The sequence below is a fragment of the Phalangium opilio genome, unplaced genomic scaffold, assembly GCF_054372755.1.
Source record: "Phalangium opilio isolate 3A_F unplaced genomic scaffold, DU_Popi_V2 ptg000209l_1, whole genome shotgun sequence".
NCBI classification, from domain to species: Eukaryota; Metazoa; Arthropoda; class Arachnida; order Opiliones; family Phalangiidae; genus Phalangium; species Phalangium opilio.
Genome location: NW_028324217.1, coordinates 18223169 through 18295257, shown reverse-complemented (window position 1 = coordinate 18295257; position 72089 = coordinate 18223169). Strand labels below are relative to the sequence as shown.

Below are 72089 nucleotides of genomic sequence, written 5' to 3'. Positions count from 1 at the left end.
AAATTTGGCCATCTATCTACCAACACCAGTCTTTACTAACTGGCTTCTAAGGACCACAATCTGCTAGTCTTTGTCGAACTCCACATGGACACTAGTCTGTACTTGCTGGCTTCTTTTCCTTCGTCATCGTTTGGTTTCAAGATATACGCGGCGATCGGCTAGGGTTACGAGAAACGTCTAGCCTCCCAATGGCAGGGCTTCCACCATCGGTTCACGCGAATGCGTTTTTACCTCTCCGTGTGACGTAGTCCAGGAGAGGTTCTGTAACTGTCGTGTCTGTGTGTGTCTGTGTGTCTGTCTGTCTGTCTTCAGTCTGTCCGTTGTTACACCCACGTGACCGCGTTCGCAGTTAGCGTATCGGAGCAAACGTGCTCGCCATTTCCGAACTGCTTTCACAGTCACGGAAATGGCTCCTCTACTTGGGTTCTCACACCACCATCTTCTGGTCTTTGTCCATCCCACACGGACACCAGTCTGTTCTTACTGGCTTCTAATCACCACCATCTTCTGTTCTTTGTCAATCCCACATTGACACCAGTCTGCACTTACACTGGCTTCTAACACCACCATCCACTGGTCTGGCTTCTAACACCACCATCCACTGGTCTGGCTTCTAACACCACCATCCACTGGTCTGGCTTCTAACACCACCATCCACTGGTCTTCCGTCTATTCCACATAGACACCAATCTGTATCATTGGCTTCTACTCCATTATCATCGTTTGGTTTTAGGATATACGCGGCGATCAGCTAGGGTTACGAGAAACGTCTAGCCTCCCAAAGGTGGGATCGCCACCAAAGGTTTTCGCAATTGCGCTTTTTCCTTACTATTATAATGGAAACGAATCGTATATATACCCCAAAACTTGAAGAAAGCGGGCAAGAGGGGTACCCTTCACTTTAAACGTCAATATTAGCAAAGTTTGAGATGATAATAGGTATAACTTTATTTTAAACGATTTAACTATTATTAATGTTAATTATTGAAGATTAAAATAATTATAAATAATTATATTTATTTAAATATTAAAGATAAACCTCTCGTGCAATGAGAGAGATTATCATCGCCTCCTATATCTACCAAGGCATGCGATATATTTCCTTCATTGCCTCCTATATCTATCAAGGCCCGTGCATTTCGATATACTTTTCAAAACAACAACCAAAATGGGAAGCTCCTCTCAGAAACATAAAAATTTCTTTTCTCTGTATATGAAATGAAAATATGGATATGCGCTCCTTCTTTAATGGTATGAATCCTTGCCTGTCTATTAATATTTTACGTAGGAGTAATACGTTTTTAGCGAAGTCTAGAGAGGATAAACATAATCGAGATTGTTTCGGAAAAAAATACTGCTTCCACTAATGGGTTTATACTCCTTGTTACTGTTGTATAGAGTAATCATGATAAAAGCTTAAAAAATTACAAGCTTTTTTATCCTCTTGTTTTATTCTTAATAAGAATATAAAACAATTATTATGTAATCAAAAAATATTTTTTGGTGCTGAGATTGCTTTAGAAAAATCGAAACGGTTAGGCATTGGTAAAAAAGACATGTGTAAGCTATTTGCAGAGATGATAATTGTTTTACATGTTTTAAATAAGACTGAAGCTTCCACTATTGTGTTTATGCTCCTTGTTTGTTTCACTGAAAACCATCTAGGTGTAGATAACAGCCAGACCAAAAATTTCAAAAATATATATATTTTAAATCTAATCAGATACGCCCACCTAGTTGAAAATAGACCTTTTAAATTTGCGCGAGCCATTCTTGAGAATTTTTCATTGCTTGTCGGTTGGCAATTTATCTACCAGTAAATATTTGTGTTTGGAAGTTGGATATTAAGTCAAATTAAGTGGTTGTAAAGAGCCCGCAGGTTTTTGCCGCTTCTTTTTGTGAGTATTTGATTTTCGTATGTAAAATGGAGGAAGATAATGTTGAGAGTTAGGATGAAATGCGGAAGCGCAAAGCGCGGGAAAGGATGAGGGCAAAAAGGTCGACGTATTCATTATATAATCTTCTCGACACGGAGAGGTAATATTTTGGTTTTTCCAACTTGTTTACCTCTATAGGCAAAGAGGAGAGAAAGGTGATAGAAACGCGCTTTATAAATTTAGTTTCAGGACTCATATCATTTCCGCATGGGTGGATAGACCTCCTCGTCGTGTCTCTGTCATCCCCTATGTCAACTATGCGCGAGAAAGCTGCGTTCAGGCGCCGCGACGTACCGTCTGTAGATTTACCCCCGTTTTCAACACGCATGGATCACGGCTGCCTATACTGATTATCTCTCCGTCTCTTTCTCTCCTCTTTGTTATAGGAACGTAATTAAACCAGACCTACGCGGAACTTTAAACTTCATTATTAGTTTCATCGCATTAAGTTCTAATGAAACTAACGATTTAACAGCAATTAAGTTAGCAACAAAGAAAAGTGGAATAATACAAAGTCACATGAATGAATAGATAGATTTTCATTTTCTATAATGATTGGGCCGAAACTGTGAAACTAAATTTCTCCGTTCTGGTGGGTATTATCGGAAGCGGTGTACATTTTCAGAGACAAGACACTTGAAGCACTATATCCAATTTTTACAACGTCATTTTCATAATTAATATTGTATTAAATATAATGAAATTCTCACAGAGAATGCTAAAATGAAAAAAAAATCGGAATTAATTTTGGATAAGTTTGTTCCAAACGCACTTCCAAATGTTTGAGCTGTTCTTCTTTCGAACGAGTTCCATTTCTGCCACCAGCTAGCCCCCTCAGAACTTTCATTGCCGCTTAAATTGTAGTTTAAGTGTAGCTTTGCATGTTCGCGGAAGGGAGGTCATTGACCTTACGTTAGCCACGGAAAACCTTGCGTCTTCTGTGTCTAACTGGCATGTATCCAATGAGCCGTCTCTGTCGGATCATAGGCATATTTGCTTTACTGTCGCGACTACTTCTAAGAGCAAAAATCATTTTGCATTTTTAAATTTTCTTCCTCCACGGAGAATCGAACCGCGGACCTATCGCTCGCCAGCCCTGTACTCTACAGCCTCGCCTAAAACCGCTTGCTAAGAAACGCTCGCGAATAGAGGACTAGTCTCGGAGAGTTTGTCAGAGACAGGGTCAGGGTAGGAAATAAGACAGGTTTACAAGTCAAAAACCAGTTTATTAATTGCTGGGACCAGTTTATTTATTCCAAAACCTGGGGTCAGTGGTCCCAGGGACCACTTTATTAATTATCGTTTTTGGAAAAAAGACGGTGGAACCAGTTTATTAATTCGGGGTTCCTTATAAGAATTTTTCTAGCTCAACACATTTTCTACCAATTCTACTCCTAGGTAGTTAGTACTCCTTGGCTACAACTTCCCTACAAAAGTTTTGTACTCTATTGACTACCATAGACATTAGAACACTATTAAGAACCTAGACAAACTATTGCGAGCGTGGTCTCGCGATCATGGAACTAACTAACGCTAGGGACGGTCCGCAAGCGTGAATATCTGAGAAATGTTCGGTGACAACGCACCCTAGCGAGTATTTGGTGCGAACCGGAAAAGTGATTCAATTTTTTAAAACCAGCGGGTAGCAAAAAGCCTTAAAAGCAGTCTGCTATTTCATTATTACGCATAGGTTTAGGAAAAGCGATAAACTCTGCATATTTCATGTACTGTTTTTGAGCTTGGCGATTGTCACTTCTACAATCACTATACACACAAATCCATATTTATAATTACTTTAAAAACAACGGTACAATCAGGAGCAGATGACAAAGGAGTCTCGGACGCTAGCTTCCATAATGTAGAGGGCAATGGGATCCGCGAACGTCACGGTTATTAACCAAAATCATTACGCCAGTGCCACCACTCGTAGGAAATTTGAGCTTTATTTTCCAACCAATAGCGTGGCTGCAAAGTCTCGAAAGGAGATCTGGGAAATAGCGTCTGGAAACTCTTTTTAAAAATACGTATCGTCTGCTTATAATTAGCCTAGGCTTAACGAGTATTAGAGTTAAAAAATGGATTTCAACGGCTTTTTAATCTTTTTTGGGACTAAAATTGATAATGAAAAACCCAGCGAGTAACGTATGTACACTATTTAAAAACTAAAATGTGTTTCAGTGCCAATTTTTTCTAAATTTCTTCTTGAATTAAATGATAGCTACAAGAGGTTGGGAAAAGAAATCACTCACGATCCTATAAAACCCAAAAAGTAAGAGACAGTGATTTCGTTTCCAACCTCTTGTAGCAGTCAATTAATTCAAAAGAAATACGGAATATTTTGGCCCTAAAACACATATATAACATTGTGTTTCGGCATCTTTTAAAACCTTGCTTTTATCTTTTGAAAACCCGACCCCAATCATTCCAGTGGGCACAGATTGTTAATTAAGCCTTGGCTTACCTGGATTTCTCTGCTAGTTTGGACTTAATTTGACTATTTAGTAGGTTGAAGTCACAAAATGTAGTCTTATCTTTTATCTTAATACCAACGGTTACAGCTGTTTGAATAAAGTAATTATATTGTGTATATTTATGTCGCGATCGGATAAGACGAACCTCAGTATCCACCGTTAGCCCGTTATTACAAAAAAAAAATTCCCAGCAGACTTTGGTGCCAGATATAGTCCACCAAAAACATCGTCTGCTATAATGTCTGATAGCGCCTCTATGGCAAACGATACCGCTACAGCTGCGACGTACGCGGGTGCCATTGCCCTCTATATTGTGGAAGCTAGCGTCCGAGACTCCTTTGTCATCTGCTCCTGGTACAATCTTTTAAGTGTTAAATACTTAGTTCCGCAAATAAATTATGTTTCAAGGTTAGGGATAAAATGAATATCTATGCGTTAATTAGTTCCATAGTAGCACAATTTACACAAATGTTACGCCATGGTAACGCCACGCCTAACATAGCATACGACTTCTACAGCAGATCCCGCATGTTAGTACTAAAACTAAATTATAGATGGCGTTAAGAATCTAGCTTATTTCCGTTTTAAATCACCAAAATTCAGGAGGGGGGAGTTAAAAGCGGGAGGGTTTATCAACGAATGTTTTTCAGAGAGACTAATGTAAGTTCTATCGGTGCGGACCGTCCCTAGCGTTAGTTAGTTCCATGTTTGAGGTAACGAATCAGAAACGGTGACAAGAACAACTGTTTTAATAGAATTTGCTAGAAATTACGTTCAAACTAGTTTGGGATCCTAGGCCCACGGATTTTAATGGATTTTCAGAGACGGCTTTTCAACGATTGGCGCTGAAGAAGTTTTGAACACGCCCCACAGTTTGAGTGCCACAGCCTCTCGGCGTGGGATTTTTTTCAGTAGATTAGATCGTTTACCTAGTGGGGAGGAAACTTTCGACCCTCTTTTACGATTGCCATAGGCAATTTTGACTAGCAGGGATGGATACTATATAAAGCCTTAGTGTCCAATACTTCCCAGGATAAGAAGTCATTAACTTCTGGTATCACTGGTTCGAGTCTCTTGAAATTTTAGTGAGAGGCATATTGAAAGGTTTTAAATTATCGTGCAAAATTTCGAAGTTTTAAAACGAATAGTTCTTGTCCTAAAATTTCCCTAAGTGACTAAATAGAGCTATTTCAGTGGGGGAAAAATTTCGTCTGGTACGAAAATTGGGCCTGCCTTTGAGTGTAGGGCGGCCATTTTATGAGGGTTTTCTCTATGGGCAAAAAGCATTGGTGACGTAGCCATTACCCCCTCTGAAATAGCTCTATAGGTTGTAGGATTATGAACAAACAAAATTTTAATGAATTTTTTGGAAGTGAATTGTATCTTTGAAAACTTTGAAACTTTGCATCATAATTTAAAACCATTCAATTTTGTGCCTCTCACTAAAATTTCAAGAGATTTGAACAAGTGAAACGCAAGAAACATATTAAACCGTTCCAAGACCAATCCCTTTAATTAGGGCTAATTTTCGTTCTAATATTTATACAAAAAACTATAAAAGGGAAACTTTTGAAAATTTCCAAAACATAGCAAACATTGTTTAGCACATCTCTTTAAAATTTCAAGAGATTTGCACCAGTAGTTTCAAAATTAGGGATAAATAACTGTGTTCCTTTCATAGCCGTTCATGTTAAAAGCTGGCTTCTTGGATTTTTCGAGCGAAAAAGCCCCTAAATTACCAACACGCACTTTTACACAGGAAAAACATTGTGAGGGGGGGGGCTTCTATAGCGTGTGAAGCCAAAGCGTGATCGAGTGGGCTGTGGTTGTAGTAAGGAAGGGTTAGGCAAGAGAACCAGTCAAGGCTAGGAGTCTATATCCATGGAGTAGAAATTTATAATGACTAGAATTTTTAAACTGGTCCCTCCTGAATTTTCATAAAAATTCTCAATTAATAAACTGGTCCCAAGGACCAGTAACCCCCGGATTTTGAATAAAAAAACTGGTCCGAGCAATTAATAAACTGGTTTTTGACCTGTGGACCTGTGCTATTTCAAAGACTGCTTGAAAGCATGATAAAAGTTCGTAACGCAGTCAGTGCTCAGTGGCAGCCATGGAAATAACACAGGTTTACAGGTCCAAAACCACTTTATTAATTACTCAGACTAGTTTTTTTTATCCAGAAACGGAGGGTCACGAGTCCTAGGGACTTGTTTATTAATTCTAAACTATGATAAATATTGAAAGGGGACCAGTTTATTAATTAAAGGTTTTCGTCAAATTTCGACTCCTTTCTCATTGCAAGGAGTCTTAATCTTATTTCCTAATAGATAGTTTTCACTCATGAAGGATTCATACCATTTACATCAGGAGGCCGGGCTATCTGGAGGACAAAAGCAGACGGGTTTTTGTCCTCCAGATACCCCGGCTTCCTGGTGAAAATGGTATTAATCCTCCATGTGTGAAAATTATCTATTATCTCTACTGCTAGTCGTAGTGTCAGGTTAGTAGTAATCAGTACAGCGTTGCCAGACGTACGATAATTATAGTACAATGTGATAATTTTAAGAGTTACTATAATTATGACGCTGTACTAGTAAGCTAAATTCGATAATTCGGCTTCGGCGTACGATAATTTAGAGGGAAATCTAACTAATCTGGGCACAAAAGGCTCGCTAGAGGAAGAAAAAGGTGAAATAGGATGAAATTTTTCATGTTTTAAGTCCAAAGGCAGGATGAAAGAAACGTTTGGAGACGTTATTTGTCCATCTCCTTCAGGACCCTTGTAAGTTGTAACGATTTTAGTATAATTGCTAGGTCAATCAGAACACCGCTGGAGCGTACGATAATTTTGGTTGAAAATTGATAATCTATTGGCTTTCGTACGATAATGTAGTCAAAGATGACTAAATAAAATTATTAAAAATGATTTGGGACCATGCAATTTTATATTTATAAATAATTTTAAAGTTGGACCAGTAGTAAAATAAATCGCACAGGGGTAACTGGTCTCAGGGACCAGTTTGAATATTGTTGATGTCGGGGTCACTGGTCCCGAGGACTAGTTGAAAAAAAACCTTATTTCCATGGCTGCCCTAGTATGCTGGCTAATTTTAGGTTCTATCTGATTTAAAAAAGTGAAAGCTTTTCATTAGTAGTCGAAAGATTGATTCTATCCCTTTATATTGAACCTTCTATTTTCGGTAAGATTTCGCCCAAAAATTCACCCTTATGTCAAAAAATTTGGTTCTATTAAACCTTTATCAGTTTTTAGGGACAATAATAAATCACATCAAGACATTTTCCATGCGTGCTAAGGAGAAATAGTTTAAGCCTAGTTACCTACAACAAGCCTCGCATTGGTTTAGAGAGAAGAAACTACTTTTAATGTTGTGTCTACACACGCCTAATTGGCATTCCTTTTTTATCAAGCGCCCTTACAGAATTCTATATACAATATATTTAATGTTAATTTGTAAACTACGGGTTGAACTACTACAATGAAAATATAGACGCGACTCTGGTAATCTTTCGCTCGCTCCCTGTCCCCACTGTGTAACGATAATAATTGGGCCTCTAAAGGGTATGATACAAGTTAAGACCACATCCTATAGTATCATCGCGATTTCCTCGTGTCGTATCTATATTTTCCGGATGTTACGTGACTATTTCCTTAAAGTAACAGGCGGCTCCATTATCACCCCTAGCATGCTGGCTAATCTTCTAGACACGAATTTTACCTTGCCAAAGGCAGGGACCAATCAGACCTAATGCACTAGTTCCCATTGGTTCCTGCCTTTGGTTTAACTAGCCTTTGCCAAGCTTAGCCAACGTGTACCAGAAAAGGCATCTTTCAGGGGCATCAACGGAGCCGCCCTTTGCTTTAATGAAATATAGTTTTTGCTTTTTGTAGATAAATCCAAGGAAAAACATAATACTGAAGATAAAAGAGGTCCAAACCATCACATAAAAATTCTTACTAGAGAAAAAATCTTCAAATATGATCAGTGTGAATTTTTGAGCACAAATAAGAGTAATTTGATCAAACATGAACGCAATCACAGTGGTGAAAAATCTTTTATATGTGATCAGTGTCAACATGTCAGCACTCGGAAGTGTCGAGTGATCGCGCATAAACGCATTCATAGTGGTGAAAAACCTTTCCAATGTGATCAGTGTGATTTTAGGTGCGCTGTCAAGAGTAGTTTTATAAGACATCAACGCGTTCACAGTGTAGAAAAACCATTCCAATGTGATCAGTGTGACTTCGCTACCAAATGGAAGTCCGTATTGATCACACATCAACGCCTTCACAGTGGAGAAAAACCTTTCCAATGTGATCAGTGTGACTACACATGCGCGTGGAAGTCTATATTGATCACACATCAAAGCGTTCACAGTGGAGAAAAACCTTTCCATTGTGATCAGTGTGATTTTAGGTGCGCTGTCAAGAGTAGTTTTATAAGACATCAACGCGTTCACAGTGGAGAAAAACCTTTCCAATGTGATCAGTGTGACTACGCTAGCGCGCAGAAGTCCGGATTGATCACACATCAACGCGTTCACAGTGGTGAAAAACCCTTCAAATGTAATCTGTGCGACTATTCCAGCGCACAGAAGCCTAATTTGACCAAACATCAACGCATCTGGGTGCACGGCAGTGCACCCGCCAAGTTGTCGTGCACTACCAGCAATCCTTTACCCGAAACATTTCAGCCTCATTTTGACCCCCTCTTAACTCGGTACTGGGGAATAGTACACCACTCATATTTGCACCTCAAGGGCACAGTGTTAATCCTAGGAAGTCCTCCAACTTCCAGCTTTCTAACTCATTTGGTTTCTGTGATAATCCTATGTGAAAATGACACATTATGAGACTGACTGACTGACACATCATCAAAACCTCTAGGGCATTTCCGGTGGTGCTAGAATGATGAAATTTGGCATACTTGTACCACTAAGCATACAAGCAAAGGGAAAAGTCCCAAAAGCGGGAGTTTCCCCCTTTTAGCCCCTGAAATGGGGGTTTAAAATTAGAGTCATCATCTAAACCTCTAGGGCATTTCCGGTGGTGCTAGAATGATGAAATTTGGCATACAAGTAGGACTTAGCATACAAAGAAAGGAAAAAGTCCCAAAAGCGGGAATTTTCCCCTGTTAGCCCCTGAAATGGGGGTTTTATAATTTATATCCCCTCGTAATAGGACATTATAATTTAATTTTTTCGTCTTTTAATATTAATATATTTTACTAATATGATTCTTTCGTATTATTGCAAAATTTATTTTTTTTACATAATGTTTTAGTAATTAAATTTTTTACTCATTTCCTTTTCATTTCGTCTGAAATGGTTCTAAGCGTGTTTTGATTCATTTAGTTTTTCTTAAATCTATTCTGTTGATTAAAAGTGTTACTTGCCACAATATTGTGTTCTTCGAATAGAAATACGGTTAACAATTATCACAGCCTGAGAAAAAAAAAGAAAGTTGAATGCAAAAAAGTTGAAAAAGGCAAAGCCAAGTAAAACTCTTGGAAAGAACAAATAAAAATCTAAAAGTACAAATGTTTATTTCACTTCATAATCCTACTTCTATAAATCTACAAGAACATGCACGTACAAAAAGGAGTGAAATCTCACCAAAAACATCTCTGTAAAAATATGCCAAGTTGTTTGGCCGTAAAAAGAAGTGAGATCTAAAATACGGCCAAGTTATTATCTCCAGGTGAACCAACATTTTATTCGACTTAAGTTAAAACTTCTCAAGAATGTTTTTCTGACTTGGCCATTAGCATTCCAAACTTGCATCCTTCTTCTTTGCACCCGTGAAGGTTAATAACGGAAATTACAAGTTTAACCACAAAGGCTTATCAAGAATATTTAACCAATTTGATTTAATATTTTAATTTCGATCCATATCTGGAATTAAACGAATCCTTGATATGCAAATGGCCAAGTCAGAAAAACATTCTTGAGAAGTTTTAACTTAAGTCGAATAAAATGTTGGTTCACCTGGAGATGATAACTTGGCCGTATTTTAGATCTCACTTCTTTTCACGGCCAAACAACTTGGCATATTTTTACAGAGATGTTTTTGGTGAGATACACAATGGTGGAAAACCCTTCAAATGCCATCAGTAAGATTTTAGGTGGACTGGCAAGAGTACTTTCATCAGGCATCAACGCGTTCAAAGTGGGGGAAAGCCCTTTAAATGTGCTCATTGTGACTTTACTAGTGCATGAAAGTTCGTTTTGATCACACATAATACCCTTCATAATAGAGAAAAACCCTTCAGACGTGACTGTTGTGAATTTGCCAGTAAATATAAGCGTTCTTTTATAGGACATGTCCGCATTCACAGCGGTAAAATTCGATTGCACGACAGACACACATTCACGGTGGAGAAAAACCCTTCAAATGTGATCGTTGTAAATATTCAAAATTTTTCAAAATGAAGGTATCAAATAGTAATAGTGGAATGTCCATTATTCATTATAAGTTAATACTGCTTTGTAAAATATTTTACTTAATATGCTGATTTTATTGTAAGATAATTTTAATTGTTTGAGTTTCTCATTTGTAGAAAGAAAATGTTGTTAAAGAATTAAACATTCTAACGAATATTAGAATTCATTAATCGTGTTTAAATTAAATCAATTTTCAGAAGGTAATTTCAATTGAAGTAAGTTACCTTGGAACATTCTGAAAAATATAGTCAATTCATGGGGCAACATCATACTCCTATTTCTTTCATATGAGCTGAAATGAATCATATAACCCTTGCTTGTATTGAGAATGAAAGATCTATATATGTTGAAACGTCTTCAATATTATGTTTTTGGGTCTTCGGGAGCCTTTTGAATATATTAGAGCCCCTTAAGAGACCTTGTATTAGACATATCAAAAAGATATCTAGAAACAGAGCGCCGTGATAAGTCTTGTGTTAGACATATCACTAGATATCTAGAAATACAGCGCCCTGAGAGAAGCCAAAAAAGTAGGTTATTAAGCAAAGAGCATTTCTCAGAAGTCTTAGAAGTAGAGCGCCCCATCCCAGGGGTCCGACATTCCCAAAAAAAAAAACGTACGGGATTTCGTGATTTCACGATTTCACAAGGATTAAAGCAGGAATGAAGCTGAGACCACCTAATATGGCTACCAGAACAGCGGTAAGACTTGGGAGGGTGTCACGTACTACTATCCCGTTTCTATAACCAGGCGGCACCTAAGGTTTATGCGGTCCCACCATCTCCCCCCAGTTCGAATAGGGCGAACGGGAGCGTGGGAGATAAGGCGTTGGACCAGGGAAAATGACTGGACCAGTTTAAAAATTAAATCGGAGGGGGGTCAGTTAAATTCAATTGGTATGCCTTAGTTGCAATTAAGGTGATCAGGATCGTTCGAAAGAGGAGTTCAATAGGTGAATATATAAAGTATTTGGTCTTGCTCAACTTGTCAAAAAATAAGAAAACGTCATCACAGTTGCGCGCGATTTTGCACGAGACGTAAGTCTAGATGTAGAAAGCTCGTGAGGATTTTGTTTTTCAAACTAAAACAAATTTCCTCACGTGCATTCTTTCCATGATCTTACGAATTTGAGCGCGAGCGTCATTTTTCCACACTAGAAACGTCACTCGTGACGATTTGTTATATTTTTCAATTAGCTCCTCCAACTTTATATATTTACCTATTAGAATCTATGTGCATAATTTGAAGGATATTGACCGTTTTCATGATTTTTTCCCCGTTAAAACCTGTATTTCGATTATTTTTGATTAGAATGAGTCATTTGTAATTGATAAGGTATATTTAATTATGGATTTATATAAATACTACGTATTATCAAATGTGGATGAGAGGGAAAGTATGACAATGGCCATAGAGCCTGTGTTAAAAAACGCGGACATCAGAGTTTCGCCAATAACTATTTAAGCCAGTCGACAGACTGGCTGATATATACGGGTCGTTCGAGTTTCCTGCCTTTCTACGGGCAAATTTTTGGAACGGGAGAGTAGATAATTTTGAGTAGATAATAAAATGGCAGGCCTATGGCTTCAAGCGAATAAACGCCAATTCATTTTTAACCATTGTGTCGCAAACAGCCCCCTTTAGCGTAAGTATTTCTGAGGTGCAGAATTGGCAACCCTTCGGCTTCACGCGAATAAACTACAATTCGTTTTTAACCCTTGTGCTGCTAAAAGTAGCCACGAGCGTAGGTCATTCTCGAGCGTAGGTTTTTCTCGAGGGTGGTCTCTATCTAGCTCTTATCATGGTGGGGGATCTTTTAACGACGTACTCGAGTTCAAAATTCTCGTAACTCCAAGGCACTGAGGTTAGAATGCACGTATCTCTTTTATCGACTTGCTCGAGTTCAAAATTCTCGTAACTCCAAGGCATTGAGGTTAAAATGCACGTATCTCCGATTCGTTTATTGAGACTTGGACTCTCTTTGAGTTAAAATGCTCGTATCTCCGTCGTTCTCCGATTCGTTTTATTATCAGTAAGACCAAGCCTTTCATGGAAGGGACACATATTATAAAAAAACCGTTTTTACAAACGGAAAAAACCTGATATATACTACATCGTTGATTTTGTGTCGCCACTCACTGTTCTTGTCACGGCTTCTAAGGGACAGATATTATTTATTCTAACCGTTTCATATAACACCACCATTTATTAAAGCGGTAACATTACGTCAAGACAATTAATATCACATGTCATGACAGCATCAACTATTAAAGCGCTAATATTACGTCATGACAATTAATTTCACATGTCACAGCTAAAAACTGTCGATTCTTATCAGGGGCGTCAACTTCATTATCTCAACACATTTTCTTTACCTTTTATTTCGGCTGACATTTTTACCATAACTTCGTTGTTATGGCAAAAATTATTTATTTTTAGCTTCAAAAAATGTCAGCCGAAATAAAAAGTAAAGAAAATGTGTTAAGATAATGAAGTTGACGCCCCTGATAAGAATCGACAGTTTTTAGCTGTGACATGTGAAATTAATTGTCATGACGTAATATTAGCGCTTTAATAGTTGATGCTGTCATGACATGTGATATTAATTGTCTTGACGTAATGTTACCGCTTTAATAAATGGTGGTGTTATATGAAACGGTTAATAATATCTGTCCCTTAGAAGCCGTGACAAGAACAGTGAGTGGCGACACAAAATCAACGATGTAGTATATATCAGGTTTTTTCCGTTTGTAAAAACGGTTTTTTTTAAAATTAAGTTTACTAGTGACTGATGGACTTGCAAACTCGCGACTGAAAGTAGTTCAGATATTTATGCTCCTTGGTTTAACCATAACCCACTTGATCACGCGCATCACGACGCAAGCTGCTCGCGCTATAGCTAAATTACCGAGATTTGATTTAAACGTATCTAGTTTTATGCGCTCTTCTATTGCTTCGATAACCTTACTTAAATCCATATTATACCTTCAAATACCTTTTAAAACATTACCAGCTACTCTGTCCTGACTACAAACACAAATCGAGGAAGTTCTAGCATACACAAAAGCAGACGACGGTAACCGCCTAACCGCAAATTAACACAAGACCTATTTTAAGGGAGTGAACAGGACCAGTATAGCTACGCCAATAAAAAGGTCAAATACGGCGAAACTCTGATGACTCGCGACTTTTGGCCATTTTCATACTTTTCCTCTCATCCACTTTTGGTATTATGGATAGCCAACTTGGCCAAAAGGCGGTCACCAAATATGTGCGACACCGGCTCCGGCGGGCGGCGGATGTGACGCGCTGGAGCTATAGCCAAATTGAGTCCAGAGAGCTTAGGTCACGTGGGAAAAATGAAGTAGTGGTGCATGCGGCGTCTGCTCCAAAACGTGATCTGCGGCTTTGGGGCGGCCACTAAAATGCGCATATTTATTGCATATTTATGCATACAAGGCCTTTTCACCAGGGCCGGAAATAAACGAAGCTTGCCGAATCAACCGAGACGAGAGAAAGAGGGTACGTTCAGTAGCCCTCTTTGATGACAGCGCTTACTAAGCGATGCCAGATTTACACTACTGTACGCTTTTTCGCGTTTCCGGTTTTGACGTCACGATGCTCAGCGCTTGCTCATCAAAAAAAACCATCTAATCGATATGGTTTTTTTGATGGCGTGACGTAGCGCTTGACTGTTGTTGGCGCGGGATTTCAAAATTAAATTCCAATAATGATATTCCAACAGTAATGGTATTATAGCGATTTCCGCTGACTGCACTAGAGCACTCTTAAGTGCACTCTCGGCGCGTTTTCTTCCGCCACTGGGAACACGAGTGCAACACTCAGCAGTCAGTGGAAATCGCTATTAGTTTTCTTTGCAAAACTACTACTATTCAAATGGACATACCTTTTTTAAACTATTTCACAATTTGCGAGCTCGTTAATTATTGAAAAGAGCCATTTGCGCTTCGTAATGTTTTCGAAAACAGCGCTAACTTCAAAATGTCATTTTTCCGTTCAGCAACCTTCTACGTCACTGTGACGTCTCGAGCCCATCAACCAAACATCAAGAAAACAGCGATTTCTTTGAGATCTTCTTCGTTACTGAACGTACCCCTTATTTCCGGCCCTACAGGCGTCATTCTTCAATTTCATTCAAATAAGCGTGGGAAATAAGGCGGTGGCGCAGGGCAAATAACCAGTTTAAAAATAACCTGGACCAGTTTAAAAATGAAATCGAAGGGGGGGGGGGTCAGTGGGCTAATTTTTGTTCTAATATTTGTACAAAAAAACTATAAAAGGGAAACATTTGAAAATTTCCAAGAAATAGCAAACGTTGTTTTGCACATCTCTTTAAAATTTCAAGAGATTTGAACCAGTAGTTTCAAAATTAGGGCTAAATAACTGTGTTCCTCCTATAGCCGGTCATGCTTAAAGCTGCTTCTTGGATTTTTCGAGCGAAAAAGCTCTAAAAAAAATGCCTTGACTACTAAAATAAATCGAAATCTGGGGGCTCACTAGTCAACTTGACTAGTAAAAAAAAATGTCCCAAATATTCGTAAACCATGCGTCTCACTAGTCAGTGACTACTAAAAAAAATTTGGATAGGGGGGCTCACTAGTCAGGCTGACTACTAAAAAAATATCTTTATGTCGAGCCCTGGTGGAAGGCTTCCATGGCGTGTGAAGCCAAAGTGTGATCGAGTGGGCTGTGGTTGTAGCAAGGAAGCTCCGAACTTGTCCGAAGGCAAGAATCATAGTGATAACCAGTCAAGGCTAGGAGTCTATATCCATGGAGTAGAAATTTGTAATGACTAGAATTTTTAAACTGGTCCCTCCTGAAATTTTCATAAAAATTCTCAATTAATAAACTGGTCCCAAGGACCAGTAACCCCCGGATTTAGAATAAAAAACTGGTCCGAACAATTAATAAACTGGTTTTTGACCTGTGGACCTGTGCTATTTCCAAGAATGGTCATTGGTCACTGGGCTTTGGAAATAGTTAAAGCTGTCTGCTAGACGTTCTCTTTTTTCACGTTTGTACTTTCTTGTGAATTCCTTTGTTACGGTAATGGTTCATCCTTTAATAATAGTTTATTGATTATAAAAAAGAGTATCCATGTACAAGACAAGTTGGGAAAACCAAAATATTACCTCTCCGAGGAGGACTACTTACAAACTTACTTACCCAGATATGGAAATGTTTATTTTTTTAAGAACAAATACTGAAGTTAAAATTTATGAAATATTAAAGCAGTATACAAAGCATAGCAAATATACTGTAAATCAGACGACATTTTACATCCAATAAGGATATACTTGTACACATTAAAATCATCCGATGGGGGGAAAAACGGGAAATGAAGAGCTAAAACTTTGGAGGGATATTACCTTTACGTTTTTGTAAAGGCCCAATTTTCTACTCCTCAACTGTATACCCTCTACCTCTATGTTCAAAACCATATTCACAACAGGGTTGCCATGTAAACACTATCCTCTCGTTTCACCTCAACGATTTTCTTAGTTTGTCAACATGACTGTTAACGTTACATAACATCAAAGCTTATTTGTGACTACACACACTGAAAGTAAATGCGCACCATAAAAAGCATGAAAACACCAAGCTATAATCCGATTACGATCAGACCTTTCACTGGTCTGGGCTGCGTCCAGCAGAGCTCCCCAAAATGACAGTGGATTTTGGAAAACGTTTACCAGTGAGATCTGTCGTCATAGCTTTTCTCCGGTCATCGGTGTTTTAAAAATGACGCTAGCGCAATAAAGCGTGCAAGATACCAAGGCTTAACAAAAATTGTATGATAACATATTTAAAGAGATAGATAACAACAACTTTTATAATTAAAATTAGAAAGTAACATGTCTCTTAAAATTCTCGCGTGATCAACTGGTTTCACGCCAATTAAATATTTATAATCCGATCAGAATCAGCAAGAGCTATTTGTATTAATTCCTCCATGTTCTTTCGCCAAGCTGAGAACTACGCGTTTTACGTCACGTTTTCCAAAAACCCGACGATTTTCTTTGAAGACCGCGCTGGCTCAGCGCTAAGCTACGTCCGTGACGTCAAATTCAAAAACAAAATCCCGTCCTGTAGGACACTGCTAACAGCGCTGAGCTCTGCTGAACGCGGCCCAGATTTCCACCATGATTATAAAATCTAAGCCTAATTATTTAACAGTGTATTAACTTTCGGCTCACTCTGAACCGTTAATGTCTCTGCATTACAGAAACGAAAACCAAACCCAAGCGTTTACTTTTTGGTTCACTAGGCCTATTGACAAATAAAAGTTCAATAGACCTATATCGTTGCGTTCTTGTTGAAATCACTATAGAAAGGATTATGCTATAAACAGATGTAGTATAGCTTAAGTAATATATAAACATCCATTTCAAATAACAATATTAGAAATCACCCTTGGAATATCAAAATGAAACAGAGCTTTAAAGCTACAAAAGTACTAAATGCATCGTAATTACGAAAAAGATTTCCACATATTCACTTTATATTATGGAAAAAGTGAATATTAAGGTTCTGTAGGATTTCTTAACACATCAAAACATAGCGAACTGCTAACTCGGCGCACTAGTGTGACAACGGACAGACACACACAGACAAAAAAATAGACTGCTTTTTAACTCTTTCCGTTTTAATTTTGAGTTGAGAAACAAGATTATCTTAAATATTAAAATAAATATAACTAATATTAAATATTTTCTTCGTTAGTTGTTCGCCTTATTGAGCGTTACATCGTCTTGATAAAGAACAATTAAACATTCTTGAGAGACTTGACTAATATTGGCGTTTAAAATGAAGCATACGCCGGTTGCCTCACCATACTCAAATTGGTAGTATATAAGGGTGTCGAACTACAGCTAAAAGCAAGAACAACCGCAATTGCGAAAACCTTCGGTGGACGATCCCACCTTAGGGAGGCTAGACGTTTCTCGTAACCCTAGCTGATCGCCGCGAATGTCTTAAACCCAACGATGACGAAGGAGTAGAAGCCAGGTGTGCAGACTGGTGTCCATGTGGGATGGACAAAAACAAAGACCAGAAGATGGTGGTGTAGAAGCCAGGTGTACAGACTGGTGTCCATGCGGGATGGACAAAAACAAAGACCAGAAGATGGTGATGTAGAAGCCAGGTGTACAGACTGGTGTCCATGTGGGATGGACAAAAACAAGGACCAGAAGATGGTGGTGTAGAAGCCAGGTGTACAGACTGGTGTCCATGTGGGATGGACAAAAACAAAGACCAGAAGATGGTGGTGTAGAAGCCAGGTGTACAGACTGGTGTCCATGTGGGATGGACAAAAGCAAAGACCAGAAGATGGTGGTGTTAGAAGCCAATGTATACAGATTGGTGTTCATGTGGAATGGATAATTGACTAGTCAGATGAAATAGTAGTGGCCAGTTGAATTGTGGATAGCCTCAAGTTTTGAATTTTCCGGGAACTGTGAATGCGGTCCGGAAATGGCGAACACATTTGCTTCGATTCGGAAACTGCGAACGCGGTCCCCTGGGGTGAAAGTGCCTGACACACACACACACACACACAGACATGCCTGTCGATTTTAGAACCTCTCCGTGACATACGTCACTCGGAGAGGTAAAAAGCTGTTAATATACAAGTCGGGAAAACCAAAATATTACCTCTCCGTGTCGAGAAGATTATATAACCTTAAGTATCCAATGAAAACGTCGACCTTTTGCCCTCATCCTTTCCCGCGCTTTGCGCTTCCGCATTTCATCCTTACTCTCAACATTATCTTCCTCCATTTTACATATAAAAATCAAATACTCACAAAAAGAAGTGGCAAAAACCTGCTGGCTCTTTACAACCACTTAATTTGACTTAATATCCAATTTCCAACAACAATAATATACCGGTAGTTTAATTGACAACCTACTAGCATCGAAATTCTCATAAGGAATGGCTCCCGCGGATAAAAAACGGCAATTTTCAACTAGGTGGGCGTTATCTCATAAGATTTGAAAAATATCATTTGTCTTTTTTACCAATGCCTAACCGTTTGGATTTTTTAAAGCAGTCTTAGCACCAAAAAATATTTTTGAATGAGGATAAAAAAGGTCTGTCCTCTCGTAATTTTTTAAGCTTTTATCATGATTACTCTATACAACAGTAACAAGGAGTATAAACGCATTAGTGGAAGCAGTATTTTTTTCCCAAAACAATCTCGCTTATGTTTATGCAATGAATGAAATATATCACAATGCACGGGCCTTGATAGATATAGGAGGCAATGAAGGAAATATATCGCATGCACGGGCCTTGGTAGATATAGGAGGCAATGATAATCTCTCTCTTTGCACGAGAGGTTTATCTTTAATATTTAAATAAATATAATTATTTTTAATTATTTTAATCTTCAATAATTAACATTAATAATAGTTAAATCGTTTAAAATAAAGTTATACCTATTATCTTCTCAAACTTTGCTAATATTGACGTTTAAAGTGAAGGGTACCCCTCTTCCCGCTTTCTTCAAATTTTGGGGTATATATACGATTCGTTTCCATTATAATAGTAAGGAAAAACCGCAAATGCGAAAACCTTTGGTAGCGATCCTACCTTAGGGAGGCTAGACGTTTCTCGTAACCCTAGCTGATCGCCGCGTATATCCTAAAACCAAACGATGATAATGGAGTAGAAGCCAATGATACAGATTGGTGTCTATGTGGAATAGACGGAAGACCAGTGGATGGTGGTGTTAGATGGCAGTGTAAGTGCAGACGGGTGTCAATGTGGGATTGACAAAGAACAGAAGATGGTGGTGATTAGAAGCCAGTATGTACAGACTGGTGTCCACGTGGAATGGACGAAGACCAGAAGATGGTGGTGATTAGCAGCCAGTAAGAACAGACTAGTGTCCGTGTGGTATGGACAAAGACCAGAAGATTGGTGGTGTGAGAACTCAAGTAGAGGAGCCATTTCCGTGACTGTGAAAGCAGTTCGGAAATGGCGAACACGTTTGCTCCGATACGCAAACTGCGAACGCGGTCACGTGGGTGTAACAACGGACAGACAGACACACACACACACACACACAGACAGACAGACACACAGACAGACACGGCCGTTACAGAACCTCTCCTGGACTACGTCACACGGAGAGGTAAAAAGTGGAAGCTTTTTCTCCCAAAGACCCGAAAAACATAAAAAACAGAACAGTGTGAGTAACTGTGAAAGAAAAACATTCATATAAGCCTTGGCTGGTAAGAATCTATATTGGTCTGAGGGGAAAACGCTGAATCTTTGTTTATGGCCATGTTTTTTATTATCATTAAAATGTTACGTATGTTATCTAAGCAGGGAAACTCTACGAAGTATGATGGATTTTGTGAAGGATTGTCGTGTTATGGTCAAACGTTTAAGCTGGTTAGTGATGAATATAATGCAACTTGGGTGTCATTAAGGCGTGTTACGGATCCAAACCTATCGAAACTATTTTGCCTTGCAAAGAAAAAGATCTTTCTTGCTATTTCAAAAATAAGGCAAATACTAACAGAATAAATAATTTATAAGAAGCTGCTTGTATTCAAAAATGGGTTTGAGGAATTCCCTAATCTTGTAGGAAGTTGCAGTGTCAGTTGTCACAATCTTTTGAACTAGCTAAGCATGTTTTTCTAAGCTTTTTGGGAAACCTTTCTTGTTATATGTTCGTTTTCTTCTGTTTGAAAAGAAATTTTATTTTAGGGAAGATTTACAATTTCACAAACTCTCGGAACAAAATTCCGAAATGAGTTTAGTAAATCTTCAAAGGGTGGCCATTAAAGAGGTATTTGAGAAATTATTGCAATATTGGCTGTTTAAGGCAAAAATAAAATTAGGGAAACTTTGTTTTTAGGAAATGAAGACTGAGGGAGATTGTAATTATGATCACTTGAGTAAAGATGATCTTATCAATGAAGTTAAAGCCAGGGATGATCGAGTCAGGGAACTGGAAGCCGAGGTATTTTTAACTAGTGTGAAATTAAGCACAGAAATATTGAGACCCTTTTGGTATCATAGCCCATTTTAAATGTACAGGATGAGTTGTCGAACCTTATGTCCCTTAAAGTAGAACCAAACTCTGTGGGTGGGTGAATAATTAAGTTTATTAGTGAAAATACCAATCAGGATTGGCTCTGATCTAAGGGGATTGGTAACACATCCCTCTTTAGCAACAAAGAAACCCAGCTAGGACCTTTGTTCTTTCTTGCTTGCCCCTTCAAAATACGCTCAGCCAATGAAAGTCCAAAGAATATTTACTGTTAAAATGAAATCTTATTTTGTTTAGCGTAATGTTTTAATTTCAAACATGGGAAAAGAGAGAGTGAAAACATCATTTACGATAAATAAACAAGTAGACGAAATTGAAAGACTCAATAGGGTCAATAATGAGTTGGAAAGGAGAATCAAAGATCTGATGGTATGGAACATTTTTCATTTTAATGGTCGGTGGGGAAGAGTTACTCCAAAGGTTAAGAGTTGATTGTTTGAAAAATAGGAGAAAAGTGGAATACATCAATTAGCTAACGATGAATTAGTGAAATCTGAACCCGTTGAAAATGATTCGGGAATTAATGGCCAGGAGTTATCTCTTCCAATTGTGATGCACAGTGTCGAAGCTGTCAATGTCCAAGGCATGCTGGTTAGAGGAGATATTAGTGAAGAATCGCCTGATTCTGAGCCTCAATATGTTGCCGAGGTTGGCAATACAAACAACGAAACTGAAATTATCCCAAAAAAGTCCAAAAATGTGGGGTTTATAACGCCAATTACGAATGCGTGTGTCCCCAAGTTGATATACAGTGAGAAATCGCCACTTTGTGTCCCTTCGCCGAAGCTCGAGGTCGAAAACCAATTGAAAATGCCTCTCGACACAACGACGGAAAGTGATTCGTCACGAGAACCTCTTGAGAACAATAACACAATTATCGATTCTTATCGTAAATCACAAAGCGTTTCAACAGAGGGAGAAACTGACGAAAGAGCAACTCGACCAAAGGAATTCCGTGTTCCCGAATTGAATGTTGAAGTCGAAAAACATTTGGATCTTTCTCTTGGCGCAAATGTCGAAAGTGATTCACTAGAATTAGCCGTAGAAAACGATCTCGATGATAAGCAATCCAGAATAACCTGGACAGGTGCGAAGAAAACAGATAGACAAAATCGAAGTTTGGTACTGTGTTTGCCAAAACTGAAGCTTGTTGATCTTAGGCCACTGAATGGGCCAGTGTGTGTTCCTAAACCTGAACGTAACCCAAATGAACCATCAGAATTGACCTCCGTCTCTTTGGAAATCAATTTACCCGAAGTTCCAGTTGAAGTTGGAAATAATAGTTCGGTGTCCAACTCGGAGACATTTCAAGAAATGGCTCCAAAGAATTCCGAATCACTTTGTTCGGAAATTGGTAAGTCATAAGATACTTTTATAATCTGAGTGCTTAGAGTGGGGTTTCATATTCCTACCCCCAATGGGTGAAATATGCTAATCAATTAATTCCGCCTTCTCGGTGTATAGTCTAATGGCGTTTTCCACATAACTGCTCTGAGATCGCTCTTGATTTGCTCTAGACGACATGAAATGCGCTTCATTTATTGAGCTGCTTTAACGATTTTCTTTTCCCGTCCTATTCGACGATACAAATTTAGCGAGCTATCTATTCTGTACAGATCATCACCGATGGGATCTCGGGTCCCCGGTCCAGCGCTCGGTAAATTGAAAACGGAAATCCGAGCAGATCTAGCGCCCTTGAGCGGTAAATTGAAAACGCTATTGGCGGTACTGCTATCTAGGTGAAAAACTGAAAACACCTATTTAATACTCCTGTTAAAATCAGGAGGATCCCTATTCCAGGGTACATACTGAACCCGTATAACCTGAGTTTGGGATTTGCTCAAAATTGGAAATAATCTCGGGGATTTCAAGTGTCTTCAAAAGTTTCCATCAAACCACATTGGGCTCAGTGGCGTGCCAACAGGGGAGCAGTGCACGCAACTGTGGGCGGGCCCATGTTTTTGGGAACCCTTTCGAAATTTTGCTTATAGACTGATTCTCCAATATTTTTTAAAGTGTCCTATAATTTCGCAAATCGTCCAATTTAGTCCTATAATTTCGCAAATCGTCCAATTTAGTCCTATAATTTCGCAAATCGTCCTATATCTTTGAGATTTCAAAGCAATTATCTAGAATCCCAGCTGTATGACGTTTTAAGTGCAAAATTAGTGATATCTCATTTGGTCAGATCCAAAAATCGCTTCGTTAGCTCAGGAATTTTTGTTCTTCAATTCTCACATAATTGAATTTATACGACTTTTTTAGTTTTTTATATGAAATGATAACAATTACTTTCCATTCTCTGCTGCACAGTCTGCACTCCAAAATAACACAATTGAATTTTTCCTCAGACCTTTCATTTAAATATCTAATCCCACATATTGAAGTGAATTATAGCACAGACCTTTAAAATATGTTTAATTATTGAAAAGAGTTTTGAAAATCTGTTATCTCTGAAAACATCTCTTCCAACCTGACCTTTTAAATAGCTTGATTTGGTCATTTTCACTCACTTAGGTCTCTCCTTGCTTACAGTTTCATTTAATTAATAGTCACTTTTTCAAGTAAATCTAAATGTATGTCCGTGTGAGCCCTTCAGTATTTGTCTAGATCTAGGCGCGATTTGAAGAGTCTTACGTTCTCAATAAAATAAAATTATCCACACTCCAAATCTAATCATTTATGAGTCCTGTATAATCCTATAATTTGATAAATCTGATCGTATATAATGCTATAATTTTGCGAAGAGAATCCAATTTTTGTATTAAAAACTCTCTAAAAGAGTAGAGGCCCTGCATTGCACTTTAGAGGAGTGAGATTTTAGTCGAGAGCGGCGACAAGGCGCATTGCTATAAATAATGAAAGGGAAAAGTAGTAACGTTCGTGGTGCTTTCATACTTTTTAAAAACTCGACACTCAAGAAAGGGCCCTAATTGTCGGGCTGCGGGCGGGCCCAACAAACGCCGTTACGCCACTGGTGGTGCTTAATGCTAGTTAAGGACCGGGCACGATGAAATGGGCTCTGGTATAACACTCAAAATAGCCAGGAATGACCTATAAAAGTGTTTTGGATTTTTATCCGAAAATATCGTTCGACGAGGTCTACTTTCCATCTTTTCTCCTCTTTAATTCAGAATACGGTTGTCAACTGCCTTAAATGTACCGAGTTTTTTTTCTTTTATCTTAACCAATTATACAAAACAATTTCTTGGGTACAAGCGGTAAACATTTTACGTTCCAACGCCAAATTGTTATTTCAAAATTTCCCAAAAATTATTTAATGGGTTAAATGATTCGCCTGGGGTGTTAATATAAGAAAATAACACTACAGTCTTCTCGCCTACGCTTTTGTCAAAGAGGTTTCCTTATCCATGATTAATTTATTTAATGAACGAATTAAATTCCCGCTAAAACAAAGGACGTTTTCAAAAACGTTCAAATCAGTAAAAATATCCGAATGGATTTTTAACATTTTTCGAAAAGCGAGTGAACTCTCTACCGATAAAATCAAATAGTGTTCAGCTTTTGGACTTTCGCCTTGCAGCAAGAGAGTCCCGGGTTCGATTCCGGACTGTAGCACCGGGTGAAAAACTGGGTACAAACCCTTCTGCATAGAGTTATGAAAGTTGTCTTCCCACTTCTTAAAGGAGTTTTCCGCGTGGTGTTACCCAGTTTCGCCTTCCCATCAAAACTTGCTGAGGTTAATGGTAATACTTAGTATAGGGCGCTGTCGGTAAGCTGTGGCGTAGGAGCTAGCCACCACCTCTTTATGCATTGAAATCGTGACCCATTGAAGTATAGCCCACTGGGTGTTATGGACGCGCAATAAAGCTAGATTACTATTATGTATCAGAACCTTTAAAATGTCCTCTTTCACAAGGGTCTTCACTCCTTTCTTATCGCTGGTACCATAAGAAAATAATATATAGCTCTCTATAAGTATGAAACGTATTACAGCATTTGCTTCCAAATTTGGCGCGCTTCCTATTTATGACCCGTGGGAGAAGTTTTGGCACTACGAATAAAGGGGGACGAAACCGCCACCGCCACCTAAAGTGTCCGCGAAAAGCACGATGGGCCGGGGAATTTTGGCCACGCCCGTAGAGACACGAGACACTCCTTACCCCGTAACAGGTCGTCGAAATCTCGTGCCATCTATAAATTTATTATGATATTTTTGACATGCACTTAATCAGTTATAATTATCATAATAATAACTTCAAGACCTTTAAGGATTTAATTACATTATAAAATTTTTACCCGCCATAAGTTCTTAATAGGTGGCTTTAGAAACTTTTAAAAAATTTCAATGGAAGAAAATGCTGTTTACATGGCTTAAATGGAGAGTTTCATACTTATAGGGAGCCTTATATCATTTTTTTATGCTGGTACTTATTTCGACCAAAAATTCGGAGTTTATTTGTTGCTGGATAAAATGAGATATTGTTTCTCGTTACGCAGATTTTAGTAACAAATAAGTTTTATCTATCGAAGGGATATCCACATTAGTTATTTTTAATTATGTGTCAATTGTACTTTATTTCACAAATGTGGAAAATATAACACTACTCAGACCTCGGGGGTGCCATTTGCCAGACAGAGAAACAAAGTGAAAACTAGATGTGACAAAAGAGAGGGGGGGTGCAAGAACGATATAAATTGGTAACTTGTGTTCACTCAGCATCAGCTGGTATTTGATCCACCCAAAATACAACCGTTCTAGTTTCGCGCCAATTTTCTCGTGCATTTCAATTGATGTTCATTCATCTCCTTTTGGTTGATGAGGTCGCTTGTAACAACAATATAAATTTAATTTCCCAAATTCAATAAGATCCCTTTAATAATAGGAATATCCTTTCAAGCAATAAAAATTTCCCTATGACCTTTCCAGTGCAATCTTAATGCTGGTCGTTGTTTGCATTGGAAAGAGTCTTTAACCCTTTAGCCAGCGTATTCTTTAGGCCAAGAGATTCGTGAAGCTACTCAAATTCTAAAGCCTCAGTTACGCCCTCCCGTTTTTATCTACTGGCTCTTTCAGCGTTCCTTATAAGCCCCGAAATATTTTTCTTTATTCTATTGAGAGTTGCCAATGCATAGCTGTTGTATTATAGTGTATATATTGTAAATAGTTTATAAGAAGTGCTCGCGAGAGTCAAAGAGGTCAAAGACCCAAAAATACCCAAAAGGCGTGGGTCGCCAAGGTAACTCAACCCAAGTGCTGACGTCAATCTGACGTGGTCCCAAATACCACAGAAAGCGTCACCGTGATTGGCTGACCCGTTAGAGAGGTCATTCACGAGAACTTCCATAAAAACTCGGGTCCATCAACAGAAGAATACCAGAATTAAGAATTGTCCGACCCTCTCCGGAGGTTATGCCCGACCGACCCACGAGACGCGAGCCTGCTAAGCTATGCCGCCAACCGCAACTACGTTTCGACGGACTCGACCTTTCTAATACCGGACGCAGGACATCGCGTGCCCGAGTTAAAAACTTAAGCGGTAGCTGAAAGTGAGCGCCGAGTGCTAATGCTGGTAAAGAACTATTCATCTCGCCGCCACAGGATTAATTAATAAACGCGGGATGATGAACCTTCCGCGACACGGACGCTAACAAAAACGCGTCTCTACCGCCACGTTCCGCTTGTCCACCCGTTTCGGACAAATCTCCTAGATGCCGCGAGCCGTCGACCCTGACGAAAAACAGTAACGTTATTTCACGCTTTAGCGTTAATTTTATTTCATACTTATTTTATTATTCGTTCCATTATTTCATTTGCTTGTTTAATTTGTTAGAATTAGTTTTTACTTAAGTAAGGTCATGACCATAGTTTTAAATAGCAGAAAGTAATAATTATTAAAAGTATAAAATGTTAAACATTAGTTAACATTGGTAACTCGAAATCTCGCCTCTTTATTATTACCTCCCTAAAACCCCTAGACAAACTGACCAATTATATTTAATTTAATGATCTACCCCGTTAGATAAACCGAGGGTAGCTGAACCCGAAGGATCTTTGTAGCTTATTCGATTCTTGGTTTAGAAGTATCCTAGCCGTACTTGCTTATTCCTTCACCCTAAGTAAAATCGCTACACGCTTGCTCATCGGCTAACGCCCTGATCAGCACTGTTTCTTTTCTTTAACACTGAGTTTTCGTAGAGGCCTAAGCCTTACATTTTTTATGAAGTGCGCTTGAATGTTCCTGTATTTTTGATGCTATATTGTAAATGGAATGTGTGTCGTTATTATATTTCGTTAATAATTTTCTGCAGGAAAATTAAAGAAGAAACGTTCAACTCGGATCAAATATTCTGCTGATTATAAAAGGGGTCCACAACGTCACATTAAGAAGGGTAACGAAGAAAAACGATTCAAATGTAATCAGTGTAACTATGCCAGCACAATGAAGAGTAATTTGATCAATCATCAACGCATTCACAGTGGTGAAAAACCCTTCAAATGTGAGAAATGTGACTATAGATGCACGGTCAAGAGTAATTTAGTCGTGCATGAACGCATTCATAGCGGCGGAAAACGCTTCAAATGTGGTCAGTGTGACTATGCCAGCACAATGAAGAGTAATTTGATCGCACATCAACACATTCACAGTGGTGAAAAACCCTTCAAATGTGAGAAATGTGACTATAGATGCACGGTCAAGAGTAATTTGATCATACATCAACGCATTCATAGTGGTGAAAAACCCTTCAAATGTGAAGAGTGTGACAATAAATGTACGCAGAAGTTTAGTTTGATCGCACATCAACATATTCACAGTGGTGAAAAACCCTTCAAATGTGATCAGTGTGACTATGCCAGCACAATGAAGAGTAATTTGATCGCACATCAACGCATTCACAGTGGTGAAAAACCCTTCACATGTGATCGGTGTGACTATGCTAGCACAGTCAAGAGTAATTTGATCATACATCAACGCATTCATAGTGGTGAAAAACCCTTCAAATGTGAAGAGTGTGACTATAAATGTACGCAGAAGATTAGTTTGATCGCACATCAACATATTCACAGTGGTGAAAAACCCTTCAGATGTAATCAGTGTGACTATGCCAGCACAATGAAGAGTAATTTGATCAATCATCAACGCATTCACAGTGGTGAAAAACCCTTCAAATGTGATCAGTGTGACTATGCCAGCACAATGAAGAGTAATTTGATCAATCATCAACGCATTCACAGTGGTGAAAAACCCTTCAAATGTGATCAATGTGACTATGCATGTAAGTGGAAGGGTGATTTGACAAAACATGAACGTAGAAGTCACATGAATGACTAGATGGATTTGAAGGCTGCTAGACAATGTAAAATTTCTTTTTAATCGTAACATGAACATTTTAAATATTGTTGGACAAAAGCTTTTATCTTTCATCCTTTTCTGTAATGATTGGGCCTTAACTGTTAATGCTAAAATAAAAAATACAGAGACGCCTCTATATCTTGTTGTGGTTGCAAGGCTAGAGAATTGCCAATTGCGCAAATGGGGAGGGGGCAATCGAGAGCGAATAAATACTTGTAACTTGTCTTTTCCTATCTTTAAATTTACTTGCAATTAATTCCACGAACATTTGTTAAACATTTTGAGGGAAACATTTAACGACCATTTGACCTAAGGTTAGTACTCCCTATTTATTTGATGTTCATCACATTTATGTGGATAACATTTTTTCGCGGTAAACATTCTTAACGCAATTTTTTACCTCTATAGGCAAAGAGGAGAGAAAGGTGATAGAAACGCGCTTTATAAATTTAGTTTCAGGACTCATATCATTTCCGCATGGGTGGATAGACCTCCTCGTCGTGTCTCTGTCATCCCCTATGTCAACTATGCGCGAGAAAGCTGCGTTCAGGCGCCGCGACGTACCGTCTGTAGATTTACCCCCGTTTTCAACACGCATGGATCACGGCTGCCTATACTGATTATCTCTCCGTCTCTCTCTCTCTCCTCTTTGTTATAGGAACGTAATTAAACCAGACCTACGCGGAACTTTAAACTTCATTATTTGTTTCATCGCATTAAGTTCTAATGAAACTAACGATTTAACAACAATTAAGGTAGGAACAAAGAAAAGTGGAAGAATACAAAGTCACATGAATGGATGGATGGATTTTCATTTTCTATATTGATTGGGCCGAAACTTGTAACAGTTTTTATGTTACTGCCCCCTTAATTTCATATACTAGCACTTTAAAAATAACAATATCGCTTGAACTTCCCCAAATGCTGGTTTCTGGATGGGACTACTGGTCGAAAGGGCATAGCCCTCTACTATTAACGTCATCGGGTTGATCGGGTTTTTACCATCGCGCACGAGGCAAACTGGCCTCTTAGCCCAGGACTTTTAGGGTTTGACCTAGAACATTTGAACATAAAGATGAAAATGGGTACATGTGTTGTTTTTGACCCAACAAAAAATATACTAAAAGTCCCCTGCTGTAGAGCGCGAGCTTTCGCCGCCATCTTGGAAAATGGCCGCCGGGAATTACAGCTACAATGTATTCCACGTTCTTCTTCAAAAATTATGAAAATTGGTACACATTATGATTGAAACCACATGAACATCATGGAAAAATTTTACAGCTCTGTGTTCAATAGTTTGGTCGCCATATTGGAAAATGGCCGCCGTGAATGCTAGGTACAGTATATTTCACCATGTTGTTGGAAAATTATGAAAATTGATAGGTATTATAATGAGAGCTGTGTGAACCTCATACTAAAATATTGAAGCCATTTGTCAGATAGTTTGGCCGCCATGTTGGAAAATGGCCGCCATCAATGTCATTTAGATACTGTATATGGTTCAAAAATTATAAAAATTGGTAATAATTATGATGAAGACCGTTTAAACATCGTACTTGAATATTGAAGTCGTGCTACTGTTAGTTTGGGCGCCATCTTCGAAAATGACTTCTGGAAATGCTAAATATATTTCAAATATGTAAATCTTTTTGAAATTCCTATTTTGAATATATGATTTTTATTAACGTAATAAACAACAAAAAATAGATATCTCGAAGTTGAAATTATCGACGCCATCTTTAAAAATGGCCACACGAAAATTATTGCCCTAAATTCTGAAAGAAAGAAAAGTTATTCAAAGCTGTTATTCTCAACATGTTGATTAGAGAATATTCTTTAATATAGGGTTTATATATTCGAGTGTTGTTTATGATTATATTTTAGACAAATCTCTAACATTTCATTCATATTCATCGTCATCCTGAAGATTTTTCATAATAATTGCATGTCAGAATCCTTGATTAGGCGCTACACTTAGCTGGGGGCCTTATCAGCGCCCCTCCCCATCATATTCCAAATTGAACCCGCGGAACCGCCGTCATGGCACACGGGATCGGCCAGTGGGCCCGACAAACGCCACTTGAGCAGGTGACAGAAGCTGGACACCGTCAACGTCGAGCCCAGTCATAAGGTGGTCGGTGACAGGGAAGGATTAAGGCAGCAGAAGACTCGAGGAGACGGGGGAGTTCTCTCCAAGCACAACAGTGCCATACGGCCCAAACAAATAGTGTATGCGCGACCCCTAGAGGGTTGTTAATAGCGGGGGCGAGCCAAGACAACACCTGGGCGTGGGCGAAGCGGCCGGGCAAAACCTTTACGGATTGGGATAAGGAACGGTCTGAACCAAGGGCGAACCCAAGGAACTCCCGAACCGTCACACCGAACTCAGGCCCCCTCCGCCACGACAAGTCCTTTCAGTTAAAAAGGTTAAAAGAACACTTCTTTCATTTACGTGCTGTAACTGGGTTTGGTTATGATAAGGCGTGGTTTAAAGTAATGACAGATAATCAACATTTTACCAATTTGTTGGGCTTTTTTAATGACCATATTGCATCTAAGGAAGCCATTGCTGCCGAAGGGTGATAATTGACACGTCCAAGATTCAACTATGTAGATATTAGACGTATAATGGAACCGTTGCCACACATACTGTCAAGTCCTCATTTGATCTCGCTAAGTTTCATCCAACAACAGACGCCGCAAAACTGCATTTTTTCCGAGCGTATCTTCAAGTCCAACAATAGCTGGGAAACGATTTATTCCTGAACAGTGGGGATTGGTTCGCGATCCCGAAAGTCGAAGACCCATTCACACCATTCTCCTTCCGGCATCAGATGAACTTATAACACTCATTATTTGTACCTGCAGTCTGCAGAACATCTTGTATAAAGAACTGTGAATGTAGACGATCTGGATTAGCTTGCTGGGGCATGTGTGGTCATTGGCAAGGTATAAGCCGTAATAAAAAAATCTTCAGGATGAAGAGAAATATGAACGAAATGTTAAAAATGTGTCGTAAATCTAATCCTTAACGACACTAGAATGTTTACACCCCATATAAAATGGTTTTTCCTAACCAAAATCCGAGTAATATGGCAGAATTTAGGATAGTAATATTTCAGCGACCATTTTTGAAGATGGGTCGATAATTTAGACTCGAAGATAGTTAATTTTATGACATTTAATACGTTCATGAAAATCATCTACTCAATAAAAAAATATTGAAAAAAATTAATATATCGGTAATATATTTGGCATTTCAAACAGTCATTTTCGAAGATGGCGCCCAAACTATCAGTAGCACGTCTTCAATATTCAAGTATGATGTTTATACGGTCTTCAACATAATTATTACCAATTTTCATAATTTTTGAACCATATACTGTAACTAAATGACATTGATGGCGGCCATTTTCCAACATGGCGGCCAAACTAACCGACTAATGGCTTCAATATTTTACTATGAGGTTCACACAGCTCTGATTATAATACCTATCAATTTTCATAATTTTCCAACAACATGGTGAAATATACTGTACCTAGCATTCACGGCGGCCATTGTCCAATATGGCGACCAAACTATTGAACACAGAGCTGTAAAATTTTGCCATGAAGTTCATATGGTTCCATTCATAATGCGTACCAATTTTCATAATTTTTGAAGAAGAGTGTAGAATACATTGATGCTGCCATTCCCGGCGGCCATTTTCCAAGATGGCGGCGAAAGCTCGCGCTCTACAGCAGGGGACTTTTAGTATATTTTTTGTGGGGTCAAAAACAACCCATGTACCAATTTTCATCTTTATGTTCAAATGTTCTAGGTCAAGCCCTTTTTTGGCCTATCTGTCCTGGCCTATCTCGTGAAACGGGATGAGACCGTGCAGGAACTCTTGGGACCCCGCGCTAGCCGTGTCCTGGTATAACATATGGAACCCCGTTGATCCGACCTAAAAGGTATAAAAGGAGACCCATCCAAGAGGCTCGCTCTCTTGCTCCTGCTCTCACTCGACCTTACTCTGCCGGAATGCCCTTGGACTCTCGTCGAACGATGACCTAGAGATGCTGGACCGAAGGAATGCTGCCGCCCGATGATCCCACTTCCACGAGGCCGGACGATTAACCTTCTTCCCGTCCAACGGAATCAACCTCGCGGCTCGTGGGCCCAACGAGCAAAAAAGTGCGCGAATGTGCGCTGTGCGGCGAACAAAGAAAACTTACGGTATCGTAAAAATTAATTTACTATGAGCTGACGCGGACCAGAAACCAGCCCCATTATATGCTACAATATATCTGAACTATTTATTTATTACCTATGCGATATTTCAAAGTAATTTGTAAATACCCCTAGACAACTGATCTTCCCAATTAAATAATTATTAAATAAATCAACTTTTACTTTTATCTTTAACATCTTGAAACTAAAATGTCGCAAACTGTGAAACTAACCTTCTCCGTTCTGGTGGGTATTATCGGAAGCGGTGTACATTTTCAGAGACAAGACACTTGAAGCACTATATACAATTTTTACAACGTCATTTTCATAATTAATTTTGTATTAAATATAATAAAATTCACACAGAGAATGCTAAAATGAAAAAAATGGCAATTTTCAAGAATAGCCCCTGCTCGGAATTTTTTTTTTCTGATGTAGTTTGATATGAGAAAAAATATGGTGCTAAAATTTTTCGGCGCAAATAAAGAGAAGTTTAAAAAAAATTGATTTTAAGGGTGGCAGTTTCAACCAAACCTAACCTAACCTAATCGAACGTAGACAACGAAATAAATGAGATTTAGGGCAATTTTAACAAAATTTATTTAGAAAAACGAAAGAATTGTCAGGCTAAAGAAAAAGAGAAACTAAAAACACCTGAAAATTTGTGGAAAAGGAGGTAGCATATGATTTTCTTGGTTTAAAACCATTTTCACATGTATTTGTTATTTCCTTTTCCAAGAAAACCATTGAAAATAAACAAAAAACGAACTTAAATTTCACTTAAATTTTTTTGAAATGCATATAAATTCACCAATTAGTATAATTTCGTTTATCTCCACCGCTTATCAACCAAAGGTCCCGGCTACCCTCCAAGAGGCCTCCATTGTATATTGCGGTACCGTATCTAATATTATTAATTATATCGATTAATTATCGTTTGCGCTCATTTTAACGGTGTGCAATGAATAGAGGGAGACGTAAGCTTTCTTTTGGTATATGATTTATTACATTTGGGTGCGCAGGGGCAAAAAAATCGTAATTAACTTTGGATAAGTTTGTTCCAAACGCACTTCCAAATGTTTGAGCTTTTCTTCTTTCGAACGAGTTCCATTTCTGCCACCAGCTAGCCCCCTCAGAACTTTCATTGCCGCTTAAATTGTAGTTTAAGTGTAGCTTTGCATGTTCGCGGCAGGGAGGTCATTGACCTTACGTTAGCCACGGAAAACCTTGCGTCTTCTGTGTCTAACTGGCATGTATCCAATGAGCCGTCTCTGTCGGATCATAGGCATATTTGCTTTACTGTCGCGACTACTTCTAAGGGCAAAAATAATTTTGCATCACTCTCTGTGGTTTCCAATGTGCTAAGGTTGTACAGCACCATAGCCCACTCGATCACGCACTCGACAACGCAAGCCGCTCGCGTCGTGATGCGCGTGATCGAGTGGGCTACGACAGCACCCAACAACAATCAGACGACACTTTTTTTTCTCGCTACGCTCGCCGTGCTGAGCTCATCAGATTTTCTGGCTTCACCTGCAGCCTCTAGAAAATGCACTGTTCAAACGGTCAAAATTTTCTCATTCTTGATCTCGGGAAAGCGAGGAAAAAAGTTGAAAAAATTCAAGCTGCTCGCGTCCTCATGCGCGTGATCGAGTGGGCTATGACAGCACCCAACAACAATCTAAGGCTATACAGTGTCTCGCATAGTACACTATGAAGTTACGAAGAGTGGCACGTAAATCCGTGAAATGCTTTCTAAATTCAATACTCGTGGGGCACACTGACAACGACACTATGAGGTGCAATTTCTAGTTTAGCATACATTTTTTGTCTTTCTCTAAATCGCAGAAAATTATCACAATCATAAATAAACCCTTGCAGTAAGAAATTTCACAATTTCGTTTGCCAGAACACTAAATCCATCAACATACGTGTCAATTGAAGGTGTTCCCGATATCTAAGAAAGTTCGAAGCCAACCTCACCGTGTCTAATCGCTTCCAGTGAGGAAGGCTTTCTATACATATACACGCATACAAAATCTGGCTCTGAAGACAATATAAACTCATACGGGACTAGCAAACAATGCAAAATTCTTCATTTCTAGGAAGAGTTCAAAAATGATTCTACAAACTCTTATCAGAAACGTTTCAGAACTCCTTTTAGAGCCCTATCTTTACACTGAACTTCAAAACTAATTTTTGAACTATCAAAGCCGTAACTTTTACCAGTCCCCTTTACGATTGAAATATCCATGGCATCGGGTACACTGCCTTTGTACGTTCACACTAACTAAGTAACTAGTTATCAGCGCATTACTCCGTTGGATAATAGTACTAGGGGTGTGCGAATACCACTTTTTGGGTATCGAACCGGATACCGAATACCAAAACATTTTCCTAATCAAATACCGTATCGAATAGTTTATTCCAAATCGAATAGCGAATAGTTAGGCCTTGGTTAATTTTTTACTAACCGATTAATCGTGAATAGTTAAGCACAGTATTCGTGAATAGTTAAGCATAGTCTTCGCGATTCATCGGGTAGTAACCCTAATATTCACGAATAGTTAATACAAAGCAAAACATTTAGAAGCTCCTAAATTTCAAAATACCTCTCCTCCTGGTGGCCAAGCAGTTCTTAAAATTTTCCTAGGCACATGGTAGTTTTTGATGAGAGACAAATAAAATCGGGATGATTTTTTTTTAAAATAAGGTGGGTCTCTCAATTGCCCAGGACCTAAATTTATGGTAGTCGAACTTTAAGCGAATAGTCAGTTCGGTATTCGATATTCGTATCGAATAGTGAAAATGGGCTTATCGAATACCGGATCGAATTATTCGGTTCGGTATTCGATTGGAACGGTTCACCGCACACCTCTAGTTATTACATAACCACACGAAGTACGATAGAAATTGGTTGAAGACGAATAGTCTTCTTAAAATTCAAATAAATTTTAATACCCATTAAAACTTTAAATAAAGAACAATCTACCACTTATTGATTTATAAAATTATAAACCCTTTCTCCAGCTATTTTTCTTTCTCGGTAATTTTATACCACGTTTTAGATTTAGTTATTATAAAATATTCCACTAATTGGGAAACGTTCAAGATATTTTGTTATTTTTTTCCTCCAAAGTGAATACGTGATTGAGTACATCGTTACTCAACGAATTAAATTTCTCAAAATTTCTCTTAACATTTCGTTAATGGTAGGTTGGAAGTCGTCGCTTAGAACGTCTCTACAATGTACGCATTCATATTGCTTTACACTCAACTGTCGTTTCACGCAGGTTAAACAAAAGGAGTGGCTGCAATTTAGAGTCACGGGGTCTGTAACAAAATCTTGGCAAATTAGGCAATTGAAGCTCTCCATTACTTTTTTCTTAAATTCCTGAAACGAGAATAATGTATAAAATAAATTAGTCGAAATAAATTTTTATTGTTTTAAGGGGGAGGGGGTAATACGGAATTGATTATTATTTAATTGGAATAGAATAATAAAAAAGAAAAGAAAACAGAAAGGCTTTGCATTTAAACAAATATTTTCCAAAATAAAGGTTTTGTCTTTGAAACAAAACGGGAACCACAGACGTCCCCCCCCCCGGAGGCGACACTGTTATGACATCATGGCGGTCTAATTTTTTCATGGTAGTTGAAATTGAACGCTACTATGTTTTTAAAATAACAAGTTGGGAAACCAAAATTAACCTCTCCGAGTCGAGACGAAATTGAGAGGTTTTTCTTAAAAATTAAATAAATATAATTTATATGAACAGGGATAGATTTATTTTTAAGACTTAAAAAAATAAATCTATCCCTGATATGAATTATTTTAATCGTCCGTAATTTACCTTAATTCTAGTTAAATCGTTTTAAGAAACTTTATTCCTAAAATCATTTTAAACATTGCTATTGCTGAAGTTTCAATTAAAGCGTATGCCTCTTTAACAATTTTTGGAAATTTAAGGGATATAAGACGATTGATTCGCATTAAATGATGGGAAAAAGCGCTATTGCTTGAACCTTTGGTGGAAGCCCTGCCATTGGGGGGCTAGACGTTCCTCGTAACCCTAACCCTTCGCCGCGTATTTCTTAATCCTAACGATGGGAGTAGAAGCCAAAAATTGCTTTGTCCAAACAAGTTTGCTCCGATTTGCGAACGCGGTGACAGACTCGTCCATTGTAATACCTCGCCGTGACGTCATCGTCACTCGGGCAGGTAAAAATCTAATCTTACTTTGTTATTATCCGTTTATGTTCATTTTAATATACTAATATACGGAACTATAATGATAATCTAAGCTTTCTTATAATCTGGCTTGTTTATAGGTGGGTGGGTCGCTTTAGAAAGCATGAGGGATGTTGGTTAGGCCATAAGCCACAACCAACAGCGCCCTCAGCAAGTTTTGACGGAAAGAGGAAACCGGGTAACAACGTGAAGTATGATTAATTTAACAGTGGGAACAGAAGTTACAAACTCTACGCAGTAGGGTTTGTTCCCAGGGTACCGTTGTCCAGGATCGAACCTGGGACCTTCTTGCTGAGAAGCGAGAGAGCAAACTCCACACCACCGTAAATGGAAAGGTCAGGGGTATGACCCCTTATACTGAGGGAATGTGCCCAATTGGCTTAATTTGGAATTTAACCATTTTGACACTGCCTACAGAGATAATTCTTACGATTCTAAGATTTGTTGTGGGAGAGCCTTATTTTCTTAGTTCATTAAAGAACGGGAGGGGATGTGTGATCAACTTGTAATAAAACATAAACTTGCCAATTCGCCTTTCTCGTAAAACGAACTGCACTCTTCCCAAATCTTTTCATTAATACTATCCACCGACATCATGGCCGCTACTTTTTTGGGTGGAACGTAAGGAACCGGTTTGTTTTTCTTTGGTTCGGGAGCAACAGAGTCTTGAGGAGATCTCTTCCTTTTCCGATTCTTACTAGATGGCTTTTCCTCACTTTCTTCGTTAGTTTGTGAAGATTCAGATTCATTTAACATCTACAGAGGAAATATTAATTAAACTCTTTGCTAAAAAATTAGTAATGATGGTCGACCAAAGTATTTCTTCGCTTCCAAATTAATTTACCTGCATTTTAATTCCGAGATTTTCCATTATTTTCTTCCCTTCTTCAGTCCATGGGGCTGGTGTTGGATCGTCCCTTTGGAGAAGAAATCGCCAAACTTTAAATCCGGAACGGCCTTTCTGGGGCCAGTATTTGACGACCTACAATTTTAACTTCAGTTAGCTACACCTGAACACTAAATAGGTTCATAAAATATCAATTTTTATGTTATTTCTTCACCTTATAGATGCCATCGTAGCGATAACCTTTTTCAGGACAATACTTGGAGTGTTTAAAACCCTTGAAACCTCTTAAAACCCTAATGGGATTCCCGCTCCGCCAGTCTTTGGCTTCGGCTCCCTCCTTATCATTTAACGGCGCTGCGCAATTTTTGGCTAACGCTCTAGAAAGGTAAATTAAATATTTTATGGTTATTTAAATGATCGCGACTATCAACTAATGTTAACCATAAAGTGCTAATAGCGTGTAAATCTGTCATTAAATTTGGAATTAGTTTCTCAAGATATAATATAAAAATACATTTCATCAGGAATAGATGTAATTTCAAAAGTAGGAATGGAGAACGGTTAGTATTTACTTCATTCCGACTCATAGCCCAGTATAGATCCCCTCCCTTCCACACGTAACGAATATTTTAAATTATCTTTTTGGCTCACTTAGACTAGGTTATGATGACGTTGCTACTAGAAAAATGTGCTTAAAATTATAGATTTTGGGGGGACATCTTGATTATAACCACACTGTTATAACATCAATAAAGTAGCAATAATTGCAATGCACCAGGGTTACTTCGAAGCAAACGACATCGCGAAATACTGATCTTTAAAGCGGATGGTGACACCATTATGACATCATTAGCCTTTATGCGTAATTTACTTTCCTCTTTCTAACTAGTCTCGATTTTCAAATAACAAAACTTAAATGAGGCTCAGTTTCCACATTTTCTTTTAGGTAGCTCAAAACCTTATAATTGTCGAAAAATGCTATCCCTAATGGTTCCCCTTAAAGATGGCTTTTCTACTACACAGTGTTTAAGCTTTCTAAAGGCTAGTTAAGCCAAAGGCAGGAACCAATGGGACCTAGTGCATAAGTTCTGATTGGTTCCTGCCTTTGGCTAGATAAAATTTGTGTCCAGAAGGCTAGCCAGAATGCTAGGGGCGATAATGGAGCCGCCTGTTGCTTTAAAAGCTTTTTCAAACGAAAAAACTTCCGACTCAACTAGATGGGTCAATGATCAATTTTAAATTTGGTGATTCAACTTGTTCATAAGCCCGAACTTTTTAACTCAGGTTGACTCGTCTTAACAAGTCAAAAAGTTGTATCGTCTGAAAAGGCCATAAGAAGAAATAATTATTACTGGTTTTTATCAGTTAGAACTTGATCGCAAGATTGTTCCGCAGTTCTTTTATTTCCACCGAGGTCCCTGCCTCCACTTCCGGTGTAGTAGAATGTTTCTCCTTCATCCTAAAAAGAAACGAATCCGTTCATGGCTATCGTTCTGTGATAATGTGGGCCAAAAATGTTGCGCTTCTATCAAGTAGGCGTTTCCCACACGCAACAACAACCACATAAATGAAGTTCAAGCTGAGCATTTTATACACAAGAGGAATTGATCCCGTAGAAAGGACTGTATGAGCGAGAAAATAGCGACTTAAATCACGAGTAGCCCTTTTGTGAACATTTCATCACCACTTCTAACTACACTAAAGGTGGGTTTTCATAGGTGATTATTCCTTGCTGAGTATATACATCAACAGGGTACGAGAAAAATTTTAATTTTTACGATAATTTTTAAGATTACCAAGCACTTTCTAGAATTTTGCCCTCAACACAAGCTTTTTAAAATTCATCTTTAGAAAACAATGCATTAGAAGCGCAATCTTTATGAGAAATAAACTTTGCTTGAAATTTCTTCACGGATTTTCGATATACGCTGCACTTGAAAAATGGGCCGTTATTTTGAGGCCAATCGTAAGTCCATCTAACAGACCGGAGTTTCGAAAATACGTCATGATTCATCAACACCATTTTAAGATTGAACCAAAAAACATCTTGAAACCTCCGTTTTTCAGTAAGCAGGCTTCGGACGAAATTGTTATATCGAAAATACCTGACTTTTCCAGCTTATCCCTGACGAAGTTTTGAAAATATCCCTGAGCCCACTTCATCACACCTGACCCATATTTACCATTGCTCGAAGCATGGTTTGATATACCAAAAGAAATACTTGACATTTTAGGACAAAACTTAGGACAAACCCCTGACTTATCCCTTACTCTCCCCCCTTTTTTCGAAATCCCCGCCTTATTCAGGTTCTGGTAGTAACCCATTTCCCTCTCATTCGTATTATGCGCGTCCAAGAGGCGGATCTTAGCATCACTTTTTTCAAGATAGAGCGTACATCGAAAATCTGGACTCAACGACTACTAACAAGATCATCTTCGTAGCCTCCGGAGAGCGCTATTGAATACGCTCCGTCCTCTTCCCGTCCGTGTATTCCACCAACTGGTGGACGATGAACGCCAGCTTCAGAGGCTAGAATCCTGTACTGCCAGGACATTCCTACTACTATTCCAGGTATGGGTCCAAAATGATCCATGGGCACAATCGTGCATTCTTTAGTTCTTCCGGCGCAAGCCATGCCTTTACCCCAATCACGAGTGGATGATTTCATGGACCCTCTCGAATTTTTTTTGCTTTTCCCTTTTTGTCCGGGTTTGCGGATATCATCCTTATTTTTGCAACTGGCGCAGAACCAATCACCCTCTGGTACCGAATCCAACTTTGGATTCAGGCACCAGAGGTGAAAGCACTCTAGACACTGATCGCACACTATTTGTTGGTGAGGTTCATCTTTACCACCACACACTGAACACGAACATTCTTGGCATGTAACGTCAGGTCTATCCTGACAGCGGGAACACTCGGGTTTTCTAAGTCCTATTGGAGCGCAAGAAGAATAACGTGAAAAATTGAAGTGATATACTAAAATTGGCTGATCAACAAACAAATTGTACTTTTTAGACTAGAGCCCTTGAGCACCAGTTCATTTAAGGTGGCATCTCTATCTGCCAAGAGGACATTGTCTTCTATAATATACATTTCATCCACTAGATGAATTTTGCAGTCCTGTAGCGCAGTGTCTTCAACTCTGTTGGGAAATAAAAAATACGATTGAAGGAACTGAAATTTGTGTTAATATCCATATAAATCAAAGTTCTGACTGACTGACTGACTGATAATCAACGCCCAGCCCAAACCGCTTGCCCTAGAAGGCTGAAAATTTGCAGTAACGTTACTCGTAAGTAGTAGGCGCGTACTCAGAAATATTTTTCCAATCTGCTTCTCTATGCAACAAAGTCCGCCACCGATTTCACAAATATTGAGTACACTGGTTTCCTTTAACCTATAGACGGGTTGAATAGTCTTTTGGGCTCGATTTGTTAAAATCTTTTTAAATGGCGGCTAGAAATTTAAAAGCCCCTTCTTTATGAAACAATGTCCACATGAACTGGGTCGCTGTTATTTATTTATAGTTGTCGTTGAAAATCTCTTGACCCTTCAACGTGTAGCTGTTATAGGTTTTTATCTAAGTTGCGAAAGACATACTGGCTTTTAAGATTATGATCTGAGAGTGTGTATGTTTGTGGTTTGTGTCAGAGGCTGGATAGACGAATATACCGTTTTAGCTAGTTGTGGTAAAGGCTATACCTCAACCGTTCGGCCATCTCGAACATTCCCATAGCAAGTTAGAAAACATGAATACTGTACTACATTAGCATATACGAAACAAATACGCCCTCCCCACCCCAACCACACCTAGGTAATACGGAATTTTATTTACGTGACTTGTTTCGATGGAAGTTCTTATTACACTCATAAATGCGTTATTTAGGGCTTTAATCTACTTTTACTATTTGATACCAGTGGGTTGAAGTGTCACCAGTCGACTCTCAAATTGTTTTTATAGAAAATGATAATGGTTTTATGGAAATAAAGGATTTTACGGGACTTCTTCCAGAATAATAGGATCAAACATTAATTTTAGGACTTTAGGAAGCAATTGAGATGAAAACTAAGTGAAATTAAACTTTAACCGGATCTTTAACTCCAGCACACGCGTTAATAGTGGGACAAGGTAAGTTAATTTGATCAATCATCAGTTGCTAATTAATTCTTAGCTATAAATACAAAAAAGCGAGAAAAAAAATAAAATACCCAAAGAAGACGGTTCCAATGACATATTTCAGTCTCCTTGCACTTTTGCGATTGACTATCATGTCGTAATAGTGTCCAATTTTCGTTGAATCATCAGTGTTATAATTCACCATGATTTTCGATCCAGGTGTCACTTTGTCATATGTCACCTTTTGTCGAGCTCTAGGGCGAATACTTTTTAACGGAAGCTCAGCCTTGGTTTCGCTAGAAACAAAAAACCGAAAATATATTAAGGATGTTTCTGAAAAGTCTATCAGAGATTAAGGGAGATGTTCTTTGAGCTATTTTGGGTCGAAAATGTTCTACGACATTTTGCCGTCAGAGCCACTGTTTGATGATATGTAAGAGGATATGATTGGAATGTTTTAGGATGACCCCTTAATTAAATTAGAAATCATTGTCTTTGAATTTCTTAATTAAATTCAAGGGGTCATCCGTAAATTACTCCAATCTTAACTTTTCCTCGGGGGGGGGGGGCAAAATGTCATAGATCATTTTCGACTCAAAATGGCACAATAAACACGCTAGTTCATTATTGATGGACTTTTGGATTAAGGAAATGAATAGCTTTAAAATATTCTCACCCTGATTCAAATTCAACGGAATAAATTAGCGAGTCTGCATCTTCATTGCCTGAGGATGGTTGAAGTGGTTCTTCCGTTTTTCGAAAAATCCCGACTATTTTAGCTTCCATCCAAGCTCCTTGAAAATGCACGTTTTTCGCGTCGACGAGTTCCCCAACGTTAAAATATTGACTGCTAGTAGGTTCCAAAGTCGCTGCGGATTCTGAAGAATTGCTAACCTCTTCCTTAAAAGTGGGGAGAAAAAAATGTGCGTTAAGACTTGATTACATGTTTGTGCGCAAAACCAACTGAAACACAACAAAACCATTGAAATGGTCTTCATGACATTATATATGACTAATTACAACAAATAATGTAAAGTTCAGTAAAGGGGCCCATTGCTTTTAAACTACTTTGTAAATCTTGGTATAGTTGAGATTTGATGCCAATTATAGGATTATATAGGATTAAAGAGTGTGGATATCTTTATTTTAAAGTGATATTACGTCACTATTCAAATATTGAAGGGCAAACACAGACACAATTATTATTTACTTGAAAAAGTGACTAATAATTAAAAACACTAAAAGGTACTTTCAGACGATCCAACTAAATTACTCAAAACGTTTTATGAACTTTTGAAGCGAAAACTTGAGTAAATCCTCTTTCACGCGATTAAAAACTTTCACCGCCAAATGGAAGTGCCACCGACTTTGATAACGCGCGATTTTTTTCTAATTCGTTTTGATTGGCTGAAGAAATGAATTCAAAGAGTTGAGTCAGCAGAAGTTGGATCACTGATCCAAATTTTCTTAGCTTACTTTTTAGGTGACTCAACTCATCCAGTTTCTATTCACACGATCCAACTAGTTGATTCAACTCGAGTTGACCTATCAAGCTTAGTCAAAAAGTTGGATCGTCTGAAAGAGCAGCTTTAACTTAAGACCTTTCAGGAATTTATAATATAATATGGGACAGGTTCAAAAATATAAGATTTTATAGAAATTATAGGGCCGCTGGGCTCCCTGAACTACTTCCAATAGTAAACTGGTCCTTAGGACTACTCCCCCTTTAGTTTTCCTATAGACTTCTAATTAACCAGTAATTTAAAAACAGGTCCGAACAATTAATATCTCTCCCAAACCGCTTGTGCGTTAAAGTAAAGCATTGGAACACTGCTAAAAATACTCTTATAAAGTTTGGTAACCACAATTTTTGTGAATGCAATGTTGTTACGTATTGCACCTCCATGAAATTAGTAAATGCGAAATATTAGAAAAGGTTCATTTATGTAAGGTAAGTTTCAGTTATGATAAAAGGGTGGTTGGTTTTCCGTCTTAATTACTGCCGAAAACCTAAAAAGTTGTGAAGCTACGTACAATGCAGTTAGTGGCCGCTTCATCGTTATTTCCATTTACGCCACTAGACAAGCTGATTTTCTTTTCATCCTTGACATGAGCATCGAGGTCAAGCTTTACACGAACTTGAAGAGTATGCCTCTCCTCGATACCATAATTGTGTAGGAGTGCTTCTTCGACGGTCCCACTTTCATCGGTGTGTTGATCAGTGAGCTGTTTTGATTCATTTTAATTTAATTAGTAAAAATAAAGGTAGATGAATACCAGAACAACAACGAAAAAAGCGCAACTTACCACCTTTCCTTGGAAGATTAAGTCAAAGCGATTTGTAGGAATATCTATACAAAGCGACACAGTGTTCCTAAACGTTTTAACCCTTTGAGTTTTAGAAAAATCTTTGGAACTGATTTGATATATCTTCCCAGAAACCGAACCATCAGCGTAATCTACTTGAAGTCTCATTTTTTTATCTCGACTTTAACCGCTAATGTTCTTCAATCTAGCAACACTTTAGGTTAAATGAACCGAGCCGCGAGCGCGTAGTCACTGAAATATTGCACGTGCCTCACGATTGCCACAACAGTTGCAGTAGTCGAATACCCCGCCTTTTCTAACCCGCAGAGTTGCTAGATTAGATTAGAAGATTTCGCCGAACCCATGCAGAAACCAGCCCAAATTACCGCCTGCGGCCCTAACACAATCTTGTTTTTTTACAGAAAACCACCCTAGACAGATAGTACTACTATTTCATCACCACTTCTCGCTTAAAAAAGTGTAGTTTTTTCCCCCACTCCTTCCCTAAAATGGTAAAACCCCTATTTACATAGAGATAAGTGATGTTCGCCCTTTCCTGGAATTTCAGAAGGGTTGAAAACCGTCCACAAAGTTATTTTATTAACAGTAAAAAAGCATAGGTTGGCCAATTTATGGAATATCTCCTTGGGAATAGGGAGTCTGATTTTTTAGAGGAGCGGCAATACAAGCCCGCGAACCAATCGCAGTATGAGGTGCAATACAAGGTCATTTTAGAACAAGTTGGCGAAACCGAAATAAACCTCTCAGAGGCGAGACGCAGTTAGGAGGTTTTCATGAATAATTATATAAATATAATTGGTATTATTTATTTCAATCGTCATTAAATTACCTTAATTTTAGTTAAAACGTTTTAAGCATTTATATTTCTAAAATGATTTTAAAAACATAGCTATTATTGACGTTTGTAAATTTAGGGTAAATAAGGTGATTGGGAAATAAGGATATTTTTTAAACTAGTCCTTGGGACCAGTGACAACAATGTCCGAAATAATAAACTGGTGTCCGGCCTGATCCCAGCCTTTGTTCTCCTATAGATTTGCAATTATTAAACTGGTCCTGAGGACCAGTAACCCCCACTTCTTGAATTTAAAAACTAGTCCAAGCAATTAATAAACTGGTTTTGGACCAGAGGAAGTGTGCTATTTTCCAGACTGATTGGGAGGCTAACGTTTCTCGTAACCCTACCCGATCGCCGCGTACTTCTTAATCAAAACGATGGGAGAGTAGAAGCGAACATGTTTGCTCCGATTTGCTAACTTCGAGCGCGGTTACAGACACACACAAAACGTCCAATGTAATACCTCTCCGTGACGCTACTCCTTGACAAGTTAACAGTCACACTGATCGAACCGAGGGGAACACAAATTTTACTGTGGTGGCATAACGCTGGTGGCGCCTCTACACGCGGCGAGGTGAACTAAAATATTACAAACCATTTGAAGTTAAAGCGTCGAGCTCGGTCAGTACCCTGGTTCGAACCCCACCAGAGACGTTTTACATAAATAATGAGTAGATTTTACTGATGATTAATATTTTTGTAGCACCCTAGTAGCGAAGGCACTCGGTGTTGCCCGTCAGCCCGTCAGGACATTTTATATTACTTTTCATGCGGACATTATTCCATAAAGAAGGATTTTTAAATTTCTGGCCGCCATTTGAAAAGATGGCAACAAATCGAACCCAAAAGACCATTCAGCCCGTTTATAGATTAAAGGAAACCATTGTACTAAATATTTGCGAAATCGGTTGAAACGCGCGGACTTTGTTGCATATAGAGAAGGTTTTCTTACATTTCTGCGGATTTTCTGGGCGCCATTTATTAAGATAGTGGCGGATAGGAAAAACCTTTCTTAGTACGCGCTTACTACTTATGAGTAACGTACCTGCAAATTTTCAGTCTCCTAAGGAAAGTGGTTTGGGCTGGGCGTTGATTAAGGTGGGGTGGCGTAGCGGTTAGCGCTTTCCCCTCGCAGCAAGAGGGTCCCGGCAGGGAGTAAGGAACGTTAGAGGGAGTGTTAAAGTGAATAGGCACGTTCTTTCGCTTCGTGGCTAAAATCGTCTCTCTCTGGCTCTGACTCAGGGACTCATCGCGGTGTCCGCGCGCATGCGTCAAATTTAAAAACCGGCTTTGAACTTGAAGGGGAAGGTCGTGTTTGAATTTCTGCCATGGTTAACTATAAGAAGTGTTGTTTTTTAATTGTTCAAGTAACCCTAAGTATTTAACAAGACCCGACATGGTAAATATCGTTTTCAAACCATTTCCCAAACCAAAAACAAAGCTTGAAATTTATTGAAAGTGAATAGAAGCTAGTGGAAATCGGTCTTCCACTAGCTAATATCCATCTTTTACATTTTTTATCTGAGTTTTTGGCTTTGGAAACGCGTGGAAGGATATTCCTTTCATATATTTTTAAGCGAATACCTTGAATCATTCCTACAACCGTTACAAAAACAATTTGGCATTTTTATTAAGCCTCGGTTTCCTCCCAACAGACGTTGATTGTTGCCTTGTTGGTTGAACAGAGTGAGTGGGGCAACAGTCGATGGAAGCGGAAGCTCTGCGGCAGAGAGAATTTTTAAATTCTCTCCGCTGGCGGTAGTAAACGACGTCACTCGCGCCTGCGCGTTAGCTAAAATTGTGGAACGGAGATAAAAAATTCCTACCCCCACTTTCTTTCCCATTTGCCACTGTATGACGGTTTTTTTAGCATTAGATAAACACTCCCTCTAACGTTCCTTACTCCCTGGTCCCGGGTTCAATCCCGGACTGTGGCACCGGGTGAAAAATCTGGGAAGAAATCCTTCTGCGTAGAGTTTGCAAGTTCTCTCCCCGCTTGTTAAAGGAGTTTTCCTCCGCGGTCTAACCCGGTTTCTCCTTTCCATCAAAACTTGCAGAGGTTAACGGTAATAGTTAGTATAGGGCGCTGTAGGCTAGCTGTGGCATAGAGGCTAGCCACCACCCGTCTATGCATTGTAAAGGCGTTAGATAAGTGGCAATAAGTCGCAAGATGACTTGGTCCAATTAGCTAGCTGAACTTATATATTATTAGTCAGTCAGTCAGCACTTTGATTTATATAAATATAGATGGATTTTTTCCTTATTATTTAATGAAAAAAAGTGTTTGTAGGATGCAGAGAGGTCAATTAACAGAGAATTAAAACACTTGCAAGACGCAACGCCACACTATTTGTGGGGAGTTGAAATTTCCGCCACAAAAAGGCGCGAGATCCGCCCAGAAATAGTTTTTCTAGGATTCTTAATACACGTTGAAATCATAAAATGTCTAGTACAAGGAAAGTCAATTTGTAGGGGAACCACGTGCCCGGCGCTTTTCTTTAATTAGTCAGTGGCGGAAACTGATTGATTTTGGAAATCTTGCAAAGGAAAGCGGGGCTCCATGATCACCCCTAGGATTCTGCCTAATCTTCTGCACACTTGCCAAAGGCAGGAACCAATCAGACCTAATGCACTAGTTCCCATTGGTTCCTGCCTTTGGCTTAACTAACCTTCAGCAAGCTTAGCCACTGTGTAGCAGAAAAGCCCTCTATAAGGGGCATCAACGGAGCCGCGCTTTCCTTTAAGCGGAGGGGGAAACTGGTTTGGGAAGGCAGAACAGGTACTTGTTCCACCCCCTTTCATAGGAAAAATTTCAGAAATTTGATAAAATTATTTGAAAACTTTTATTTATAAAAAAATACGCTAGTCACAAAGAGGCGACATTATGACTTTGAACACCTCGAGTATCTAAATGTTAATTTTTTTCCCTCGTTTTGAAAAAAAAACCAGAACGCTAACAGTATCTTGTAACGTTAACGAATATTCACTATTTACATATTAACGCGCGACCGCACTTTCACTCGCGCTTTTTCGAAACTAGCCAAATTTTTGCATAAATTAATATAAAAACACTTTAGGTTTGTCTCTGAAAAAATGTTCATATCTCTCAAATTCGTAGGAAGTCGTGTATCACAGTTATTCGTGCCCGAAAAACAAAAAAAAAATCGCTGTTAAAATACTTTTGTTAAATTTTATCAAATTCTCTCGTACGCGTTGGGAAAAAATATCAGATTAATTAATAATAAAATTAAAAACGTTTTAAGTACATTTTACACTTAAAATTTCCATATACAGGGTGGCTTCGGTATTTGTGGCCAATAGCTTCTATGGGATAGTATTATTCCACTGAAAGTAGTATGTTTCCTACCATATTGTGTTGCAGGATTGATAACGTGAATAATAGATATGTAATGCAATAGAATGCTGTAATCGAAATAATGTTTAACGTATTGCCTACAGTTTAAAGGGAGGGTGAAGTAGAAAATCAAGTGATTTTTTATCGATTTTTCTACTAATTATAAGACCAGTCTGCATAGTCAAACATTCAGGAAATACTTCTGAATGATTTTAAAATTCAAATTAGGTTCAGATTTTTAGGATAATTTTAATCTGTACTTCACAACTAAATTAGTTGGACGCGCAAAAGTTATAATGACAATTAAGCTAGCCAGGAGCTAGCTAATTGCCCTACCAATTTGATTATCCGCAGTAAAACGACGTAAGTCCTAGAATGACTTTCTTTATTTCTTAACCCAAGTAAAAAGTCTTAAGTTCCACAGTTTAAAGGTAAACCACGTAATTCGGAGCTGGTACTTAAAACTATAAAAAACAATACTTAAACTTTGTTTTTCTTAATGAAACAAAAATTGGCCCCCACTTTAAAAATGGGGCTTTCATTTAAGACCGTTTTCAAATCTATCAAACGTATAGTTATTTTTGTAAGGGTAGTTACAAAATGGGTAAATTTGGAAAATTTCCCATGTTATTTCTATGGAGATTCTCTAGTTTTTCGCCAAAATCTGTGATTAATTTTATGGAAATGAAAACCACCCTTAGCAACTTTATGCTTTATAAAATAAACTATTGGATAGATCATCTTGAAATTTTTACCACATATTAAGCGCCCGGATTTTAGTTCAGTAGGAAAATTTCAAAACAATAAACTTAATACGAAAAAAGTTAAAACCAATCCAAAAACCTTCCTTATACATTAGAGCCGTCATCAGGCCTTATCTAAGGGAGCTACCGCTCCCTTAGAATTTATGCCAAAACTGATATAATTACTATAAGTGTAATTAGTTATTAGTTCTCGTTTTAAACTGTAGGGGGCGAACGGTTTAAAAAGCGCAATCTCATGCTGATTGGCTAGAATTACGCACCAAGTCATTAGCATCGTCTGCTCACGGGTCCGTCTAGCCAATCAGCATGAGAGTGCACTTTTTTATACGGTTCGCCCCCTACACTTTAAAACGAGAACTAATAACTAATTGCACATATAGTAATTATATCAATTTTGACATAAATAAGTTTGGATCTTAGGTACAAATTTATTTGTATATATACAAACGCAAAATAACACGATAATTTTTTAAGAAAATAATTAATATCAAGAGCAATACTTTTAGCGCCATCTACCGTGATGTGTTATTACAAATATCAGGGGTAAATAACGAAAGGAGTTAGAGACGCTAGCTTCCGTAGTGTAGAATACAGTGGGACCTTGAAACGTCATAGAATTTGTAACTAACGTAGTGCCATCTTTGGAACTGTATTGTAAATAAGACCTGAACCTTAAAAGTTTTGCCTTAAAATCTCGCGCCGCAAGGTATTCTGGGTAAAGTAAAATGGCGGGTGTCGATGTTGTGAAGTCGTCTCATAAATCAACCCAATATAATTATTATATTCAATCGCGAGTAAACAGCGATTTAAAGAAGAAAGATTAGTCAACAATTTGCAATTTGAAGCCGGGGAAATCCTCAAAATGTGATCAAACTTGTTTTGCCGTAAATGCGCGGTTACAGAGTCGGCCCAGTGAGCCAAGGCTTAGTGGGAACTGTGGGATCAGGATCATCGACAGTATCTGTGACTAAAGAAATTAAAACAACTAAAACTGTATTGAAGGATGCAAAAACGACATTTAATTCCATTTCATTATCGAATAAGGAATTTACCAACTTTAAAGTTGCATGTTTCTAATTCAAATGCGCCTTAATGAATAAACTTTACTCTAAGCCTAATTGCCACTCAGTCGTAAGCAGACGAACACTGGCAGACAGGAGAAAATCGATATTCCAGCATGCCTTTCGAATCTTTGCTGCCACGCTATTGGTTGGAAAATATCATACTTATTTTGAATTATAGGCGGCGCGACCGAGGCGTTTTCTCTTTTCTGTGTCTGCGTTTGAAAGTCCCACTGTATTCTACACTACGGAAGCTAGCGTCTCTAACTCCTTTCGTTATTTACCCCTGCAAATATTTGGCCCCGATATGGCTAGCGCCCCTGAAAGTTGTTTTCTGAGTATGGAGTTTCCGAATTCGTCTATTAATCGGTAATATATAGTTAATTTATCCGGTAACTCATCGGTAATTTATCCGGTAATTCATCGGTAATATACAGGTAATTTATCCGGTAATTCATCGGTAATATACAGGTAATTTATCCGGTAATTAATCGGTAATATATAGTTAATTTATCCTATAATTCATCTGCAATTTATCCGGTAATTCATCGGTAATTTATCCGGTAATTTATCCGGTAATTCATCGGTAATTTATCCGGTAATTTATCCGGTAAATCATCAGTAATTCATAGGAAATTTATCCGGTAAATCACCAGTAATTCATAGGAAATTTATCCGGTAATTCATCGGTAATATACAGGTAATTTATCCCGTAATTCATCGGCAATTTATGGGTAATTTATCCGGTAATTAATCGGTAATATATAGTTAATTTATCCGGTAACTCATCGGTAATTTATCCGGTAATTCATCGGTAATATACAGGTAATTTATCCGGTAATTCATCGGTAATATACAGGTAATTTATCCGGTAATTCATCGGCAATTTATAATTAATTTATCCGGTAATTAATCGGTAATATATAGTTAATTTATCCGGTAACTCATCGGTAATTTTATCCGGTAATTCATCTGTAATTTATCCGGTAATTCATCGGTAATTTATCCGGTAAATCATCAGTAATTCATAGGAAATTTATCCGGTAATTCATCCGGTAATTCATCGGTATTATACAGGTAATTTATCCCGTAATTCATCGGCTATTTATAGGTAATTTATCCGGTAATTAATCGGTAATATATAGTTAATTTAACCGGCAATTTATAGGTATTTTTTCCGGTAAATCATCGATAATTCATAAGTAATTTATCCGGTAACTCATCGGTAATTTATCCGGTAATTCATCGATAATATACAGGTAATTTATCCGGTGATTCATAGGCAATTTATAGGTAATCTATCCGGTAATTAATCGGTAATATATAGTTAATTTATCCGGTAACTCATCGGTAATTTATCAGGTAATTCATCTGTAATTTATCCGGTAATTCATCGGAAATTTATCCGGTAAATCATCAGTAATTCATAGGAAATTTAACCGGTAATTCATCGGCAATTTATAGGTAATTTATCCGGTAATTAATCGGTAATATACAGGGTGTTTCTGAAAAGTCCATCACAAATTAAGGGGCGTGTTTATGGGACCAAACTGAGCGGAAAGTACCAAAGAACATGGGGTGTACAACATTTTGTTACGGAGATATGGCCTTCCAAACATTCGCCCCTAAAACAAGGAAATATCCAAAAATGAGGAGTAACACTTAAGACCGACTAACCAGCTTGTTTAAAATTACTAGACAATTTCAATAGCCTTTAATCGAACAATTGATTTCTACCTTTACTAATCAGAAGCGTATAAATGAGTAGAAGTATGCCTACGGTGGTAATGTAAAATTAATCCCAAGTGACATGATGTTTCAAGATCTTCCCAGCACCAAGTAAAATGGTTCTGATTGAAGGGACTTTTATTAGCACAGCGTAAACAACGTTATTTTCAGGAATTAGTCCAAATGTCCACGGGCGGCATTACAAAAACGAGGCAGTCTTTCGAATGATACTTGGACATGTTGGAAGATCCCTGGCTTGTTCCTGTTATCTCAAACCGTAAAAAGCTACGCAAATCTTCATCATCACGGACAACACTCTTGTACGTTAGGTATGACCTTGAGAAAACCTAAAAGGACATCTCGAATGTATTTGAAAAACCCATCTCCAATTAAGGGGCGTGTTGTTTGTTTCCAACAGAGTAAACTCGCCCAGAGAACAATTACAATGCAGAGCCACGTTTCGGCGTTAATGGCCCACAAAGGTGGTCCCAAACAAAAGAACAAACTTTAATTTGTTTCGTTCAGTAAGTGTTTCATGTGTCATCATAGATAAAACGCCATGATTAATGCACGAAGAAAATGTTATTGACAAGTTTTCGGACCGCGATGCTGAAATGTGGTGGTGCACCATCGTGCATGAACCACATTCTGTTTATTAAACCTAAGGGTACGTCTTCGAGTAGTTCTGGTAAATCGTCCCGTAAGAACTACAAGTAAGCCACACCGTTTAACCTGGGCTCTAGGAAATATGGCCCAATTAAATTGTCACCCACAATACTACACCACACGTTTAAGCTGAATTGTACTTTGTGAATTCTAACGCAAGTTGCGTGTGGTTTTTTCTTAATCAGCAAACCAATTGGCGGCTGCTTGTTTTTGGATCGTCCTCGAAAATAGGGAGAACTTCGCCTATTCTTAAAAAACAGAGCACTAAAACAGAGCACTATGTTTTTTTAAGAAAGGAATAAAAGAGGTTTCACGTACATGTGTTTGTTTTATTAAACTCATAATTCAACGAAGTCTGTTACAATGCCTTTCTTCACAAATGCCGAATATGCGGATATGCACCTAATGTATGGACTAGCCGAGGGGAATGCCGCTGCAGCTGTACGCTTGTATCAGGAAAGATTTCCGCAGAGGCGACTACCAAATCGACTGACGTTCGAGGCTGTGGACAGACGTTTGAGGCAAGATGGACGAATCCAACCGGCTGGACCTCAACCTAGAGCGAAAGCCATCCCAGAGGCCGTAGAAGACGAAGTTCTCACCATTTTCGAGGACGAGCCTGAATCAAGTACCCGCCAAGTTGGTCGCCGATTAGGCGTAAACCACACGCTCGTGTGGAAAATCCTCAGAAGCCACCGGTTTCATCCTTTCCATGTTCAAAAAGTTCAAGGTTTGAATCCAGCGGACTACCCACGACGCACGGCGTTTTGTCAGTGGTTTCTGGCTAAAGTAAACGATATCGATTTCCCACGGGATTTGTTGGTTACTGACGAAGCTAACTTTTCACGGGATGGTATTATTAACTTACATAATAAACATCAATGGTCCCAGCTAAACCCCCACGCAACTTGCGTTAGAAGTCACCAAGTACAATTCAGTTTAAACGTGTGGTGTGGTATTGTGGGTGACAATTTAATTGGGCCATATTTCCTAGAGCCCAGGTTAAACGGTGTGGCTTACTTGCAGTTCTTACGGGACGATTTACCGGAACTACTCGAAGACGTACCCTTAGGTTTGGTAAACAGAATGTGGTTCATGCACGATGGTGCACCACCACATTTCAGCATCGCGGTCCGAAATTATCTTAACGCGACCTTCCCTTTGCGGTGGTTAGGTCGAGGTGGACCTGTGGAGTGGCCTGCTCGATCACCCGATCTGAACCCTTGTGATTTCTTTCTTTGGGGCCACCTGAAAGACTTAGTTTATCAGACTGAAGTGCCCGATGTTGAAGAGCTACGTCGACGAATAATTCACGGCTGTCAAACAATTCGCGAAACTCCAGGCATTTTTCAACGTGTAAGGGAATCATTTGTAAGACGTGCTAATGTGTGCCTTAACGCGGGTGGTGAACACTTTGAACAATTTTTGTAACTAGTTGCAATTAAATGTTAAAACTTGTCAATAAATTCATTTTCTTCGTGCATTAATCATGGCGTTTTATCTATGACACATGAAACACTTACTGAACGAAACAAATTAAAGTTTGTTCTTGATTTTGGGACCACCTTTGTGGGCCATTAACGCCGAAACGTGGCTCTGCATTGTAATTGTTCTCTGGGCGAGTTTACTCTGTTGGAAACAAACAACACGCCCCTTAATTGGAGATGGGTTTTTCAAATACATTCGAGATGTCCTTTTAGGTTTTCTCAAGGTCATACCTAACGTACAAGAGTGTTGTCCGTGATGATGAAGATTTGCGTAGCTTTTTACGGTTTGAGATAACAGGAACAAGCCAGGGATCTTCCAACATGTCCAAGTATCATTCGAAAGACTGCCTCGTTTTTGTAATGCCGCCCGTGGACATTTGGACTAATTCCTGAAAATAACGTTGTTTACGCTGTGCTAATAAAAGTCCCTTCAATCAGAACCATTTTACTTGGTGCTGGGAAGATCTTGAAACATCATGTCACTTGGGATTAATTTTACATTACCACCGTAGGCATACTTCTACTCATTTATACGCTTCTGATTAGTAAAGGTAGAAATCAATTGTTCGATTAAAGGCTATTGAAATTGTCTAGTAATTTTAAACAAGCTGGTTAGTCGGTCTTAAGTGTTACTCCTCATTTTTGGATATTTCCTTGTTTTAGGGGCGAATGTTTGGAAGGCCATATCTCCGTAACAAAATGTTGTACACCCCATGTTCTTTGGTACTTTCCGCTCAGTTTGGTCCCATAAACACGCCCCTTAATTTGTGATGGACTTTTCAGAAACACCCTGTATAGTTAATTTATCCGGTAACTCATCGGTAATTTATCCGGTAATTCATCGGTAATATACAGGTAATTTATCCGGTAATTCATCGGTAATATACAGGTAATTTATCCGGTAATTCATCGGCAATTTATAATTAATTTATCCGGTAATTAATCGGTAATATATAGTTAATTTATCCGGTAACTCATCGGTAATTTTATCCGGTAATTCATCTGTAATTTATCCGGTAATTCATCGGTAATTTATCCGGTAAATCATCAGTAATTCATAGGAAATTTATCCGGTAATTCATCGGTAATATACAGGTAATTTATCCCGTAATTCATCGGCTATTTATAGGTAATTTATCCGGTAATTAATCGGTAATATATAGTTAATTTATCCGGCAATTTATAGGTATTTTTTCCGGTAAATCATCAGTAGTTCATAGGTAATTTATCCGGTAATTTATCTGGTAGTTTTTTAGAAATTGCGTCTGGGTATTTCAGTCCAAAACCAATGAAACCCATTCATAGCTTTAAGCAGTGCCTGATTAACACCCTCGGGGTCCCATAGGCACTAGGCGTTATGGAACAACATTCCCTAACCAAGAGCAATATGACTTTAATGAATTGTGAAATGATTCAAATAAATTCAAATTATTATTAAATTTTAAATAATACATTTTTAGATATTTTTCGGATTTGGAACCGGGTTCGGGTCACGAATAAGTTTCTTGTCAGTATCGAGAGGGGGTACCAGTATCCGAGAAGTAAAACTTGGCCGAAAATTATTCTTCGGTACGAAAAGAGTACTAAAAGTTAGACAGAATACCTAACCAGCCTGCAACTTGGGAGTTTCTCAAAAATAAGCGATAACAATTCAACAGAATCATAAGAAAATTTGTACTAACCTTGCATTACACATGTTTAATCGGGTGTTTCTGGAGTTGTAACGCTAAATTACCCCATACGGACATTGGGTAACGCGTCTTTACGCACCCCGTGAACTGCGCGTTCTGTTAACCACTCTCTGTTTTATAAAACTTTAGTGGAGATATAATAATAAGCTAAGCCAGGGGTAAATAACGAAAGGAGTTAGAGACGCTAGCTTCCGTAGTGTAGAATACAGTGGGACTTTCAAACGCAGACACAGAAAAGAGAAAACGCCTCGGTCGCGCCGCCTATAATTCAAAATAAGTATGATATTTTCCAACCAATAGCGTGGCAGCAAAGATTCGAAAGGCATGCTGGAATATCGATTTTCTCCTGTCTGCCAGTGTTCGTCTGCTTACGACTGAGTGGCAATTAGGCTTAGAGTAAAGTTTATTCATTAAGGCGCATTTGAATTAGAAACATGCAACTTTAAAGTTGGTAAATTCCTTATTCGATAATGAAATGGAATTAAATGTCGTTTTTGCATCCTTCAATACAGTTTTAGTTGTTTTAATTTCTTTAGTCACAGATACTGTCGATGATCCTGATCCCACAGTTCCCACTAAGCCTTGGCTCACTGGGCCGACTCTGTAACCGCGCATTTACGGCAAAACAAGTTTGATCACATTTTGAGGATTTCCCCGGCTTCAAATTGCAAATTGTTGACTAATCTTTCTTCTTTAAATCGCTGTTTACTCGCGATTGAATATAATAATTATATTGGGTTGATTTATGAGACGACTTCACAACATCGACACCCGCCATTTTACTTTACCCAGAATACCTTGCGGCGCGAGATTTTAAGGCAAAACTTTTAAGGTTCAGGTCTTATTTACAATACAGTTCCAAAGATGGCACTACGTTAGTTACAAATTCTATGACGTTTCAAGGTCCCACTGTATTCTACACTACGGAAGCTAGCGTCTCTAACTCCTTTCGTTATTTACCCCTGGCTAAGCTTTGTCTACGAAGGGATTTCCACACTAAGCCTGTGGCTTGTTTACAGGTGTGTCCCTTTACAATGCATAGAGGGGTGGTGGCTAGCCCCTATGCCACAGCTAACCGACAGCGCCCTATACTAACTATTACAATTAACCTCGGAAAGTTTTGATGGAAAGGAGAAACCGGGTAAGACCGCGAAGGAAAACTTCAACAAGTGGGGAGAGAACTTGCAAACTCTACGCAGAAGGGTTTGTTCCCAGGTTTTTAACCCGGTGCCACAGTCCGGGATCGAACCCGGGACCCTTGAAGCGAGGCGAAAGTGCTAACCACTTCACCACCCCAATAATCTAAGGTTACTTTTAATTTTACTAGAAATATTAGAGTAATTCCAGTTATATTTTAGATTTTTAAGGACGCTTTGTGTACATATTTAAAAGTAGATTTACAATTTTGATATATTACACTATAAATAATTATGTTCATTTAAGGGGTAGTGTCAGGGGTAAATAACGAAAGGAGTTAGAGACGCTAGCTTCCGTAGTGTAGAATACAGTGGGACCTTGAAACGTCATAGAATTTGTAACTAACGTAGTGCCATCTTTGGAACTGTATTGTAAATAAGACCTGAACCTTAAAAGTTTTGCCTTAAAATCTCGCGCCGCAAGGTATTCTGGGTAAAGTAAAATGGCGGGTGTCGATGTTGTGAAGTCGTCTCATAAATCAACCCAATATAATTATTATATTCAATCGCGAGTAAACAGCGATTTAAAGAAGAAAGATTAGTCAACAATTTGCAATTTGAAGCCGGGGAAATCCTCAAAATGTGATCAAACTTGTTTTGCCGTAAATGCGCGGTTACAGAGTCGGCCCAGTGAGCCAAGGCTTAGTGGGAACTGTGGGATCAGGATCATCGACAGTATCTGTGACTAAAGAAATTAAAACAACTAAAACTGTATTGAAGGATGCAAAAACGACATTTAATTCCATTTCATTATCGAATAAGGAATTTACCAACTTTAAAGTTGCATGTTTCTAATTCAAATGCGCCTTAATGAATAAACTTTACTCTAAGCCTAATTGCCACTCAGTCGTAAGCAGACGAACACTGGCAGACAGGAGAAAATCGATATTCCAGCATGCCTTTCGAATCTTTGCTGCCACGCTATTGGTTGGAAAATATCATACTTATTTTGAATTATAGGCGGCGCGACCGAGGCGTTTTCTCTTTTCTGTGTCTGCGTTTGAAAGTCCCACTGTATTCTACACTACGGAAGCTAGCGTCTCTAACTCCTTTCGTTATTTACCCCTGGTAGTGTCAAAATAGTTATGGTTCACAATAGATATTTATGCTCAATGAAGGGTTAGTGCCAAAATGGTTATATTACACTGTAAATATTTATGTTCAATAAGGGACAAACTACAGTTGTAACAATTTTATCCATATTACAATTTTTTCCCTACATGAATATAACAGAATTATGCGATCTTTAACCATAAGTAACATTTTGCAAAAACAAAAAGTATGTCACTAAATGTTTCTGGGCACAACATCATTTCCGCCATTTGTCAAATACTGTCGTAGAAGCGACCATTTTTAAGGCGCCATGGAGAATAAAGTTTTATAGTTTCCTAGAACTCTCTTATTCTGTTTCCCTTGGGAGAAACCTTCCCAAAGGGAAGCACTTAGCATTGGGTATATTTGAAGTGTCATACTTATTGCGATTATTTTACTTATGATTTACGAAATCTCTCCTAACTCATGATCGTCGGATCAAACGCAACAGAGACTGAAGAAGGAAATGTGGCAAAACCTAGTCTAGGTAATGAATTTTAGAAAATACTTCGGATATTCCTAACCCAATCTCGAGCCAAAACAAAAATGTACCAATATAGATTTTTAACAATGAGGACGAGATTCTTAAAACAGAGTAAGCAGTTAATCGTCTCCTTGAATATAACGTGGACAATATTAAGTACCCAATTCAAAAGCCATCATTACAGGGTGGAGCCGGTGACCCCTTGAAATTATAACGTAAGTTCTTCGCACGCGTTTCTGATAGTTATGAGGGCATGTGCATGCCATACACGATTGCCTATTTTAGCATGTGAATGATATATTAATGTATGAATGAGGTATTCTTCGTTTATTCAAGGATTTGTGCATATTCCTAGGCCTTTAAAACTACCAGAATATCCGTGTTTTGCCACTAACAAGTTTACTAAAATAATTTGAAGGTTGTATATGATAATTAATTACTTTCAAATCTTATTTGCATAATTATGCTCTATAGTTAGAGAGTGAATTTAAAACGACCTAACACGAAGTGATTTCGTTCGTTTAGCATAGTTCGAAGAAAAATAAAAATTTTATCTTGTATTGTAATTCCATTTCTTCGTGTTCTTAACTGTTTATTATGGAACGTTTAGGGAGTTAGTTAAAGATTATTTCGGTAATGATAACGGCTACTGTTCCTGACAACAGCATGAGAAGAAAGTAGAAAGGAACACTGACGCTACTCAGGTCCAAGGCTTCCATGCTTTTAACTGGTCTCTTCCAAGTTAATTGATCAATAGTGTATTCTGCAGCAAGTTTCTGATACTTGAAAACTTGCTTTTCGAACATCGGTTCTACTCTGTAAAAAAACAGGCGTTAAGGCTGATAATTGTTTTTGATAAAATTCTTACTGACACCAGTTGGGCGTTCAATTGTGGTGTGCTTTTGATCCATGAGGTGTTGAAAGTTATGTGATTGTATTCGAGTTTAATAACTTGTTGCGAAAAGTAAAATCCTCCATTTTTTAAGAAGAACTCTTTCGTCTTATGAATATCCGCAAACTCTTTAAAATAAAGATCCACTTCATCTTTGTTTATGATCAGAGCTGTCTTTCCAGAAAAAATAGGAATGAAAAAATCAATATATGGATATCGAAATAAAAAATAATGTTTAACAAATTTCTTCTTGTGTGCATCTAGCCATTTCATAACAACTGGGTCCTGGGCCGCCTGATACAAACCAATGATATCAGAATAATTTAGGACTTAACATGAAGAAGATTATTCACCAATTCCTCAATATATTTTAAATCATCGCTTGCTATAAATGCCGGCTCAATTCCCGATTTGATCAAGTCCGATAGAGTGTCGATGCAGTTGTAGCTTTCCGTCGAGAAGTCCGTACGCAAGTAACAACCCAAGAAGAACAGAATGAAAGTCACTCCGATAAGCCAAGAAGAAGCGAGCAGACGACAAGTAATGTGAGGCAGAACAGCGGGAATCGCTACAAAACATAAATCTCTGTTTCGCTTATGACGACGATGAATTCATTTTAAATATTAGGGATGAAGTAATTGCTTACGTTCGGCGCACAAGAGCGAGGCATTCTCCCAGACATTTTGCAGAGTTTCTTTGGTCATTTTCTTGGCTACTTTCTTAGTGGGCACTGATTTGTATTTGTTTGTTACGATGGAGTGAATGACGAGCAAAATTGACAGAAGTCCCAAGGTTAACGCTAATAAAATCACCACCTGAATTAACCAAGAAAAAGCACAATGAATTGGGTATTAAATATATTGTTATTGAACAAATTTTACTTCTTTGTCCATATTTAAGAAGGACCAAGAGTTGGACGCGACTGTCACTTGAGGTCTAGTCACGATAATCATCTCCTTTATTCCGAGTGGCGGAGATGGATTGTAATGATCCAATCGACTGAGGAAAAATGTGGTTATCTCTTTGCTATTGATAACCTGATATGTCTAAAATCGGCGTATATAAGCGATTAATAATTTGTACTCCCGTTTTTAATCAGTGTTTCAATATAAGTAAAAAGTTGCATACCTCGGAAAATTTTGGCGTATCGTTTATTTTATAATACTGATTGAAGTCAACATATTTCTTCTTGTAATGCAGCCTAAAAGTTGTCGACAAAATTGAATTATAATAGGATGTTAACATTGTTTCATAGCAGTCTGTAAGCTGAGATTCGTTTCTGAGAGTTCTTTAACGTTGCGTATGAACTAGGGAAAACGTTATCATGAACTTTCGGTATAAAACAACTAGCGGGGGTGTGCGAATAGTTTTGACTTTTTTAGGAAATCCCCATTAGAAACAAAATTCAATTACTCAATTCAAAATTAACTTAATTTTCAAAAAACAATCTGAATGATTGAAAGGCCAGGCCTAGTATTTATCGATTTTTGTTTTTGCCATATTTCACAAGTTACTTTTTTTTTTCTTGAATATTTTATAATTCTCTAAAATCAATAACGACATTCAATTTGAACTCAAAACATTACCCATCATAGTCGAGAGTATCACTAAATACCTACAAAACTATATATATAGATATGTAATTATTGCTCTTTATAGATTAGCAATTGCAGAAGTTAAAATTAATGATTTATTCAAGCTTTATAATTGTGAATTACTACATTATTTAGGCTGAATGCAGATTATTTTAAATCGACGATACGTCATGATACTTGGTTCTACTAAAGAAACTACACCTTTTCCTAGCAATGCGTATTCAACTCTCGACTCACAGTGAACCGTTAATGTCTCTTCAAGAACACAAGAAAAACTAAACACATACCCCCCCCCCACTTTCCCGGGGAAGGGGTCCGGGACCGATTCCACATTTCCACATTACTCTGTTCTCCATTCCTACTTCTATATCTATATAAATTTAAGTCTTGACTGACTGACTGATAATCGAACCCCAGCCCAAACCGCTTGCCCTAGAAGGCTGACAATTTGCGAGAAGGTTACTCATAAGTAGTTGGCGCGTACTAAGAAATATTTTTCCAATCCGCCGCCATCTTAATAAATGGCGCCCAGATATGTAAAAAAATTCTCTATGCAACCGATTTCACAAATATTTAGTACACTGGTTTCCTTTAACCTATAGACGGGGTGAACGGTCTTATGGGTTCGATTTGATGTCATCTTTTTAAATGGTGGCCAAAAACTTAGAAACCCTTTTTTATGGAATAATGTCCGCATGAAAAGTAACAAAAAATGTCCCGAGGGCAACGCCGAGTGCCTTGGCTCCTAGGGTGCTACAAAAGTATTATAGTCATCAGGAAAATCTACCCATTCTTACATTTTGATGAAAGTTTTTATTACACCCGAGCGACGCCGCGCGGCCGCGGGTAACAGCTAGTCTAAAATAAATCTATCCCGGGTTTAGTGGCCCGTGGTTTGAGCATTAAGTGAATTCTGTCTAATTCGGTCCAATTATTAGTCGAATTGATATGGAAGTGTAAAATTTACTTCATGTTGAAGAATCGATTAAAATATTCTGCCATGAACTTCATCTGGTCCTTAAAATCCGTCTTATCCTGACAAGAAATTAAAGTTAAATTGTCATCAAGAAAGCAGTTTTAATTCCGAGACACTGAAGATTCGCTTCAACAACGTCACCGAATTTTAATAAGCTCACCTTTTCAGACCAAGGTATCGAACAATTTATAATTGTTTCTTGGGTGTACCTTTAATTTTAAATTAAATTTCCAATCAACGATAACGTTTATTATTTGAAAATTCAAGTTCTACCTGTATTTAAAATACCGATCATTTCCAACAAATTCAATTTCGTTCAAAGCCATTTTTTTGGGCCCGCTAATGCTTGACTGGACAATCCAAAATCTTTAAAAGCTGGAAAGTGTTGATGAGAGATTTATCGTAGTTCTTCAGTATCAGACTGAGACTAGTTGAAACATAAATAAAGCACGAGTGTAATTCTTTTGCGTGCTTTTTATACCCTATTAATCTGTCATATTTTAAATTCATGGGATTGATTTAATCAGGGATAGATTTAATTTCAGAAGTAGGAATGGAGAACGGTTAGTATTTACTTCAGTCCGACTCATAGCCCAGTGTAGAGTCCCTCCCTCAAAATTCATGGGATTGATTTAATCAGGGATAGATTTAATTTCAGAAGTAGGAATGGAGAACGGTTAGTATTTACTTCAGTCCGACTCATAGCCCAGTGTAGAGTCCCTCCCTCAAACACGTAACGAAAAGTTTAAATTATCTTATTGGCTGCTCACTTAAACTACGTTTTGATGACGTTGCTGATGGGGACGCCGAAAAATACGTGATTCCTTTTTACCTCTGTCGCTATGACCCGCCTAGCTTCTTTCATACCCCTCCGTCCCGTGGAAGGGGGTCCGGGACTTTGACGCACGCCCACATTACTCTGTTCTTCATTCCTACTTCTAAAATTAAATCTATCCCTGTCGCAGCTAAAGAATAGCTATAAAACTCCCATTGCGTGAATTCTACTTAGTTTGACTCATACACCACCAGTAGTCCATTAAGTCGGTTTTTCACTGAAAGTTAGTTTAGATTAAGGTATTTGTAGTTATGGCAAATAATAGCATTGCTTTTATTTAATAAGTATTTCTTATAAAACAAAGAAAATTCGATATCAGAAAACTTACTTCTTTCTTCAAAGTGATGTGAATAAGTAATTTATCGTCCGTAAATTAGTGGTTGGCATTTGGATAGAATAATATCTGTTTGTTTTATCTTTATTCATAATTTGAAATTATCCACGGGAAGTCTATGATTAATGCAATGTAATCACGAAAAATTATCTGATTATTATTCATGAATAACTGATTAACCAAAATTCTGTGGATTATCTTGTCCAAACGCCGACCACTACCGTAAATTACTGAACAGTTTCAAAATTTCCGCGCTCACAGTTAAAAAAAAAACTGTTTAAGTAAAATTACCCCTTTTAACTTCAGAGTTCAGTATTTCGTCAATTTCCCATTAGTTCTCGTTGTTTTTAAGGGACCTGAACAAGGTATAAAGTGCTCAACAGTCAACGTGTTTTAATAGCTAGACGATATAGAGACTTAAAAAAAATTTACCATAAATTTGCGACAGAAAGGTAATTTTTTAAAAAATTTGAATCTTTAATTTACCGGAATTTCATTGGTATTTTATAGGTAATTAATCCGGTAATTTTTCTGGTAATTTATCCGGTAAATCATCGATAATTCATAAGTAATTTATCTGGTAACTCATCGGTAATTTATCCGTAATTCATCGATAATTTATCCGGTAATTCATCGGTAATATATAGGTAGTTTATCCGGTAATTAATCGGTATTATATAGTTAATTTATCCGGCAATTTATAGGTAATTTATCCGGCAATTTATAGGTATTTTATCCGGTAAATCATCGATATAATTCATTTAAGTAATTTATCCGGTAACTCATCGGTAATATATCCAGTAATTCATCGGTAATTTATCCGGTAATTCATCGGTAATTTATCCGGTAAAGCATCAGTAGTTCATAGGTAATTTATCCGGTAATTTATCTGGTAGTTTTTTACAAATTGCGTCTGGGTATTTCAGTCCAAAACCAATGAAACCCATTTATAGCTTTTAGCAGTGCCTAATTAACACCCTCGGGGTCCCATAGGCACTATAGGCGTTATGGAACAACATTCCCTAACCAAGAGCAATATGACTTTAATGAATTGTGAAATGATTCAAATAAATTCAAATTATTCTTGAATTTTAAATAATTAATTTTTAGATATTTTTCGGATTTGGAACCGGGTTCGGGTCACGAATAATTTTCTTGTCAGTATCGAGAGGGGGTACCTGTATGCTGTTTCTCTCTCAATAGGGCAAATTTTGGCGTTCGAGTCGCGCCTAAACCAGAGATCTGAGAAACGTTATCGCGAGGTGGCGAATGTGTCGGCCTTCTTCAGTATTGCTACACAAGAGGGGAGTCCCAAACCCCGCTTTTGGTTACTTCCTAGGCTATTTTAATGGACTTCTGAAGTTCTGCTTAAGGTAATGGTTTTCGAAATAATAGATAAAACGGCATGCAGATAAATAATAGAGTTGCGTTTATTTAATCATCTTTTCAGCATTTATTACAAAACTTTGCGGAGAAAATTCGATATCAGAAAGCAAAACTCATTTCGTTCGCGTGCTTCAATTTAGGGTTCTAGGAAACATTCTGACCGTTTCTAATTTAAATCTATACTTTTCTTTTAAAGGCCGACTTCCAACGAAAAGGGTTCTAGCGAACTGAAGATAAACATCGAGGGTCTCTCAATATTGATTATCTTCAGTTCGCTAGAACCCTCCTTGCAAGGTTTTCAGTTAGTTAGAACGTTTCAAAATTTGGTCTCAGCACGAACTCGAAAATCAGCACGGTCGCCCCATTGTTAGTCTCGATGCTCGGTTTTCAGTTCGTAAGTACCCTTTTCGTTGGAAGTCGGCCTTTAAATTAGTTAAAATTTACCGATGAACTTTTTTCGTCTGGGTCTCTCAGCCCTAGTGGTCGGCGTTTGGACAAGATAATCCACAGAATTTTGGTTAATCAGTTATTCATGAATAATAATCAGATAATTATTCGTGATTACATTGCATTAATCATAGACTTCCCGTGGATAATTTCAAATTATGAATAAAGATAAAACAAACAGATATTATTCTATCCAAATGCCGACCACTACTCAGCCCAAAACCCAGGAAGCTCACTTATAGCTTTCAGTATTGCCGGATAAACATCATGGTTGGCGGTCCGTTGGCCCCAAGTCAGGAGCAATATTAGTGTAATGAGTTTTGAAATGATAAAAATTAGTCGAGTTATTTAATGTCCGTATTATGTGGGTGTGGTTGGGGTGGGGAGGGCGTACTAGTTTTGTAGCTAGAGTAGTATTCTTGTCCTAACTCGCTAAGGTAATATTCGAGATGGCCAACGGCTGGGTTACATTAAGTTCCTACCACACCTAGCTACCGGTAATTCATCGGTAATTTATCTGGTAGTTTTTTACAAATTGCGTCTGGGTATTTCAGTCCAAAACCAATGAAACCCATTTATAGCTTTTAGCAGTGCCTGATTAACACCCTCGGGGTCCCATAGGCACTATAGGCGTTATGGAACAACATTCCCTAACCAAGAGCAATATGACATTAATGAATTGTGAAATGATTCAAATAAATTCAAATTATTCTTGAATTTTAAATAATTAATTTTTAGATATTTTTCGGATTTGGAACCGGGTTCGGGTCACGAATAATTTTCTTGTCAGTATCGAGAGGGGGTACGTGTATCCGAGAAGTAAAACTTGGCCGAAAATTATTCTTCGGTACGAAAAGAGTACTAAAAGTTAGGCGGAATACCTAACCAGCCTGCAACTTGGGAGTTTCTCAAAAATAAGCGATAACAATTGAACAGAAAGAAAATTTTGTACTAACCTTTCATTACACATTTTTAATCAGGTGTTTCTGGAGTTGTAAAGCTCAATTACCCCATGCGGACATAGGGTAACCCGTCTTTACGCACCCCGTGAATTGCGCGTTCTGTTAACCAATCTCTGTTTTATAAAACTTTATAGTGGAGACATAATTATAGTCATGAATTTATTCATTTAACACGAATATATATATGTGCATTGACTAGTTAAACTACATATTCAGGGATGGGAGGGGCTAAGTTTGTCTGACGTCAGAGAATTTCCGGCGGTTTGTTTTTAAAACTAAAGCTATGCTCTTGTCACGCGAAAGACTAATTATGCTTGTCAATTGATCAAGTACAGCGTTAATTTTACCTCCAACAGCAGAAAAAACCCCATCAATTCTCAAGATTTCAGATGTTGGTACTGTACTTAATTTTCAACCCTTTCATTTTCTTTATGGCCAAGGCTTAGCACTTTACACACAGTTTTCACTTTTAGATTAGGAAAACAATTGCGCGCACTTAACAAAATTTCCTTTAAAAGATCAACATCACCTTCGGTCATCGTGTTGAGATATTTATTAAAGTATCGGCGATCATTTTTACTATTCAATTGACGGAGTTTGGTAAACCTTACTGGGAATTGTATCCCTCAAACAATTTTGTGAAACTGGTCGTCTGCTGTTCAAACTTCCAAGCGTCTCGATTTTGATTGGCTATACCGCTATGACGTTAAAAGTTTATGTTATAGAAAGGTACCTCCCATCCCTGAATAACATGATAGAAAGGCTAATGATACACATTCATGTTTATGAATAAATTCATGCCGTATAATGGAGCAATATAAATAAATTATGAAGCTTGATGCAATAATACAGATTAAAATAGAGTTTTATACCTATTATTTAGCGGCGACTCAATCCCGGAGAATGTGATCAATAATTTTGCTAACTAACATTAGAAGGGTTGGACGCCCAAAAGTTCAAGGTTAAAAATCGGTTTCCTACGAGACTATTTACCCTTTCTGAGGTTGAATTCTACTATAGTATAGTTAACCTCATTTTATAAAGACCATTACGTTTGGTTGGTTGTTCAGTAAATTTTTGTTTAGCTTAAGGCAGAAGTCAATTAAATTAGCCTAGGAAGTAAACAATTACAATAGCTGGTATGGTGTACGTCTCTGCTGGTGTGAGAACTCCTTTTAACTTCACGGATGGGCGGTTGGAAATCTAGAGCTCCTCTCTTGGAGATAATTCTTCACGTGAGCGGGGCGTGACTTCTTCAGGCCATGAACGCTGGATCTCTAAAGGAACCGGAAATGGGTAGATATCTCTATATAGCACGTTTGCTTTAAAAAAAATAAAATTAAGAGAAACGGCCACGGTCGTTAAATCTTTTTTTTTCAATAGGTTTAGGAATAATAATATAAAACCGAATGACCTTGATGTTCCCAAATTCACAGCCCCATCTCTTCCCCTGATGCTATGCTAGAGAGGGCTCGGTTTTACAGTGGAAGGGGGTGTTTTCCGGTCCCTTTAGAGATCCAGCGTTCATTTTCAGCCAATAGCTGTTTCTCTCTCAATAGGGCAAATTTTGGCGTTCGAGTCGCGCCTAAACCAGAGATCTGAGAAACGTTATCGCGAGGTGGCGAATGTGTCGGCCTTCTTCAGTATTGCTACACAAGAGGGGAGTCCCAAACCCCGCTTTTGGTTACTTCCTAGGCTATTTTAATGGACTTCTGAAGTTCTGCTTAAGGTAATGGTTTTCGAAATAATAGATAAAACGGCATGCAGATAAATAATAGAGTTGCGTTTATTTAATCATCTTTTCAGCATTTATTACAAAACTTTGCGGAGAAAATTCGATATCAGAAAGCAAAACTCATTTCGTTCGCGTGCTTCAATTTAGGGTTCTAGGAAACATTCTGACCGTTTCTAATTTAAATCTATACTTTTCTTTTAAAGGCCGACTTCCAACGAAAAGGGTTCTAGCGAACTGAAGATAAACATCGAGGGTCTCTCAATATTGATTATCTTCAGTTCGCTAGAACCCTCCTTGCAAGGTTTTCAGTTAGTTAGAACGCTTCAAAATTTGGTCTCAGCACGAACTCGAAAATCAGCACGGTCGCCCCATTGTTAGTCTCGATGCTCGGTTTTCAGTTCGTAAGTACCCTTTTCGTTGGAAGTCGGCCTTTAAATTAGTTAAAATTTACCGATGAAACTTTTTCGTCTGGGTCTCTCAGCCCTAGTGGTCGGCGTTTGGACAAGATAATCCACAGAATTTTGGTTAATCAGTTATTCATGAATAATAATCAGATAATTATTCGTGATTACATTGCATTAATCATAGACTTCCCGTGGATAATTTCAAATTATGAATAAAGATAAAACAAACAGATATTATTCTATCCAAATGCCGACCACTACTCAGCCCAAAACCCAGGAAGCTCACTTATAGCTTTCAGTATTGCCGGATAAACATCATGGTTGGCGGTCCGTTGGCCCCAAGTCAGGAGCAATATTAGTGTAATGAGTTTTGAAATGATAAAAATTAGTCGAGTTATTTAATGTCCGTATTATGTGGGTGTGGTTGGGGTGGGGAGGGCGTACTAGTTTTGTAGCTAGAGTAGTATTCTTGTCCTAACTCGCTAAGGTAATATTCGAGATGGCCAACGGCTGGGTTACATTAAGTTCCTACCACACCTAGCTACCGGTAATTCATCGGTAATTTATCTGGTAGTTTTTTACAAATTGCGTCTGGGTATTTCAGTCCAAAACCAATGAAACCCATTTATAGCTTTTAGCAGTGCCTGATTAACACCCTCGGGGTCCCATAGGCACTATAGGCGTTATGGAACAACATTCCCTAACCAAGAGCAATATGACATTAATGAATTGTGAAATGATTCAAATAAATTCAAATTATTCTTGAATTTTAAATAATTAATTTTTAGATATTTTTCGGATTTGGAACCGGGTTCGGGTCACGAATAATTTTCTTGTCAGTATCGAGAGGGGGTACCTGTATCCGAGAAGTAAAACTTGGCCGAAAATTATTCTTCGGTACGAAAAGAGTACTAAAAGTTAGGCGGAATACCTAACCAGCCTGCAACTTGGGAGTGTCTCAAAAATAAGCGATAACAATTGAACAGAAAGAAAATTTTGTACTAACCTTTCATTACACATTTTTAATCGGGTGTTTCTGGAGTTGTAAAGCTCAATTACCCCATGCGGACATAGGGTAACCCGTCTTTACGCACCCCGTGAATTGCGCGTTCTGTTAACCAATCTCTGTTTTATAAAACTTTATAGTGGAGACATAATTATAGTCATGAATTTATTCATTTAACACGAATATATATATGTGCATTGACTAGTTAAACTACATATTCAGGGATGGGAGGGGCTAAGTTTGTCTGACGTCAGAGAATTTCCGGCGGTTTGTTTTTAAAACTAAAGCTATGCTCTTGTCACGCGAAAGACTAATTATGCTTGTCAATTGATCAAGTACAGCGTTAATTTTACCTCCAACAGCAGAAAAAACCCCATCAATTCTCAAGATTTCAGATGTTGGTACTGTACTTAATTTTCAACCCTTTCATTTTCTTTATGGCCAAGGCTTAGCACTTTACACACAGTTTTCACTTTTAGATTAGGAAAACAATTGCGCGCACTTAACAAAATTTCCTTTAAAAGATCAACATCACCTTCGGTCATCGTGTTGAGATATTTATTAAAGTATCGGCGATCATTTTTACTATTCAATTGACGGAGTTTGGTAAACCTTACTGGGAATTGTATCCCTCAAACAATTTTGTGAAACTGGTCGTCTGCTGTTCAAACTTCCAAGCGTCTCGATTTTGATTGGCTATACCGCTATGACGTTAAAAGTTTATGTTATAGAAAGGTACCTCCCATCCCTGAATAACATGATAGAAAGGCTAATGATACACATTCATGTTTATGAATAAATTCATGCCGTATAATGGAGCAATATAAATAAATTATGAAGCTTGATGCAATAATACAGATTAAAATAGAGTTTTATACCTATTATTTAGCGGCGACTCAATCCCGGAGAATGTGATCAATAATTTTGCTAACTAACATTAGAAGGGTTGGACGCCCAAAAGTTCAAGGTTAAAAATCGGTTTCCTACGAGACTATTTACCCTTTCTGAGGTTGAATTCTACTATAGTATAGTTAACCTCATTTTATAAAGACCATTACGTTTGGTTGGTTGTTCACTAAATTTTTGTTTAGCTTAAGGCAAAAGTCAATTAAATTAGCCTAGGAAGTAAACAATTACAATAGCTGGTATGGTGTACGTCTCTGCTGGTGTGAGAACTCCTTTTAACTTCACGGATGGGCGGTTGGAAATCTAGAGCTCCTCTCTTGGAGATAATTCTTCACGTGAGCGGGGCGTGACTTCTTCAGGCCATGAACGCTGGATCTCTAAAGGGACCGGAAATGGGTAGATATCTCTATATAGCACGTTTGCTTTAAAAAAAAATAAAATTAAGAGAAACGGCCACGGTCGTTAAATCTTTTTTTTTTCAATAGGTTTAGGAATAATAATATAAAACCGAATGACCTTGATGTTCCCAAATTCACAGCCCCATCTCTTCCCCTGATGCTATGCTAGAGAGGGCTCGGTTTTACAGAGGAAGGGGGTGTTTTCCGGTCCCTTTAGAGATCCAGCGTTCATTTTCGGCCAATAGCTGTTTCTCTCTCAATAGGGCAAATTTTGGCGTTCGAGTCGCGCCTAAACCAGAGATCTGAGAAACGTTATCGCGAGGTGGCGAATGTGTCGGCCTTCTTCAGTATTGCTACACAAGAGGGGAGTCCCAAACCCCGCTTTTGGTTACTTCCTAGGCTATTTTAATGGACTTCTGAAGTTCTGCTTAAGGTAATGGTTTTCGAAATAATAGATAAAACGGCATGCAGATAAATAATAGAGTTGCGTTTATTTAATCATCTTTTCAGCATTTATTACAAAACTTTGCGGAGAAAATTCGATATCAGAAAGCAAAACTCATTTCGTTCGCGTGCTTCAATTTAGGGTTCTAGGAAACATTCTGACCGTTTCTAATTTAAATCTATACTTTTCTTTTAAAGGCCGACTTCCAACGAAAAGGGTTCTAGCGAACTGAAGATAAACATCGAGGGTCTCTCAATATTGATTATCTTCAGTTCGCTAGAACCCTCCTTGCAAGGTTTTCAGTTAGTTAGAACGCTTCAAAATTTGGTCTCAGCACGAACTCGAAAATCAGCACGGTCGCCCCATTGTTAGTCTCGATGCTCGGTTTTCAGTTCGTAAGTACCCTTTTCGTTGGAAGTCGGCCTTTAAATTAGTTAAAATTTACCGATGAAACTTTTTCGTCTGGGTCTCTCAGCCCTAGTGGTCGGCGTTTGGACAAGATAATCCACAGAATTTTGGTTAATCAGTTATTCATGAATAATAATCAGATAATTATTCGTGATTACATTGCATTAATCATAGACTTCCCGTGGATAATTTCAAATTATGAATAAAGATAAAACAAACAGATATTATTCTATCCAAATGCCGACCACTACTCAGCCCAAAACCCAGGAAGCTCACTTATAGCTTTCAGTATTGCCGGATAAACATCATGGTTGGCGGTCCGTTGGCCCCAAGTCAGGAGCAATATTAGTGTAATGAGTTTTGAAATGATAAAAATTAGTCGAGTTATTTAATGTCCGTATTATGTGGGTGTGGTTGGGGTGGGGAGGGCGTACTAGTTTTGTAGCTAGAGTAGTATTCTTGTCCTAACTCGCTAAGGTAATATTCGAGATGGCCAACGGCTGGGTTACATTAAGTTCCTACCACACCTAGCTACCGGTAATTCATCGGTAATTTATCTGGTAGTTTTTTACAAATTGCGTCTGGGTATTTCAGTCCAAAACCAATGAAACCCATTTATAGCTTTTAGCAGTGCCTGATTAACACCCTCGGGGTCCCATAGGCACTATAGGCGTTATGGAACAACATTCCCTAACCAAGAGCAATATGACATTAATGAATTGTGAAATGATTCAAATAAATTCAAATTATTCTTGAATTTTAAATAATTAATTTTTAGATATTTTTCGGATTTGGAACCGGGTTCGGGTCACGAATAATTTTCTTGTCAGTATCGAGAGGGGGTACGTGTATCCGAGAAGTAAAACTTGGCCGAAAATTATTCTTCGGTACGAAAAGAGTACTAAAAGTTAGGCGGAATACCTAACCAGCCTGCAACTTGGGAGTTTCTCAAAAATAAGCGA

At 38.2% G+C, this 72089-nt stretch overlaps 4 protein-coding genes across 4 annotated transcripts; 1 reads left to right on the top strand and 3 right to left on the bottom strand.

Moving 5' to 3' along the window:
• The first annotated feature begins 20767 nt into the window (after nucleotides 1-20767).
• On the top strand, nucleotides 20768-28906 carry LOC149621016 (uncharacterized). The gene is made up of 4 exons (XM_089854674.1): nucleotides 20768-20869; nucleotides 21197-21328; nucleotides 21407-22313; nucleotides 27233-28906. Exons 1-4 carry the CDS (start codon nucleotides 20768-20770, stop codon nucleotides 28252-28254), a joined length of 2163 nt encoding a protein of 720 aa, XP_089710800.1. The 3' UTR covers nucleotides 28255-28906.
• An 8326-nt stretch (nucleotides 28907-37232) lies between these two features.
• LOC149621015 (E3 ubiquitin-protein ligase UHRF1-like) lies at nucleotides 37233-40684 on the bottom strand. The gene is made up of 6 exons (XM_089854673.1): nucleotides 40600-40684; nucleotides 40014-40522; nucleotides 38940-39046; nucleotides 37802-37964; nucleotides 37585-37722; nucleotides 37233-37496 (listed from the first exon to the last, which is right to left on the bottom strand). Exons 1-6 carry the CDS (start codon nucleotides 40682-40684, stop codon nucleotides 37239-37241), a joined length of 1260 nt encoding a protein of 419 aa, XP_089710799.1. The 3' UTR covers nucleotides 37233-37238.
• A 990-nt stretch (nucleotides 40685-41674) lies between these two features.
• On the bottom strand, nucleotides 41675-44077 carry LOC149621014 (E3 ubiquitin-protein ligase UHRF1-like). The gene is made up of 4 exons (XM_089854672.1): nucleotides 43743-44077; nucleotides 42385-42608; nucleotides 41801-42004; nucleotides 41675-41684 (listed from the first exon to the last, which is right to left on the bottom strand). The coding sequence occupies exons 2-4, from the start codon at nucleotides 42492-42494 to the stop codon at nucleotides 41675-41677; spliced, it is 324 nt and encodes a 107-aa protein (XP_089710798.1). The 5' UTR covers nucleotides 42495-42608; nucleotides 43743-44077.
• Nucleotides 44078-57895: 13818 nt separating this feature from the next.
• On the bottom strand, nucleotides 57896-68906 carry LOC149621013 (uncharacterized). Its single transcript, XM_089855051.1, has 10 exons — nucleotides 68821-68906; nucleotides 62135-62236; nucleotides 62022-62070; nucleotides 61853-61920; nucleotides 60419-60491; nucleotides 60172-60336; nucleotides 59937-60105; nucleotides 59644-59858; nucleotides 59271-59584; nucleotides 57896-59214 (listed from the first exon to the last, which is right to left on the bottom strand). The coding sequence occupies exons 2-10, from the start codon at nucleotides 62185-62187 to the stop codon at nucleotides 59013-59015; spliced, it is 1308 nt and encodes a 435-aa protein (XP_089711177.1). The 5' UTR covers nucleotides 62188-62236; nucleotides 68821-68906; the 3' UTR covers nucleotides 57896-59012.
• Between the last annotated feature and the right edge of the window lie 3183 nt (nucleotides 68907-72089).

Bases quoted from the DNA above. Each gene is read 5' to 3' on its own strand.
- LOC149621016 (XM_089854674.1), top strand. From the start codon at position 20,768: ATGAAGACTGAGGGAGATTGTAATTATGATCACTTGAGTAAAGATGAT. The intron at 20,870-21,196 runs GTATTTTTAACT...TATTTTGTTTAG, and splicing joins TCAGGGAACTGGAAGCCGAG to CGTAATGTTTTAATTTCAAA. The intron at 21,329-21,406 runs GTATGGAACATT...TTTGAAAAATAG, and splicing joins GGAGAATCAAAGATCTGATG to GAGAAAAGTGGAATACATCA.
- LOC149621013 (XM_089855051.1), bottom strand. From the start codon at position 62,187: ATGGCTTTGAACGAAATTGAATTTGTTGGAAATGATCGGTATTTTAAA. The intron at 60,492-61,852 runs GTAAATTTTACA...GACAACTTTTAG, and splicing joins AATCGATTCTTCAACATGAA to GCTGCATTACAAGAAGAAAT. The intron at 59,215-59,270 runs GTCAGTAAGAAT...GTTTTTTTACAG, and splicing joins CAATTGAACGCCCAACTGGT to AGTAGAACCGATGTTCGAAA.
- LOC149621014 (XM_089854672.1), bottom strand. From the start codon at position 42,494: ATGGAAGCTAAAATAGTCGGGATTTTTCGAAAAACGGAAGAACCACTT. The intron at 42,005-42,384 runs GTGAGAATATTT...TTTTGTTTCTAG, and splicing joins TCCGTTGAATTTGAATCAGG to CGAAACCAAGGCTGAGCTTC.
- LOC149621015 (XM_089854673.1), bottom strand. From the start codon at position 40,684: ATGTATATTATAGAAGACAATGTCCTCTTGGCAGATAGAGATGCCACC. The intron at 37,723-37,801 runs GTGAAGAAATAA...TTAAAATTGTAG, and splicing joins GCTACGATGGCATCTATAAG to GTCGTCAAATACTGGCCCCA. The intron at 37,497-37,584 runs GTAAATTAATTT...TTTCCTCTGTAG, and splicing joins ATCTCGGAATTAAAATGCAG to ATGTTAAATGAATCTGAATC.